This window comes from Leucoraja erinacea, chromosome 16, assembly GCF_028641065.1.
Source record: "Leucoraja erinacea ecotype New England chromosome 16, Leri_hhj_1, whole genome shotgun sequence".
Lineage (NCBI taxonomy): Eukaryota > Metazoa > Chordata > Chondrichthyes > Rajiformes > Rajidae > Leucoraja > Leucoraja erinaceus.
This window is the reverse complement of record NC_073392.1, coordinates 21,557,080-21,615,592: the sequence shown is the minus strand read 5'-3', so window position 1 is coordinate 21,615,592 and position 58,513 is coordinate 21,557,080. Positions and strand designations below refer to the sequence as shown.

At 45.6% G+C, this 58,513-nt stretch overlaps 1 protein-coding gene across 8 annotated transcripts; it reads right to left on the bottom strand.

Annotated features, from left to right (window-relative positions):
* Positions 1 to 9,510: 9,510 nt before the first annotated feature.
* pcbp4 (poly(rC) binding protein 4) lies at positions 9,511 to 57,740 on the bottom strand. 8 transcript variants are annotated; one of them, XM_055647815.1, is made up of 17 exons: positions 57,645 to 57,740; positions 44,234 to 44,340; positions 35,634 to 35,684; positions 33,001 to 33,068; positions 32,425 to 32,539; positions 31,654 to 31,677; positions 31,511 to 31,543; positions 30,913 to 31,029; positions 27,675 to 27,806; positions 26,265 to 26,393; positions 24,829 to 24,903; positions 19,418 to 19,459; positions 18,070 to 18,145; positions 17,405 to 17,457; positions 14,335 to 14,504; positions 11,703 to 12,057; positions 9,511 to 10,764 (listed from the first exon to the last, which is right to left on the bottom strand). In XM_055647815.1, exons 5-16 carry the CDS (start codon positions 32,527 to 32,529, stop codon positions 11,745 to 11,747), a joined length of 1,269 nt encoding a protein of 422 aa, XP_055503790.1. In that variant the 5' UTR covers positions 32,530 to 32,539; positions 33,001 to 33,068; positions 35,634 to 35,684; positions 44,234 to 44,340; positions 57,645 to 57,740; the 3' UTR covers positions 9,511 to 10,764; positions 11,703 to 11,744. The 8 variants fall into 8 exon arrangements, 7 of the variants coding, with proteins under 7 accessions (XP_055503790.1, XP_055503786.1, XP_055503785.1 ...); XR_008724749.1 differs by lacking the exons at positions 11,703 to 12,057; positions 33,001 to 33,068 and adding an exon at positions 13,523 to 13,677; XM_055647811.1 differs by lacking the exon at positions 33,001 to 33,068 and having other exon boundaries at positions 35,634 to 35,687.
* Positions 57,741 to 58,513: the final 773 nt, after the last annotated feature.

Sequence of the window (58,513 nt, the reverse complement as noted above, 5' to 3'; positions counted from 1 at the left end):
ATGGCTGATGAGGTGAAAGGTAAGGACTAGGGGACTGTGTCCCTGTTGTGACTGGGGGGAGGGGGTGCAAGAGCAGAGCTACTGGATACCGAGGAGACATATGTGAGGGCCTCATCTATGATAGAAGAGGGGAACCCCCATTCCCTAAAGAATACCAGGATGTCCTGGTATTGAACACCTCATCTTGCACGTAGATGCGACGAAGACAGAAGAATTGGGAGTAGAGGATAGAGTCTTTGCAGGAGGCAGGTTATATGACTTGGATATATGTTGCTGGTCCTTTATCATAAAAATCTGAGATCTCTGCTGCTGTAACTGTGTCTTTATTGCAAAGACTAGTGCAGTTCATCTCAAATTTATATGTCCCGAATTGCATATTCTCCACAATCAGGGATTCATGTAAATGTTAGTTGTGCCTGCGAATAGAGGAAAAGAGAAAAAAAAGGTGCCAAGGAGCATTTAGCTGTTTAGGATGGAGTTTGTACTTTGGAAAACTGTGGCTGGAGGATTGCATGAAGTTCCTCTCCATTGGGGGCTCCCCTCAAGAGAGCATAATTCGCATATGAATGCCCAGATTCAGCTAGGTGGTCTGGCTGAAGGTACTCCTGAGCTCTCCAATAGTCATCACCATTGCCCAGCAGCAACATTAATCAGTGCCAGAGTAGCACTCCATCCAAGAGGTTGGCTTGCCACTCGTCTCAGCCCCAAGGGAATGAATGATGTGAACATCAATCAGCTTCTCCTGCACGGACAAGGCAGTTGTCAGGGATTGCCATGTACTGTTCTGGGATTCCACGATTTGCCCCATATGGCCATCCCTGTAATAAACCTGCCAACGTTCTTGTTTGGCTGTTATATGGGAATGACTCCAACCTTGTGCTTTGGATTATGACGGCAGTTTTAATCACTGTGCTTTGAGACAATAGTCTTTTTTTCTGAAGAATGCAGGAAGTGGCCATTAAAAAAATCCATATCCCTTGAAGCTAATTAATTAGGTTAAATTTAATGTAAGTCTTAACGATCACACTTTTTAGAACTCAGCAGCAATTTAATAATTGGTAGGAATAAATTCTACTGTGAAGCTGCACTTTACAATACTAAGTCCTTGCACATAAATCTGCAGCTTCAACCTGAAAACCAATGACTTTGAGTTGCTGCCTTTTCTGCTCCTTAAAAACTTTCTCAGAACCCAGCATTTGGCAAGATGCTTACTGCACAGAAGTTTGTCTTGTGTTGCCCTGCAACTGTGATGTGCCATGAGAGGTTTCTCCATGCAAGGGACCAGAAGAGAACTGAGAACTGGAAGTGAGCTGCAGGTTTGCCCAAGGACAAAACCTGCCTCCAAAATCAGAAGCTTGACTTGTGGAGACTGCCCCATCTGTGTGCTACAATTTTTGCTGAACTGCACAGAACATGGCCATTTAAGATGTTTTATCTTTTGATTCTGAGCTGAATTTTCATCATTATACAGGTACACGTACTCCCTCAGCATCGCTAAAACATAATTATCTGTCATTTTATTCCTGGTTGTGGAGTCTGTTTTCATGTGTCCCCGCATTGACAAGCTGTGGCCAGCCTCATATAGCCCTTGCAGAGTGTACCTCAACAGTTCAGCAAGGTTCATCAATGATAATCCCAAACCTACAAGCTCCACCGCATTGTGGGGGGTGGGGTGGTGGGGGGGGAGGCACCTGGAGCATAGAAACACCACATTGCAACCTCCTACCCTACAAACCCAAGGGAGTATTTTCACCACACGGATTAAAACAGGCAGCTAACCATTGATCTGTGTAGGGAAGCACAGGTGAAAATTGTTAACCTTGCTGATGTACCCTGAATTTCAAAACTGCTATTCTTTTTATTTTTAGCAGCTTCTCTATGCTTTAATTTCTTTCCCTTCCACCTACATTAACCCATCCTTTCAACCTGGAACTTGTTCTCGTTATATTTACTCTCTTGCTGGTCCTAGTTATCATCGGTCAATTTGATTTCATTTTCAGTTGAGATAAAGTTGCAGCCCCTTATGCTAGTACTGCCTCCAGTGTCCTATGCAATGAGACATCCCCTACCATTCTAGTTTATCATTAACTTTCCTTGATGCCTGTCCATATCCCAAGAAGTAATCCTGTTTTGTTTTTATTTGATTCGTGATATTCTATGAGCAAGGACTTCTTCCTTTCTTTAACATAGGCTGTGACAACTGGAATTGTACTTTTCAGTTAAGGAACTTTTATTGTAAGTTAAGTGATTTATTTTTTAAATCGTTGAAAACATTAGCGACACAGTGGTGCTGGTTTCCGACAGGCACGGTGACGGATGCACAACACATCTCAGTCCTCCATGCAGCTGGCAAGCACCTCTTTTGTCTCTACACATGCGTCTTAGTGAGATGATCAATAACGCTAGGGTGATGGATGTTACCTAAATGGATTTGTGAAAGGCATTTGATAAAGTCCCACATGGTAGGCTGATCTAGAAGTTTAACAGGGAAGGGACTAACAGTGACTTAGTAGTTTGGATTCGGAACTGGCTTACTGATAGAAGACAGAGGATTGTGTGAGAAGGACACTATAGTCGCAGGAGCACTGTGACCAGTGCATTTCTTCAAGGATTTGTGCTGGGACCTCTGTTTGTGATATATATAAATGACTTGGACATAAACATTACAAAACAGGTTGCTTAGTAAGTTTGCAGATGACACCAAGATTACTGGGATCATGGACTGTGAAGCAGGCTTACCAACAGTGAAACTCAACAGGACAACAGTTGAACTAGTACAATGACTAGGGTTGGGGGTGGACATAGAAAGAAGGGATGCAAGGGTTACTTTAAGTTAGAGAAATCAATATTCATACTGCTGGGTTGTAACAGCAGGAGGGGGTTAGTTAGAGATTACCTAAAATTGGAAAATTAATGGTGATACCATGATATCATTAATGTAAGCTACCCAACCGGAATATCAGATGCTGTTCTTCCAGTTTGCATGTAGCCTCACTCTGAGTTTGGAGGAGGCCCAGGACAGAAAGATCACTGTTGGAATGAAAAGGGGTGTTAAAATGGTTACCACCCTGGAGTTCCACGAAGCCTTCGTGGACCTACTGGATTTTAATAAGGCATTTGATAAAGTCCCTCATGGTAAACTGAAGCAGATTAAATTTCATGGGATTATTAGTAATTGGATTCAAAACTGATTTACTGCTAAAAGACAGAGGGTTGTATCGTAAGGAAAATATTCAAGCTGGAGGTCAGTGACCAATCGAGTTCCACAGCTATCAAACACTAGAGGTGAGAGGGGCCACTTTTTTACACAGAGGGAGGCGAGCGAGTGCCTGGAATATGCTGCCAAAGGGTAGTGGATGAGGTAGATACTGTATGTTCATGGCATTTAATAGACTCTTGGGAAGGCATATGGACATGTAGGGAATGGAGGGGTATGGATTATATGCAGGTGGCGATAAGAGATGATCTTCGGTGATGCTTGGTGCAGACTTTGTGAGCTAAGGGCCTGTGCTTGTGCTGTACTGTTCCACATTCCCCTCCCACCAAAACCACATTTTTGGGTTTCCCCAAGGGTCCTGCAACATTGGAGGGGGGAGGGGGGGTGGGAGGGGGGAGGGGGGGGGGGGGGAGAGTGTACGCAAGGTTTATTCAGAGTATATACAATAGCAAAGACATGAAACACTGATGCAAAGTGCGTGTAGTGTGCAAGACAGCCGTTAATTGATATACGGCCAGCAGCCACGGTGCACCTGTCTCCCTCTGGAAGTGCTCCTGCCCTGCAATGCTGGTCTCTTGTTGCAGAGCAGAAGGAGGGGCTGGTCCTTGAGCCTGTGGGAGGAAAAAGGTCCTACTGGACAGCACTGCAACAAATGAGGGCCAAATGAACGAGGCGTTCCAAAACAGAGCAGTATGTTGGGAAAATGTGTGCAGGATTTACCTGAAATAGTTCAATCTTCATACTGTCGGGTTGCAAGCAACCCAAGCACAATTTGAAATGTCGGCCAAGCACAGAAAAGTCACTATGGAAATGGAAGCAGTGTTAACTGTTTCGAAACTATGAGCTCCATTTAGCCCTGGTGGACAGTGCAAGTATTCGACGAAGAGGTTGCCCAGTCTACACTTTCCCACAAGTATGATGTTGTGGGAATTACAGAGACATGGCTGCAGGAGGGCCAGGGCTGGGAACTGAATATTCAAGGATATACCTCCTATCGAAAAGACAGACAGGTGGGCAGAGGGGGTGGGGTAGCTCTGTTGGTGAGGAATGAAATTCAGTCCCTTGCAAAGGGTGATATTGAAACAGGAGATGTGGAGTCAGTATGGATAGAACTAAAGAATTATAAGGGTAAAAAGACCCTTATGGGACATTTACAGGCCCCCAAACAGTAGCCTGGACATAGGGTGCAAGTTAAATCAGGAGTTAAAATTGGCATGTAGCAAAGGTAATGCTGTGGTTGTTATGGGAGATTTCAACATGCAGGTAGACTTGGAAAATCAGGTTGGTGCTGGACCCCAAGAAAGGGACTTTGTAGAGTGCCTTCGTGATGGATTCTTAGAGCAGCTTGTATTGGAGCCTACCAGGGAGAAGGCAATTCTGGATTTAGTGTTATGTAATGAACCGGATTTGATAAAGGAACTTGAGGTTAATGAGGAGGTAGTGACCATAACAATGTCTAGTTTAATCTACAATTGGAGAGGGAGAAGGGTAGATCGGAGATGTCAGTGTTACAATTGAATAAAGGGGACTATGGGGCCATGAGGGAGGAGCTGGCCAAAGTTAACTGGAAAGATACACCAGCAGGGATAACAGTGGAACAACAATGGCAGGTATTTCTAGGAATAATACAGAAGGTGCAGGATCAGTTCATTCCTAGGAGGAAGAAAGATTCCAAGGGGAGTAAGGGACGACCTTGGCTGACAAGGGACAGTATAAAAATAGAGGGAGTACAACATAGCAAAGATGAGCGGGAAGCAAGAGAATTGGGTAATGTTTAAAGAGCAACAGAAGATAACTAAAAAGACAATACGGGGAGAAAAGATGAGATACGAAGGTAAGCTAGCCAAGAATATAAAGCAGGATAGTAAAAGCTTTAGGTATGTGAAGAGGAAAAAATTAGTTAAGACCAAAGTTGGACCCTTGAAGACCGAAAAAGGTGAATTTATTATGGGGAACAAGAAAATGGCAGATGAGTTGAACAGGTACTTTGGATCCGTCTTCACTAAGGAGGACACCAACAATCTTCCTGATATAGTAGTGGCCAGAGGATCTGGGGTGACGGAGGAACTGAAGGAAATCCACATTAGGCAGGAAATGGTGTTGGGTAGACTGATGGGACTGAAGGCTGATAAATCCCCAGGGCCTGATGGTCTGCATCTCAGGGTACTTAAGGAAGTGGCTCTAGAAATCGTGGATGCCCTGGTGATAATTTTCCAATGTTCTATACTCTCAGGATCAGTTCCTGTGGATTGGAGGGTAGCTAATGTTATCCCACTTTTTAAGAAAGGCGGAAGAGAGAAAACAGGGAATTATAGACCAGTTAGCCTGACATCGGTGGTGGGGAAGATGCTGAAGTCCATTATAAAAGACGAAATAGCCGCACATTTGGATAGCAGTAACAGGATCGCTCCAAGTCAGCATGGATTTACGAAGGGGAAATCATGATTGACTAATCTTATGGAATCTTTTGAGGATGTAACTTGGAAAATGGACAAGTGGATGTAGTGTACCTGGACTTTCAGAAAGCATTTGATTAGGTCCCACATAGGAGATTAGTGGGCAAAATTAGGGCACATGGTATTAAGGGTAGAGTGCTGACATGGATAGAAAATTGGTTGGCAGACAGGAAACAAAGAGTAGGGATTAACGGGTCCCTTTCAAATGGCAGGCAGTGACTAGTGGGGTACCGCAAGGCTCGCTGCTGGGACTGCAGCAATTTACAATATACATCAATGATTTGGATAAAGGGATTTAAAGTAACATTAGCAAATTTGCAGGTGACACAAAGCTGGGTGGCAGTGTGAACTGTGAGGAGGATACTATGAATGCAGGGTGACTTGGACAAGTTGGGGGAGTGGGCAGATTAAGTTTAATGTGGATAAATATGAGGTTATCCACTTTGGTATCAAAAACAGGAAGGCAAATTACTATCTAAATGGCGTCAAGTTGGGTAAAGGGGAAGTACAACGGGATCTGGGGTTCCTTGTTCATCAATCTATGAAAGTAAGCATGCAGATACAGCAGGCAGTGAAGAAAGCGAATGGCATGTTGGCCTTTATAACAAGAGGAGTCGAGCATAGGAGCAAAGAGGTCCTTCTGCAGTTGTACAGAGCCCTAGTGAGACCACACCTAGAGTATTATGTGTAGTTTTGGTCCCCTAATTTGAGGAAGGGCATTCTTGCTATTGAGGGAGTGCAGCGTAGATTTACAAGGTTAATTCCTGGGATGGAGGGACTGTCATATGCTGAGAAAATGTAGCACCTGGCTTGTGCACTCTGGAGTTTAGAAGGATGAGAGGGTATCTTATTGAAACATATAAGATTGTTAACGGTTTGGACACGCTAGAGGCAGGAAACATGTTCCCGATGTTGGGGGAGTCCAGAACCAGAGGCCAGTTTGAGAATAAGGGGTATGCCATTTAGAACAGTGACGAGGAAACACTTTCTCTCAGAGTTGGGAGTGTGGAACTCCCTGTTCAGAGGGTGGTGGGGGCCTGTTCTCTGGATACTTTTGAGAGAGCTACATAGGGCTCTTAAAGATATCAGAGTCAAGGGATATGGGGAGAAGGCAGGAACGGGGTACTGATTGGGGATGATCAGCCATGATCACATTGAATGGTGGTGCTGGCTCGAAGGGCCGAATGGCCTACTCCTGCGCCTATTGTCTCACCAATGTATGGGAGACTGAAGACAATGGACAATGTTGGAACAGATGCATGTAAATCCGTCTCACTTTAAAGGGCTGTTGGGGTTATATGTTGCACCTCCTGTAGTTACAGGAGAAAGTACCTGTGCAGTGGGCTGGAACTAGTGGACTAACGAGATCTGGGGGAGCCACTTTCACCAACTTCCAGCCTCACAGTGGATCTGCTGGAATACATTTAAAGAGGTGAATCGAAAGATTAGGGGTTTGAAGGGTGTGACATACTGGCACAGAAGAGATAAAAACAGAAAATGAATGCAGGAGTAGGCCATTCGAGCCAGCACCGCCATTCAATATGATCATGGCTGATCATCCAAATTCAGATAAGGCCAGAAGAGAGGGGCCGACGCCTGCTCGTAGTATCTTGTTTTTATTTTAAAGCGTGCACTCTCGGTTTTATTATGTTATATTGGTAAATGGGAATTATGATGTTGTTTACAATATACCCGTCATCTTAACACATGTGATGACTCATTGGTGCCCTGGAACCTGTGTGTTTCAACATGTCCCCCCCACTCAATCCATATCCCCCCGCCTCTCCTTCCTCGAACTGTGAGTTTATGCGAGGACCCCCGGTGCGACCGGATGTCCAGTTTGACCGCAGTGGCGTTGCAAGCCTGCCTTGTCCAAGGCCCCGATGCTTCCTTGGCAGTTGTCAGCGGCGGGTGAGTGAGCACAAGACTGGGTCCAGGTCTCAGCGATCGCGCCTCTTGACGGTGTGGATGAAATGCCGCACCTTCGCTGGGCGGGTGAGCTCCTCTTGGAAACGCCAGTGAACTGCCTTTTCCCTTCCTGTTCTATCACCACAGCCGGCCCCTTCATATCCACCGTCAGCGGCGGAGATTTGGACTCCGCCTCCTGCCTCATCTCCGCTCCACCCGCCTCCCCCACCACTGATCCTTCCCCCTAAACTAAAGTGACTGCGGTAATGTTCTTTGGAAAGCGCCCCAACCTTTACCGATACACTATTCTCACCGGGGCTCAACTAGGACAAGGGGCACGTTTTTCAAGTGCCCCATTGGTCTCCTCCCCTCCTTCAGACCGGCAAACTCCCATTCTGGCATTAGTCCCACCGTTTTCCTAATAGGAGTCTCGTGCTGTTGGAATTTTCTTCCTGAACCTCCTCGCCAAATTGATTTATTCCAGCATTCTACCCTAATCTTATCTCGAGCTCAGACTATCTAAACCTCTCCCTGGATCTTCCGGCAGTAGTCATCACAAACCACCCCCAACAAGATAAATTATTGTGTTTAAGAAGGAACTGCAGATGCTGGAAAATCGAAGGTACACAAAAATGCTGGAGATACTCAGCGGCTGCAGCAGCATCTATGGAGTGAAGGAAATAGGCAACGTTTCGGGCCGAAACCCTTCTTCAGACTGACCCTACATAAATTCTTGCATATGCAGCAATACTGCACTTATTAATCTTTGCTTCCGACGCCTTAACTGTAAAGGGCTTTGTCATCATGTGGATAAAGCATTGCATAAAACCCGCTGAGGATTTGTGGACGTTAATCAAGGCACAGATCTCGGGGGTTAGAAGCGTGCAGACGTCTCAGGATGAGGAACCGATTTCAGGCACGGTCGACGGATTGCACTCGTCTCCTCTCCCTCGTGTATCCCAGTCTACTGAAATTGGATCTCCTCACAATGGAGCACAGCATCCCACACCCGAGGGGATCCGCCGTCGTTTCACTGCGCCCGGAACGCATATCTCGGGCCTTGGGCGCATCAACAGCGCCCAGCACCGCACGTGAAGGGCGCCCTTACTGAGTTGGTGAACCGGTCGAGCCTCCGGAGGGTGGCGAATGCAGGTCAATTGTTATGCCCCTTTCTTTCCTTCCTCCCAGTAAACCTCCCGGACAGATTTTGCCAGGTTTAGTCTCCAGCGAGGCACAGAGAGAAGGCATCTAGAGGCCAACTTCCGCATTCCCAACTATCCCGCAGGTTTATACCAATGAAGGTTTACAACAAAAAGTGTCTCACTAACGTGGTATTGGCGAACTCAAGAGCTTGCTCTTTTGCCAAAGCCCACATTGGATAGAGCTAGAAGCATCAACGCAGTGATCTCTAAATCACAAAATGTACCGAATAGGACTAACCGTGCCCCTGCGGGAATGCCGCATTCTGATTTATTGCAGACTTCCCGTAACTGGAGATTGTTTTACTTTTCCTTTCCCTCCGTCGTTTCTCACCCAACCACGTTGACAAGACTTTTTGAAACCCAAACTGAGAAAGCCATGGGACTCTTTTACGCACCGATTTCTCCGCCCGTCTAATAGAGATCCATCCAACAACCTAAAATCTTAAATTTGTTTCGATTGAAATAAACTTTCACCGTCTAAAGCACTGTGTATAGGGCAGGTCCAACGCATCGACCAAAATGAGCCGTTTATAGCCGCCCTTTTACGGATTGGGTAGAAAAATCCCACCCCGTGATCTCGATGGGCGGGCAGAGGTCACCCCTCGAGAACGACGAACCCCGCCGTAAGGTTTAACGCGGATAGAGCAACATGCCTCCAATTGAGTGGATTTTTGCTTTCATAGGAATCTCAAAAAAATCGACCCAAAAAGGTCACAGAGAACTCCCATAATGTGCCAAAAAACTTTTATTAAGATTTTATAAAAGGAATTTGTGTTGCATAAAAAACTTTTATTTAACGAAACATAACAGGAAATATAAAAGAAACAACTGCAAAGGAAAATGGAGAGCGAATTTGAACACAACACAAGATGAGGACAGAGGCGGGATGAAGACAGAGGCAGGAAAAGGGTACAAAGAACGGGGTCTGTAATATTAGACATGGCCGCCTGCCCAGAACCCTGTGTGTGCACACACAGAGACTGCCTGTACCATTACACAAAGCTTTCTTCAACAAGGATTCAGCAACTTGCAGCCACAACTAAACAAGCACCATCTCAGTGAGGTGAAAGTCATCGCATCACAGTGCTTCAGCTTTATGGAACGGGGACACAGGCTTTGTCCAACCTTCTTGCAAGGACGAGCACCCCCAGGTCAAGGGCGCCAATGGAATTCAGGGAGCAGCCCAAAGACAGCCCAGGACCTGTCCCCAGGATAAGGAACATCTTCTTCTACACTGTCCTACCGAAAATTCCCAGGGTAGAGGAAAGCTGTCCCCACGTTACAGCTCGCCAGCATCAAGAGTGCACCTGGCAGCACCCACCTACAACAGATATGAAACAGGCAGCGCGTAACCCTACACCTGCATCCAGCGAATGGGCCTTGGCTTTCAGCACGCCTGCAATCCAGTTAGACACCATAACCAATATCTCTCCTCTGCCCGGTGAACGGCCCGCGTGGAAAAGCTTTGTGTAAGGGAGTGGAATGTCTAGAAGCTGTCAGTGATACTTTGAGATGGCATGTGCGCGTGCCTGTGTGTGCGCGCGCTCGTGCTCGATCATGAGATGTGCTGCATTCCTGTAGCTTGTACAAACACAACTTTTCTTCAGGCCTGTCCTCCTGTGCTCCATCCAGCATTGGGGATGTTGGAGCCCCAACTGAACTCCTGGAAAAACTTATTCACTTTCTAAACATATCAGAAAAATAGGTCCAGTCCCAACGAGAACGTTTTTTTAAAAAAAAATCAACTTTCAGGATCTGGCTGCAGGATTCAAATCAGATGATGTATTTTATTTTAAAAATCAAATCTATGTTTAACTTTTGCATAGTCTGTTGATGCTTAATTTTCAGCCTGTTCCTGAAGGGTCAGGTATTAGATATGTGGGGACTGGTAGGGGGCACACGAAAACTTGTTGACCTTGGACCAGAGATGTTTACTGCAGCCTGACCATGCTACAGTGTAGTCATTTGTCACTCGTGAATGCTTGGAGAGAAAACCAAAAAAAAAACAATTAAACATTTTTTCATTGTAATTATTCAATGTTGAAATATTGCCTGAAGTCATCAGGTATAACTAAAATGCTTAAACATCTGATTAATGTGAAGTACAGCACACAGGAAGTGGTTAGATTAACGGAATGCACCAAGCCCCCAAAAGCCCAGTGACTTCCAATATGGCTTCCCTGATTCCCAGAATGCACAGCGAGCTGGCATCAGCAAAACACCTCCCCTTTCCAAATTGCATTTTTTTTAAATCAATCTCCTTATTACACTTTACGCCCTCTGTTCTTAAAGGCAGTAAATTAGCTGGGACAATAGGAGCTAAGAGCCACATCAACCACACTTTCTTCTACAGGATACTAGGTTAATTTTAATAATCAAAGGACTAATGGGCCCTATTGTTGTGAGAGGGGGTCAAGGTGGGGTGAGGGGGGGGGGGGGGGGGGGGGGGGGAGTTAACCAAACTTAGCTATGAGACCCCCACTCCTCCCTCAGCCCACCCTATGGTCGCTCAGCCTTCCGATGCCTGTTCCACCAGAAGTCATTGATGCGAGTCTGGAATGGGAACCCAGGTTGGCACTCTCCCTCTCCTTATCTCAGGCATTAGTCATCCTGCCTTGAGATTGAACACAAGGATTTTGTGGCTCAGTTATTCAGTGGGCAATGTATTTATCCACTGAGCCAATGTCTCAATTGTGATTAACCAAGGGGAAATTTAAATTTATCAAATAGCGCCAGTTCTTAAAAATGTTGATTTTTTTTGTGTGAATGCTGAGGGAATCAGGTAAAAGGTTATTCAGCCACTCTAAGGGGTTGGGGGTCAATCTGCAGATACAGACTTGCATGAAAACAGACCTCCTAAACAACAATATTCACAAATCTGAATGATACTCCCAATGACTCCTTCCCGTCACTCGTTACCTCACTAGTTCTACACAGGGTCTGAGCAGCTGCACCATCCTTTCAATACGGTGAGAACTTCTGTCGCTCAGACTTCTTAACCCCATTGGATGAGGAGATTTTGGCTGTGTAAGCTGACAGGCTCCCAGAAGGCCCCGAGTTGGCTGCAGACAATGCCAGGAAGGGAACATTTTTCATGCCAAGGAGGCTGGAGATGGGAATGGCATAGGGGGCATTCAGCATAGAGGATGGGAGGGCGGAGCTCATCGATGCCAGTGGGGAAGAGGCAGGGTTGGCAGGCTGAGAGAAGGTCATGTTGAGGTCAACTGGGGTCGTGATGGAAGCATTCTGGGAGGTGGTTTTAGCCATCTCTAAACTGTAAAGAAAGAGAGGTGGAGAGAGGTCAGGGTTATATTAGGTGAGAGGAATAGAAGACTGAGTTAAGGAGGGGTGGTGGAGGATGATATTAAAACAAATGTAAGGATACATTATGCCACAGGTTCAATACTTTTGTATTGAATTAAAAAACACACACAAGGCACTAAACACATGCAAGGGAGGGGGGGGGGGGGGGAGGAGGGGGGGGGGGGGTTCCCAGCTCAATAACCTCCAGCTACCTAGCATCCAAAACTTATGAAGGGCACCCATTTCAGCTTTGGGTCCTGTCGCCAACCAGCCAATAAATGCAGGCATTAAGTTAAAGTTCTCCTGAGGAAACAGTTTGGTGGACAAACCAGTTTCCTTGAGTAAACCACACTGCTCACCCCAAGCTCTAATGGCATTTCAGTTTAGAAAGCTGATCAATTCATGAAAGATCTATCTTTTACAGAATCTTCTATCAACTGGCTGGAAAGCTATATCAAAACGATTCTTCTCTCCTACACTCTCTCTTATTCCCCACATTCCATTTATTCCTCTTCTAGATACTCCCGGTGCCCCTCAAATAAAGACCACTCAGCCTAGCCATCGGGTTTTTTTAAAGGGTCATATTTCTCGATTTAGGTTGTCTCTGATCCAACCATTCTCAGCCCTGCTGGTAACCCCTACTTTACCTAGGTTTCTCAAAGACAAACCAGGTGACAGAATTCATACTGAGGACTGGTCTGCCAATGCATGCTAGGAGTAAGATTTGCATCGACAATCTTGTCTGCACTGAGCTCAAGGACCTGTCTGTACCTTGATCTCCCAGAAGGTGACTCAAGAGTAGCAGGTTGCCAGTCTTGGCCAGAGAGCCCTGCAGTTTTCAGCAGAGGAGACAGGAGAAGGTAACAAGTCATAGTGACAATGACCATTATACTGTAACTGTGAAAAGTTTTCTAAGAAAAGTTGGTGAACATATTCAACACAAATGCCAGTGGAACTGAACATTCAGTGTCTGTAATCTTAAAGCCTCTCACAGCTTCAACTACACTTCAGGGAGTAGACAAACCCCAGCATCACCAACCAACAAAGTCTCAAGTTTGATCTTTGCTCTTAGCTAATTGAACCAACACCATCCAATACACCTGCCAATGTTGAGGGTGAGAAGACAAAGAGGTTTAGGTTTGGGAAAACTTTAAGAGTTTTAGCCTTTGACTGGGAACTTTAAGCTTGTGTCTCACACTTGAACTGCACCTCTATACATTGCATGACATCAATAATCCTTTTGACACTTGCCATGAATGCTATCACTTAGGTGGGTTACTAAAGGGTAAACAGTATTTGTGAAACCGTACAAGGAGGGGAGAAAACAAGGAACCACAGAGCCAAAGCATATCCCAAACACCCCAAAGTGGTGGCACAGTGTCGCAGGTGGTAGAGCCACTGCCTCACAGCTCCAGAGACACTGGTTCAATCCTGACCTCGGATGCTGTCTGTCTGGTGTATGAACGTCCACCCAGTGACTGCGTGGGTTTCCCCCAGGAGATCCGGATTCCTCCCAGTCCCAAAGACGCGCAGGTTGGTAGATTAATTGGCCACTGTAAATTGCCTCTAGTGTGTAGGTAAGTGGTAGAATCTAGGTGGGGTGGGTGGGGAGGGGGAGAAGGCGGGGGGAGGAAGGAGTTGATGGGAATGTGGGGAGAATAAAAAAAATAGGATTAATATAGGATTTATGTAAATGGGTGGTTGATGGTTGGCATGGACTTTGTGGGCCAAAGGGCCCATTTCCATGCTGCATCTATGACTGTTATCAATATGAGGAAGGACAATCGTGCCAGCATTCAGTCCAACAATGATCCTTGCAAGAAGGCAGTGATCAGAGGCCTCTGCCTCCAGCGGACAGAGGGAAAGGGAAGGAGCACAGAAGAGGAATTCAATTTCAGATCACCCTCCTGATGGTTGATGGTAGAATGCCCCCTGCAGACTCCAGGGAAAAGGACAGCACAAAGGGACCCTGGGCAAGCTCAACATGACAGAGCACATGTTGAAAGAAACTATATTCTCCAAAGAGCCCACATCCCCCTTCCCATTCCATACCCCGGTCAGTGTTAATTTATTGGGTGTTTATGTGAGTTGGCTCAATTTCATTTACTGTGCCCTTTACTCTGAAAAAGCTCACCGTCACCCAGCACCAAGCTTGTACCCAATGCCAGCAGGCCGCCTGTCCCTCTTAACTATATGCTATATTGCCTCCTCCATTACCGTACTGGGGTAGGCCACCAGGTTTCCTTACCATGCATTTATGAGGTACTGTGCCAAGTTGATGTTCAGGGCACCCCCTGTGATTGTAACGAGTCTCTCGGTCGAACCGTCAACCTGATTGTCGATCTTGATTTGAGCACCTGACATCTGCCGGATTTCATTTATTTTACTGCCCTGTCTCCCAATGATGCAGCCAATTAACTGATGACAGAAAAAAAAACCAGAATAGAAGTTAGTAAGAAGATCAGGCAACTACTGCCATCCTTACTGCCCTTATTAAAACGAGGAAACATCCACAGGTAGAAATTGTGCTATCAATGTGCTCATCGAAGAAAGCATCAATTTCTAACTGCATGTATCACCACACATTTATGCAAATCTTTTTATTACCCGATGAAACATGGCTCCCTCTATTCTGCCATAAATGTTTCTAGTTTGTAGATTAATTTACAAACCACCAGCGAACTACTGCATTAGCGATTACAGTGAAGCTCCTACAATACACGACCATCTGTTTCAGATTCAACCTCCAAAGCTTCTCATGAGACACGAGACCGCAAAGGTTTGAAAGGCTTGGTGTGAATACAAGTTCATAATACAAGTTCTACACGGCCATCGAAGAGTCTGCTTGCACCTTCTCCATCATGGTCTGGTTTGGCTCAGCCACCAAGCACGACACCTGGAGGCTGCAGCGAATCGTCCGATCAGCAGAGAAGGTTATTGGCTGCAACCTTCCCTCCATTGATGAACTGTACACTGCAAGGGCCAGGAAGCGAGCAGGCAAGATCATCTCTGACCCCTCTCACCCTGCCCACAAACTCTTTGAATCACTTCCCTCTGAAAGACGACTCCGGAATGTCAAAGCTTCCACAGCCAGACATAAAAAGTTTTTATCCAGAGTAGTTGCTCTACTCAGCCAAAAATCTTTAGACTCCTTTTGATCTGGTTCACATGCTTGATCAATGGTGTTTTATCATTAATGTTTTATTATTATTATTAATGTTTAGTGTTTTCTGAGTCATTTGTAACTGTCACTGTATGTCATGGTGTTACTTGTGGGCAGAGCACCAAGGCAAATTCCTTGTATGTCAATACTTGGCCAATAAACTTACATAATAGTGTGAATGTTCCTGATGTTATTTCAAAATTATTGATTCTGAAATACTCGGTATACCCTACAGAATGTACTCTGACCTCCAGCAGTAGTGTCCCTCCAGCTTTGGCCTGGCATCTGTTTAGTGAAACTAAATATCTCTTCATTCTTGTTCTGAATTTCAAAAGACACATGTCGTGTGTTGTCTGGACAGCATTCCTTTCTTCCTTTGTCACTTGACACTCCGGGGTTTTGAAGAGTATTGTGTGGTACTGCTGATTGACTATTTATAAGCATAGTCTCCGCAAGGGCTGTGACCCTGCTTCACATTAAGCACATGCCAGGAATTGCAGCTCAGTAACTGTCCACTATCCTTCAACAGGAACAGAGCAACAAATCGAAAATGGCAGCATCAGTCTCAGATTCATATGAATGTGGCTAGGCACATCACATACAACTTCTGTCCAAACAGGTCACAGATATTTAATATTGCTTTCTCCCGATATGCTGTGATGTTGTCATCATGGTAGGGAGTGCCTCTAATCAAATTTATTCTAAATTTGGTTACTCTGGTTATAATGTGAACTACTCATTTCACCTGTAAAGACATGCTATTAATATTGTGAGTTGCAACTTCCCATGCACCAATAATGTATATAATCACCCCCATTCATGATGGGGGGGGGGGGGGGGGGATAACTGCCCAGATTGAGGGCAGTTTACTTATTGGTGCATCTGTGCAACTGGTAGGGCTGCTGTCTCACTCAGATTTAATCCTGACCTCTGGTGCCGTCTCTTTGCATGTGTGATTTGTCCAGACGGGGTCCCACAGTAAGCTTTATCTTCCCCACTGCCACCCACACTTGAAGTGCCCAGAAGACACAGCGGGCAGCATGAGTAAGCAGCCACCAAACTCATTCCCTAACTAGTGCCAGCAGTCAGCAGCAGTGGTGAGAAAATGGGAGAGGTAATTATAGAAAAAGTTAAATTAATGTGAAAACATAAATCAACAAGTAGGTGCCACTCTGGTCCAAATAGTGTATTTCTTTCTTTCTCTAGCCCTGGTCGCTAAAATTGCACTTTTGGGAAACAAGGTAATTTATCAACTTGTTCACACTGCAGTGCCATCAACTCTCCTAGCTCCACCATTCTGCTCCGTTTTTTTGGCCTTGCGTACGTTTTACTTCGCTACTGGATGAGTGTTAGGGATGGCCAGAATAGCAACACGAGGAAGGCAGGTTGAGTTCTCAAGCCATTCTCTCCACCACATTTGTTCTAAAGCTGCAACCATATCCTCACATCCGAGTCAGGAGGTGTTCAAGCCCCAGGCAAATGGATACAAACTAGACTGACATGTTACTGCAACACTGGGGCAATTCCTTTTCTGGGTAAGACACTAAACTGATGATTCACCTGGACTTGGGTAGATTTGCAATACTTAAAGGGCAAAGCTCATCCCTTGTACCCAAGCAAATATTTATCCTTCAAATAATGTTAAAGGGCATCTAATTATCACATTGCCAGTTGTGAAACTGGCTAGATGCAACTTTGTTACCACAGTTCTAATATTACCCAGCAAAATGTACTAAACTGCCTGGGACATCCCAAAGTTGTGAAAAGCACCAGGGTGGTGAATGCAAAAACATTACCCTGCCCGTGTCCAAATCCCTCACCGCTGTTTTCATTTTACTTTACACTGATCCAGAGTCCCTTGGCATATTTCGATAAATATTTTTAGTTGACCCCGTTCACCTCAAATCCATCTCTCCATTAATGCAGTGCTATCACTGAGTTAACAGGTATGAATTTTAAGCTAGCAAATCGAACTTTAGATCCAGAGTGCAGCTAAGGGAATGTTAGTCCCAGAATAGCAGGTGTACAAGCTTAGGGTGAGCACTTACTCAAACTTAAATGTGAATGTACACATTAGATGTATGTTTTCCATGATGAACCTAAGCGGAATACGCACAAGCACAGGAAACACCCAACTCTAACAAACACTACTTACGTCATTTGGAATCAGGAGCTCCTGAGATGTAGTCTGACCACTGTTGTCCAATCCTGCAGATAAAGGAAAAATTAGCACAACAGAGAGGCTTTTTTTTTAATGATCAGCATCATGAAACTTATGCAATGCCACTTAATGGCCAGTGGAAAGATTTGCCAATTTTCTCTGTAGCATTAAAGGTAAATTAAGCAATCCATTGGAAACTTAAAGGTTACTGACTCCTAGCCAGATGCTGCTTTTCATCTCTTCACATGTGCTTTCATATTTCTTCACAGCTTCATCATCTGCTTGTACTTAATTCTATATGACCCCTGACCTCATCCAAACCAGACTTCATCCAAACCAGACAGCTATATATTCTTTAATAATGACACATTGGTGGTATTATGTATAAACTGAGCAGCTTCATTCTTAGTATTCTTCACTACCGAACAGGGCAGCTTCATTCTTTAAAGTGGATGAGGGCAGTGGAAGCTTAGTCGCTGATGGAACAACTCAGATCAACTGATTTATGGACATTAACGGAGAGTTCACAAACAAAAATCCAGAGTTCTGCTGAGCAATGATTGTTCAAGAATAAGGACTGTCAGATTAGATGTAGCTTCACTGTGTAATTAACTGACAGAACAGTTGCTACCTCTTTCTTCAATTGTGTTGGCACATACCAGAGTATGATGAGGAGGACTGGTTCACTGCATTGTAGGAAGCGTGTTGAGCAGCCAACTGGTGAAGCTTCGACAACTACAAAACAGAATGAAAAAATTTATCAACAAAAGTTCAGCAATCGCAATGGACAGTGCTTGTCGCTCCTGACCTCAGGACTCACTCTTAAAATTCTGATGCCTTTCCAATATCAACTTGGCATCTGCCCTCACAACAGAAAGCGGGCAGCACCAGAGGTGAGAGAACACCAGTGGCTTCTCAGGGCCCAGATGGCTTCTCAGGGCCCAGATGATACAGCATCTGGACTAATGTTCATAGATCTAGACTCCCTCACAGGGAACAATATACTTGTGAAAGAGTCAATCAAGTGTTTAATTATCTTATGTACCAACAACGGGACAATTAAATTCGTACTTGGAGCAGCTTAACCATAAAGGCAATACACGGATAAATATATAATAATCAAAAGAATTACAATAAATGAATAACCGATTTGTCAGATGAGCCCATCTCTCAATTTTCTAAACTCTCCCTTTCCTCATTAGAGAAACACTCTATTTACCCCCTCCCTCACCATTCCCAGGAATCATCTGACAATTCTTAGTCCACAGCCTACATTGTGTAATGTACATTTCATTGCACCACCCATCCCTTCTTGCATTGCAAACAGCTCCTGACAAAGTCTGTTAGCTGGCTGAGCCATGCTGGAGAAAAAGCTGGGATTTTTCACAAGATGCAAGTAGTAGTTTGAGCTCGAGCTATTTACTACTTAATTGGGGTGGCATGGTGCAAATTTCAGATAGCTCCCACCTCAAAGTTTGTCAAATCTTTCTGGCAGAAACTCATGCGATGGCTAATTGCAAGTTCAGGTTGATTGAAGATCACTGCCCTGTCCTGAAGCACACACTCCCAAACATAACAATTCAGGAGCAAGAAACACAACAGGATTTTCTGTGTAGAGACTCATGCTGAGTTGACAATAGTCAACAAGACAGTTCTTTTAAATTCTACCCTGGCCATTCCCTGAGTTTGGTTGAGATGGAAAGTATTAGCAGACACAGCACAAGTTTCCCACTTAAGCATGGCTTAAAAAGCATTGTAGGCAACCGCAGTCACCAACTAGATCAAGAACATTGTCCTCTTCCAGGGGAGGCTGGTTGTGGATCACCAATACAAAATCGAACATGTGGGGAGTAGGAGTTGATCAAAGGTTCCCACCCCCCCAATCTTCTATGCACTGATTCAACATGAAAGCAGCCATTTCCAAGCTGCCAGGGCTTAATTCCCAATACCAAATAACTTTTTAAAGTGTTTTTGTTTACAAGCTACAATTATTTGAATTTCACTTACATCTGGATGAGGGACTGCAAACTGTCCTTGGACGGTGTACGCCTGAAAGAAAATTTAAAGCATAAGACAATGTTTAAAGATACATCTTGCTAACAGCGCTGCCAACCAGAATAAAGTCTCTTGCCATACGATAGCACTACAGAAAGTTAAGGTACAGCATGATAGCAGTTTGGCTCCTCGTGTCTATCCCTGCCAGACAACCATATATACAGCTATCACTTTTTCTCTTGGCTCACAGCATTGCTTAATTTACCCTTCAAGAGCTCAATGTTGCAAATATTTCTGGCCCCGCTTTCTATTTAAGAAGCACTAGACTTCTAAACCAAAGCTCCAAAAGCTTTTAACTTTAACTCTGAGCCACAGCTGATTCTGGTTCTTCAAAGGAGGATTTTTCAGGGATGAAAGATATGGGACAGCAAATCAGCAATGACTCAGTGGCAGCACTGTTACCCCAGTCAAATATACTGGGTTCAAATCCCACTTTAGTGATAAAACAAAATACCAGGTTGACATTCCAGAGGAATTTTTTTGGATGAAATGTTTGCTCCCTCAGTTGGGTATAAGCTCTTGGCACAACTTCAAAGGCTGGGAATATTCTCCTACAATAAACCGTGACTACACTTTATTGCTTAATTCATTTAATGTGCTGCACAAGGCTTTGAGTTATCCTGAACCTTGGCAGTTCTTTATTCACAATACGAAAATCTCTGTGCAGCACCCAAGTGCCGCTGTGTAATTAATATAATAGTTGATTATAATGTGGTTTGATTGCATTGACAAGAAGAAAGGTTTTCCTTCAGTTCCCAACATTAGTGTAAGTCGTCAATGGTAAAATAGAAATCACTAGTAGCAAGTTTTCTTAGGATTCAGGTTAGGAGAATTAGCACCATGTTAAACCAAGGGAATTGAAGAATTGGAAAGAATAATAGAATATTGTGGGACACACTACAGATTTTTTGGTTTTTCAAGGAGAATTAGGTCAGAGCCTTAAAATGGCGATCCAGTGTCAAACACTACACGATAGGACAGCAAAAACACAAGACCTGGCAGATAGCTTTATATTTATAGAGGATCGAACATCCATTCAGAATAGAAACAGCAACCACAAATCCCATTAACTAAATTGATCATTCATTCTAATTTGTCCTACTTCTCCACCTCGTATTTGTGTTCATATAAACCATGCCAAAAGTCCAGAGAGGGTTGCATCAATAGAAAATTCATTAGCAGTGCCATACAATGTGACTGAACCATGTATTTCTAGTAAAATTTCCATTCTCCACATACCAACAAAAAATATAAAGGACTCAAAAGCTGGCCTAATCCAGAGAGAAGAGTGTTGGGCAGTGTTACTCTGAAACATGATAAATCCCAAGAACATTCATAACCATACGTATTTCCATTCAAATATACATACAAATTGTTGGGAATAAGGTGGTACCTTTGTCCTTAAGAGAATAAAATAACAGAGGGATGTTAGCATGATATTTCTTCCTTGGTGGAGGGCCTGCAATTGAGATGGTGGTATGTGGAGAAAATAAATATGTCAGGCTGCAACCAAGCCTGACTGCAAATCACTTGACTTTGGTTCCAAGTGAATTCCTAATAAGTTCCGAATTCCTAATAAATTCCAAATTTCTAATAAGAATTCTAATAAATTGAAAATTGAAGTTTGTGCTCTACCACAAGCAACAACCCAGGAAAAGTGTATCACTTACATCCCACTGGTACACTAGCACGGTGCTGCACTCATATCCCCAAAATGCCCCAATAGCCTGTAGTTGTGATGTATATACAGGGCTTTCACTTAACTTTTTTTCCCTGTTGCCAGTCAGGCAACCTAGGCAGCTTTCTAGGTTGCCAAATGACAGTTTAGGTGGTAATTTAAGATGGCTCGCATGACGCGTGCGATAATGTGCTCGTACGAAGTGCGTAGTTACCAGTTGGAATTATGCTCAATGAAGCATTCACATATTATTTCTGCTTCAAATAAAGTCACAAACTAAACATATTCACCAATCAAGACATGATATATACCACATTGACATGCAGCAAAATTATAATCCAGTATCTCAACTCTTTTTACACGATGCAATTAATGCAATTTCTATTATTTCTTTCCACTTCCAAACAAAAATGTGGTTGGATTATTCAGCGTATGATCAACCCGTGTCAATAAATCCTGGACCATGGTAACATATATGCTTAACCATGCACACTACAGATTGATACAAGCATGGTCTCTGTGAAGGACCAAAAATTATCATAACATGGCCTTAGCATGGGTCGTTATTGCTATTGGTACACAAACACTTGCTTCCCACATAATTTATCCACAACAAAATATACAGGTTGCAAGGAAATATCAAACTTGCATTTTATGATAATAGCTGTTAAAACCGACTATACCCATCTGACAGGTTAAATATCACGTTAACTGACAAGAGATGGTCAAAGGACATAACTGCAGCAAATGTTCTTTTGGTAATATGTTTAAAGTTGTCAAAACACCACATTACCGGACATTCAGTTTAGATGTATGTGTTATGAACAGCAATGAAGATACCCAGTTTGTACACACCAGATTTCAAAAAAGTTATTGATAAACGCTGTTTCCATTATTCCCACTTCAGAATTAAAGTTAAAATTTTAACTGAAATATCTCCTGACCAAATTTGTGATGTATATGACTGACTGTAAAAGTAAAATCTGGATAAATCCAACGTATAGTTGTGAATGTTTTCATTAACTACTGTACCGATACTCCATATTAAAAGCATTGATTTGCCAGTAAAATTCTGTAATAACGTGTCAATGGTAGCAGTGACAATCGAACACTGCGGTTTTAATGTTTCACGTGTTCACAATTTTATTGATCCATCTTTATGGATTAAAAACAAATAATAACATTTGGAATTAAAACACATGGGGGGGGGGGGGGGGGGGTTTGAGAAGGCATTCGGTGCAGAATGGATGGATTGAGGCTGGGGAATTAGTGCGTGTTGAAGTCGATAGAATTGTGAGGGGAGAGCGCGGGGGGGATGTCAATGGGGTTGAATGGGGGGTTCAGTACGGGATGGACGGGGGGGGGGGATCTGTGCAGGATGGATGGGGGGGGAATGAGTGCAGGGTGGATCAGCATAGGATGAATGGTGTAGACAAAAATGCTGGAGAAACTCAGCGGGTGAGGCAGCATGTATGGAGCGAAGGCAATAGGCAACGTTTCGGGCCGAGACCCTTCTTCAGACTGATCCCCCCCATTCTTCTTGAATGGGGGGGGGGGGGGGGGGGGGGGGGGACTGGGGATCAGTACAGGATGACTGGGGGAGGTCAGTACAATGTGGATTGGAGGGTCTGTGCAGGATGAATGGGTGGCTCACTACAGGATGGATGGGGGATCAGTGCAGGATAAATGGAGGGGGGGGGGGGGTCAGTACGGGATGAATGGGGGGTTTCAGTACAGGATGGATGGGTCGGAGCAGTGCAGGATGAATGGGAGAGCAGCAGTGCAGGATGGATGGGGGTGGCAGGAGAATCAATGTGAGGCGGATAGGGAGATCGGTGCAGGATGAATAGATGCGAGGGGGGGGGGGGGGATAAGAGGACTGAATAGAGGCAGGAATGGGGATCAGTGTGGGATTGAGAGGAGGGGTCCCTGGATAAAGGGGGGGGGGGGAGGATGAATGGGGAGCAGTGCAGGATGGATGGGGGTGGCAGGAGAATCAATGTGAGGTGGATAGGGAGATTGGTGCAGGATGAATAGATTGGAGGGGGGGGGGGGGGTTAGGACTGAATAGAGGCAGGAATGGGGATCAGTGTGGGATTGAGGAGGGGGTCCCTGGATAAGGGACGGAGGGGGAAAGAGAGAGAGAGACAGAGGGGAGGGGGAGGGACGGAGGGGGAGAGGGATGGAGAGAGGGAAAGAGAGACAGGGGCAGAGGGGGGGTGGGAGAGACAGGGGGGGGGGGGGGGGGAGGAGACAGAGCGGGGGAGAGAGACAGGGAGGGAGGGAGGGAGGGAGGGAGGGAGAGAGAGAGGGGGGGGAAAGAGACAGGGGGGGGAGAGAGACAGAGGGGGGGGGGAGGGGGAAGAGACAGGGGGGGAAAAAGAGAGAGACAGGGGGGGGGAGGGAGGGGGAGACAGGGGGGGGGGGGGGGGGGGGAAGGAGGACAGAAAGAGAGGGGGGGGGGGAGGGAAGAGACAGGGGGGGGGGAAGAGAGACAGGGGGGGGGGGGGGGGGGAAGAGACAGGGGGGGGGAAGAGACAGGGGGGGGGGGAAGAGACAGGGGGGGGGGGAAGAGACAGGGGGGGGGGGAAGAGAAAGAGGGGGGGGGGGGAAGAGACAGGGGGGGGGGGGGGGAGAGACAGGGGGGGGGGGAGAGACAGGGGGGGGGGAAGAGACAGGGGGGGGGGAAGAGACAGGGGGGGGGGAAGAGACAGGGGGGGGGGGGGGAAGAGACAGGGGGGGGGGGGAAGGGGAAGAGAGACAGGGGGGGGGGGAAGAGACAGAGGGGGGAGGGGGGGGGGGGAAGAGACAGGGGGGGGGGAAGAGACAGGGGGGGGGGGGGGGGGGAAGAGACAGGGGGGGGGGGAGAGAGACAGGGGGGGGGGGAAGAGACAGGGGGGGGGGACAGGGGGGGGGGAAGAGACAGGGGGGGGGGAGAGACAGGGGGGGGGAAGAGACAGGGGGGGGGGGGGAAGAGACAAAGGAGGAGGCAGTTGAGATCTCCTCGCCACCCAACAGCAAGAGGGTCTCCTGCTCTCCCTCCCTCCTCCCAGCTTCGGCGTGCGGGTTTGTTTTGAAAGCGCCGTTGGCGTAGTGGCAGGCAGCGTCCGTTATCAGGCCGGGCGGGGTGGGGGAGGAGAAGATGGCGCCGCCGCCGCTGTGTCCGGGGCCCGTCATTCGCTCTCCGACCTTCCGTCACACCACACTTAGTATCTTTCCCGCGCATTACAGCCGTCACCGACACAAAACGTCATGTTCCTTTTCTCCAGAGATACTGCCCGACCCGCTGAATTACTCCATTTTTTTGTGTCTATCTTCGGTATAAACCAGTATCTGCGTGTCAAGCCGGGCAAAATGGCTCGCCGTTTAGGTTGCCCAGCGGCACTTTGGGTGGTCATTGGCACCCGGGCAACCGCTAATTTCGAGCCCTGATATACCTCATGTCATTTCAGACCCACTATCATCCCCTACCACACTGGGGCATTCTCCAAGAGATCCACCAAGGCTGCAAAGCCCCCCTGGAGCAATGACTGGACATTCAAACGAAGGGCTAAATTCCCAAAGGGTTACTGTGTTGAACAGCTCACATGCTCTTTAACAAGAAACACGCGACATTTCCTGACGTTAACTTAAGAATGTACAAATCTTAAGAATGTACAAATGGCTCACATTCAATCATGCTTACCTGTCCACCAGAGAACACCACTGGTCCAGGTCCAAGGGTGGGACGGTAAGGAATGGTGGCACCTTTTGGTGGAGACTACACAGGAAAAGAAACATAATGGAGTATTACCATTAGAACATTAGAAATAGAAGCACGCCATAATGCCTTTATGATTTAACGTCACTTTTCTGTTTAATCCCCATATTATCAACTATCTTAGTATCGAAAAAGCTATCCGTTTTCTTGAATGTCTTAGCATCCACAATATTCTGGAACACACATGACCAGTTTCAGAAAGGGAGGGGAATTGGTGAACTGCATCGCCGCACCAGTTGTTACATTGTATGATTTGAGCATGACTCCCTCCACAATTACTTTGTAGCCAGGCATCTGATGGAGGGAAATGGGGGGGAACTCTAAAGTCAGCAAGGCTTGTCTCCCTCTATCTCCACTGAATGTAGAACAGCGCACTTTAATGCCTCCTTTTATTCTCATTGCATCCTAACCTACTTGTGCCTCAGTCAATTCTCGCCAAAATTATTTCAAAATCTGTTCCAAAATTATTTGTGTTTGATGCTCTTTCATCAGCTTTGGAGTTAAATACAGTGGCCTGCCATTTAAATTCCAACCAGCTTCAGTTATTATCCTCTCATATTCAAACTTGGTTTTCCAGAAAATTCCTCAATTCCACTAAACACCAGATACTGTGCTTCTATAATCTCCAATAACAGAAATTTCACTCCCTACTCAGGGGCTGAAATCTGTACTATACTCTAATCCCTTTCTGCTGCCCAAGAACACAGAGCACCCCAGACAATTTCAAATCCTGATCTCATCAATGTCAAGGATGTTACTGCTGGGAAATAGGCATCTGGACCGGAAAGTGTTCTGTGTCGGCATCAAATTCGTAGCACAGGTTAGAAAGAGGAATGTATTCTTTCCACACTGTCGCATCAAACATTCCTAAGATTGAGCAGTAACATAGAAACATAGAAATTAGGTGCAGGAGTAGGCCATTTGGCCCTTCGAGCCTGCACCGCCATTCAATATGATCATGGCTGATCATCCAACTCAGTATCCCGTACCTGCCTTCTCTCCATACCCCCTGATTCCCTTAGCCACAAGGGCCACATCTAACTCTTAAATATAGCCAATGAACTGGCCTCAACTACCCTCTGTGGCAGAGAGTTCCAGAGATTCACCACTGTGTGAAAAAAAAAAAAAAAAAAAAAACGGAACTATATATCATTTCCTTCAGTGCTTCTTTACCACAAACATGGTATCATCCACAAATGCTAGACATACTGCTCCAGAATTTCAAAGTTTCCTAAATAATCCTAGGGAGTCCTGAGTTGCCATTACTGATGACTGTTCTGTTTTCCTGTTTTCTGTTAATCATTTACCAGATAGTTCAAAACTGAGTCCATCACTGGACCCTCACAATTCACATTTCTCACCTCCAGAATTACTGCACAAATTTGCCTGATGCAGTGGATGATGGCATCCTGAGTTCCAGAGATGGTGACTGCACGCTCGGTCGAGTTTGGCAGCAGGTCCCCGGCTACCTGAACCTGAGCTCCTGTAGTCTGCAAAGGCAAAGACAGTATTTCTGCTTCTGTTGCTTTAAACTGCGTTAGTCAAGCCCTGTCATGTACAACATCCTGCTGGGAGAAAAACTTGGACCAGAGCTTGCTGGCTTCAGGAAAACTTGCTTTAATACATTTCTCCATTGGATTGTGAGGTTAAACCCTCATTTCCACTGATGGTCTTAAATTATAAAGCAAAGACTGGAAATTTGAAATAAAATCTGAATGCTTTATACGTTCAATACATCAGGTAGTATCTATGAATAGGTTAATATTTTATGACAAAAGCTCTTGAAACATTAACTAGTTTCTCCACAGAAGCTGCTTGACTAACTGAATATCTCCTGTATTCTGTTTTTTATTTTATGATCCATATCAATCCCAGAATCACAATGATTGAATCTTACAGGATAAGACCATTCAACTCATTGTCCTTGCAGTGACTCCATGTAAAAGCTGAATCTAATAATTCACCCTCCTATCAAAGTTACTGCTGATCAACCATTGTTCGCCAGATTATGTTACATTAAAAAAAGTGTTCCATGTGGTCTCTGGCAACTGAAAAAAACAAACTCCTCCATTTACATCTCTTATTATATTGGTCAGATGTATTCCATTACACCGGACGGCACAGTAGAGCTGCTGCCTCACAGTGCATCAGACTTGGTTTGATCCTGACCTCGGGTACTATCTGTGTGGAGTTTGCAGATTCTCACTGTGATCACGTAGGTTTCCGCCAGGTGTTCCAGTTTCCTCCCATATTGTAAATTGCCCCCAGTGTGTAGGGAGTGGAAGAAAAAGTAGGACAACATAGAACTACTGTGAACGGGCGATCAATGGACTCAGTGAGCCGAAGGGCATGTTTCCATGCTGCATCTCTAAACTAAACTTGGCCTTTTCTTTCATTAAAGACAAGCAGCAGTAATAAAACATCTCAAATACTCGATGTCTTGCTTTGAACCATAATTTTATAATGTGGCGAGCTCCCAATTTTTACCCTGATGCGCAAGGAACAGGCATCATCCGGTACAAAACACCACCCGCCCATTCCTCACCGACTCACAGGTAGCTTGTATATGTGATGACCAATTTTACCAAAGTGGGTCAATTTGATTCCCATTGTGTGTGGTCTTGCATTAGTAACATGTAATTAAACACAAGATGCATTAGTACTGCTATAGTTGTATTGAATTCACAATGTTGCACGTGCCCACAATTAGATCCAGAATTACTCACAATATGATCCAGACTGCTATGTTTCTTACAGCCAAAACAATTTACCTCTCTAATCTCCTTGATTTTTGACCCTCCTTTGCCTATCAGCGAACCACACTGACTGGCAGGGATTACCAGGCGCAGTGTAACAGGGGGCTTGCTCCTTGTGGTGTCACTCAGGCTTGATGTACTGAGGTCCTGGAACAAAGAAAAGACAGGACCATTAGTCTAATGTCAATAACAATAGATCTAAGCCGCTGAAAAGGGGAAAAGGAGTAGGGAGGTGGATGGCAGGGAGAACAGCTTCTACTATACATATATTAATATACATTCATAATAAAATTTCACAGAAACAAACGTAACCAAATCCAAATTATTTCAAATCGTTATCAAAAGATCAATCAATCATTTAAGAATGCTTGGGAGAAGAATAGGAAATTTAAAGTTTAGAGAGACAATTCCAGAGAATACAAGCAAAGGAATTGAAAGGCAGGAGTCTGAAGAGGGACACAAAACACAAAAGATGAGACCTTTAAATCTGAGACACTTGATGTTACGGTTGAATTGAGGGATAATGGGGATAGGATACGATCAGCATATGCTGTTTCCCTAGGGTAGATGTACTAGGATTTCATAAACATATCTTTAATAGCTCACCACTTCACTGAACTCTGTAGTTAAATGTCACTTAGGGGTACCTCTGCCATTACTGATGGATCTGCCATGGAAGCAGCAAATCCTACTGCTAGATCAATTTGAGACTTGCTATGTGAGGGTTTGGCAACTTGATTTTCCAACTTGGTTTCAGTTTAATGAAAAACAAACGGCACTACTTGAAATTTGGCACAGATTTAGATAAAATATAATTGTGAAGGAATTCATAACTCAGTGTCAAAAGTTGCACACTAATTAATGAAGTTAATTAGAAAATTAGATCGAAAAAGTAAGCGCCATCTAGTGCTCAATACTCATATTACTCCATGGGGAGTCCAATTCCATGCTGCAGTCTATTTAAACCATATATTATTATACCATATACACTTCTTCCCACCCTTCCTCCTGTAAGGACTCCATCCCCTACTCCCAATTCCTCTGCCTACGCCGCATCTGCTCCCAGGATGATGCTTTCCACACCAGGGCATCTGAAATGTCCTCATTCTTCAGGGAACGGGGATTCCCCTCCTCCACCATGGATGAGGCTCGCACCAGGGTCTCTTCCATACCCCGCAACACTGCTCTCTCTCCCCATCCCCGCACTCGCAACAAGGGCAGAGTCCCCCTAGTCCTCACCTTTCACCCCACCAGCCGTCACATACAACAAATAATACTACGTCATTTTCGCCACCTCCAACGTGACCCCACCACTCGCCACATCTTCCCATCTCCCCCAATGTCTGCCTTCCGCAAAGACCGCTCCCTCCGCAACTCCCTTGTCAATTCTTCCCTTCCCTCCCGTACCACCCCCTCCCCGGGCACTTTCTGTTGCAACCGCAAGAAATGCAACACCTGTCCCTTTACCTCCCCCCTCAACTCCATTCAAGGACCCAAGCAGTCGTTCCAGGTGCGACAGAGGTTGACCTGTATCTCCTCCAATCTCATCTACTGCATCCGCTGCTCTAGATGTCAGCTGATCTACATCGGGGAGACTAAGCGGAGGTTGGGCGATCGTTTCGCCGAACACCTCCGCTCGGTCCGCAAGAACCTACCTGACCTCCCGGTGGCTCAGCACTTCAACTCTCCCTCCCATTCCCAATCCGACCTCTCTGTCCTGGGTCTCCTCCATTGCCAGAGTGAGCAACACCGGAAATTGGAGGAACAGCACCTCATATGCTTGGGGAGCCTGCATCCGGGGGGCATGAACATTGAATTCTCCCAATTTTGTTAGCCCTTGTCGTCTCCTCCCCTTCCTTAGCCCTCGAGCTGTCTCCTCCCATCCCCCAGCCCTCGGCTCCTCCTCCTCCTTTTTCCTTCCTTCACCCCGCCACCCACTATCAGTCTGAAGAAGGGTTTTGGCCCGAAACGTTACCTATTTCCTTCGCTCCATAGATGCTGCTGCACCCGCTGAGTTTCTCCAGCATTTTTGTGTACCATACCATGTGTGTGTGTGTGTGTGTGTGCGTGTGTGTGTGTGTGTGTGTGTTTGTGCGTGTGACTTGTGAATATGACTGGAGTTATATATAATTATATATTTAAAAAAAATAGATATTGAATATAATTGTCAGTGTGTATGTTGAGTGAGACTGCCGCAGAGGTCCCGGGTTTCACCGGCTCCTGAACCCGCCTAATTAATATGTGAGAGCAGATCCTGTGCGTTCACCCGTTTACTGAACCCCACTGCCTGCCAGTGGGCAGAGGGGGATCACGGTCATAGTGGGACTGGCGCAGTGCCAGGCATGGGGGAAGGCTAATTAAGGCAACTTCCACTGAGTGGAAAATGCATAACCCTAACCCTAACTCGCCCCCCCCCCCCTTGCAGAGCTGCTCACGGCTGGAGCTGGAGCCACTTTGGGACCGGCTGCGGGCTGCGTACGTGTGGCCACTCAGCGTGTCCACCTCGGCCAGCATGCCCTTCTGGACCATCATGGTTATGATGGTGGGGAAAAGCACTGGCCTGAACGCCGCGCCGCCCGGGCCACCTTCAGCAACCCCATTGTGCCAGCTCCATCAGTACACCCGCTCGCTCGCTGCAACATCCACGGGCCGACAGCCCTACCGATCCCTCGCAACACCCACGGGCCAGGTGACAGCCCGACCAACGCCTCGCAGCACCCATCGGCGGGCTGACAACCCCCTCGCAGCACCCACGGGCCAACCGACAGCCCGACCGATTGACTGACCCTAATCCTAACCCTAGCTCTACATTTTTATTTAACAGTTCACATCATAATTTTACAACGCTAAATCAATTGTAAAACAAAATTATCAGCAAGGTTACATTACCTTTATTCCTTTGAAACCTTGCTATTTTTTTTTTTTGATGTAATTAGGAAGCAGCCATAATCCCAGTGTGCTCGCTGCCTAGCTACCATGAAACAAAGTGCGTGATTGGTCAATTGGTGTCCGACGCAATGTCAAACGTGCTTTGATTGGACAATTTGACTCGGAAAATTGGAGATTTTTCTCATATTTTTAAAATATGTGCAGGTTTTGGTCTTGACAAGTTTCAGGTATGGTTTCTATAATATTTTTACACAATATGTTATAAATACAGGTAGATACGTAATTTGGGTCATGAAATTAAACGAAAAAGCACCTCAGCCCACGGTCTAAAAAGCTCTTGTACTAAACCATTCCAAACACGTACCTCTTCAAGTTTGCCTGTGATCATTGTGAATGCTTTGAAGACTGCCTCCATCGAACCAGTAATTGTGATGATCCGTTCAGGGCATGAGCCCTCAGACACGTTGATACGTGCGCTGCTCTACAGAAAAGAAACACAAAACACCCACCTAGCTAAATGCAGCAAGTCACGCAAAATTTATGTAGGTATCATTGAACCCCAGTTAACCTTAGTTTGTATCCCAAATATCATTTATTCTAAAAGAATCACCCCAAATATATCAATTAGATAGCAGTCTGTAACCTGAAGTTTCAAGAGTTTAATTTAGGTAGTGAGGAACTAATGTGTGAGCTACTGGGCCATGTCCACATATTACTGAATCAGATAACCATGACCATGCTCAGAACATCACCTTCAAAAGAACAAGTTGGTTGAAGTCGCTCATCCACTGTGAGGATGTACTCCATCATGATATGGTGTGCTAATGCAGGTATGCTAATGCAGGACCCATTTAGCAGCCAGATTGAATATTTATCAAGTAATATAAACAGACTTGTATTCTACTGAGTTAGCATCAGTGATCAGCGTGAATATTGAATGACAAAAGATCCCCATAACTCACCTCCTCGCGCATTCGCTTTATCGTGTCACCTTTCTGAAAAGTGAAACAGAGTGTGAAATTGCTGAAACAGCCCAACCAGTGGTGGTGCATGGGAACAAGAAACAAACCCGCGTGGGAAAAATGCAAGTGTGCTGGGTACTCACCTTCCCAATGATGCTGCCAACTTCCTGTGAGGAAAAAGGAAGAATGCAATTATCAACATGGAGAAAGCATCCAGATCCCAACTCTAGTTGTGCTAGCTCACGCCTGTGATGCTACATGGTTATCAACATTGAATATCAATGAATATTAAGGGATAGGTATATTGTCCATCCATAGTTGCCCTTTTTGATCACTGATAATGGTTTGTTATAATTGAACAGGTAGTAAGTTAGCTGCTTTAGAGATCAGTTAACAGTCAACCAAGTTAGTATGGTGCTATGGCCAGACAGGGAATGCATGGTGAGTTTGTTTTCTTAAACCAGGTACATTTTCAATGATGCGAAAGAAATAGGCAACGTTTCGGGTCGAAACCCGAAGGGTCTCGAACCGAAACGTTGCCTATTTCCTTAGCTCCATAGATGCTGCCTCACCCACTGAGTTTCTCCAGCATTTTTGTCTACCTTCGATTTTCCAGCATCTGCAGTTCCTTCTTAAACATTTTCAATGATGATCGCATAGCTTGAATAGTTATAATTACATAAGAATTTTATTGATCAAGTTTAACACAATGTGACTTGAATGAATGCATTATTGACCCAGTAAGTTAATACGTTATCTACACACTATGCTTGGATAAACAATGGATGTAAAATTCAGTGTCTATCCGGTGATGAGGTGGAGTGGTCCAGCAATGCCACTCAAAGACTAGGTATAAATGGGTTGTAGGTTGCTTTTGGATTCTGAATACATTTTGCAGCTCCTCAGTAACATACCTTGCCATGCATGAGCAGTCGGAGGGTCAGTGTAACATGCAGTCCTCCATCAGAACAGTAATCAGTCTGGTCCATTGTCGGCTGCAGCTCCAGGTCAGAGCACATCAAACTGTCACTAAGCACGAAGAAAAAAGTTACAATCGAAAATAAAAAATGCAAATAAAATGATAGCACGCGCCACAAAAGAGACAGGAATGGAAATGAATTAAAACAAAGGGCTCAGTTAACCAACCCACAAATAAGCACTCTCAATGATTAAACCCTGACAAGAGATTACTTGGATCACAACGTCAAAGGTCAGCCCAGGACCACATCCATCAGCCTTCAAAAGAATTTGCATAAAATGAGAAGAGGAATGAAATGTAAAGCCAGAGAGGGAGGGATATAGGTGGAAGGGAAAGGGGGGGGGGGGGTAAAAAGGGAAATGAGGGACGGGAGACGACTGCACAAAGGAGGGGAACGGAGCAGGGTAACTGGGGGTTCGAGGATGTGGGAGCGCATTGGGGTGGGGAGCATGGGAAAGAGGGGGATGTTAATTGGGGTATTAGTTGAAATTGGAGAATTCAATGTGCATACCGTTGGGTTGTAAGCTACCCAAGGTGGAATACGAGGTGCTGTTCCTCCGGTCTGCGTGTTGCCTCAGTCTGGCAATGAAGGACGCCAAGGACAGAAAGATCGGTATGAAAATGGGAGTTAAAATGGTTGCAACCAGGAGATCCCTCTGCCTTTACATTTCACTCCTCTTCTGACACCCTTTATCTCCTTTTCACCTCTAGCCTTTGTCACTTCACCATACCAATCAAGAGATCCCTCACATATATCAACCTATCACCTGCCAGGCTTTGTCCCACCTCCACCTCCCTTTTCAACCCCATTCTCAATCAGCCTGAAGAAGTGTCTTGACCTGAAACAGTGTCTGACTATTTCCTCTACAGATGTTGCCTGGCCCGCTGAGTTCCTCCACCACCTTATGTTTTGCTCAAAATTCCAGCATCCACAGGTGTCAACCTTTATGCCCAGGCAATTTAAGTTCTTGTCTAGATACTTCTTAAATGCTGTTGGGGACTCTGCTTCTATTTCTCTCCCTCTCTCTCTGGCAGTGCATTCCAGATATTCACCACTCTCTCCTAAATCTAAGTCCTCTAATTTTCTTCACCTGTTAAAGGGAGAGGTTTTCTGCTATTTTTCCAATCTATGCACCTCATTTTATATATCTTATTCATGATGCCTCTTAATCTCTTCCGGGAAAAAATAACTAGCCTCTACACTCTTTAGAAGAAATTTACTTGGTAGAAAATATGAATAGTGGGATATCCAAAATATATCTGGGGATTATTGCAGTGAGCAATAAACTTTGAAGGGGATGAATGGCCTTTTCTCAACCATCTTCCTCATGTTCTCCTGAGCCCGGCATAAGCACAATGACTGCAGAAGTGTCCAAGGCAACATCAATTGCAACAATTGTCAATGTAGACCATTAGCAAATTTCCCAAAGCACCTTTCTTGCTTGAAATAACCAATCATAGAAAAGAGCAAAAATGCACCGCCACATTAAGGCAACATTCAGGATTCTGTCAACTTTGTGATGAGATTTCTTAACTTCCCCATGGTTCTTTAGCCAATTATTATTACATTTTACACATTGATTAGTCTACAATCCAAACTCAGCCCTCAGGTTTCAACATAGCCTGAGCGGTTGGTTTAGAGGAGTTGCACGTTGAGAGAGCAGATGCAAAGGCATTCTGCCGTTTGATCTCGCTCAGCTGTCTGGCACATGGCCCAGATCTTTATCTTATTTTAACAAGGCAAATGACAGGCTGGCTGCCGAGGGTGGGCAAAATTTGGACCCTTCGCATTGGAATAAAAGTTCTGTATTTTCAACACATCAAATGATGAACAAATAGAATATGTTGGACAGGAATTTCCGAATTTTCTCCAGCCCTCCATCGAGGTTCACAATTCACCATAGTATTAAAGGTTTCAGCTTTCAGGTAGGACATTAAGTCACAGCTCTTCGCCCCTGAGTGAATGTAAAAGAGGGATGAGCGGTGGGGGGGGACCAGGTCGGAGAGTGGGGGAAACGGGTCGGAGAGGAAGGAAACGGGTCCGGTGGGGAGGAAGGAAACGGGTGGGGGTGGGAGCAAACTGGTGGGGGGGGGAAACGGGTGGGGTGGGGCGGGGGGGGGGGGGAAACGGGTGGGGTGGGGGGGGGAGGAAAAACGGGTTGGGTGGGGGGGAGGAAGGAAACGGGTGGGGGGGGGGGGGGGGGGGGGGGGGAAAGGAGGCGGGTAGTAAACGGGTCCGGGGGGAAGAAAACGGATCGGGGGGGGGGGGGGGGGGGGGGGGGGGAGGGAGGAAACGGGGGGGGGGGGAGGGGAAGGAAAACGGGTGTGGGGGTTGGGGGAAACGGAAACGGGTTGGGGGGAAGGAAACGGGTGGGGGTGGGGAGGAAGGAAACGGGGTGGGGGGTGGGGGGAAGGGAAACGGGCGGGGTACGGGTTGGGGGGGAAAGGAAACGGGGGGGGGGACGGGTGGGGAGGAAACGGGTGGGGGGGGGGGGGGAGGATGGAAACGGGGGCGGGGGAGGCGAAGAAAAAGAAACGGGTCGGGAGGGGGAAGAGACGGATGGGAGGGGGGGCGGGTAGTAAACGGGTCCGGGGGGGGGGAAGGAAACGGATTGGGGTGGGAGGAGGAGGGGGGGGGGGGGGGGGGGGGGGGGGGGGGGAAACGGATCGGGGCGGGTGAAGAAAACGGATTGGGAGGCTGGAAACGGATTGGGGGGGGGGGGGGGGAGAGGAAACGGATCGGGGCGGGGGGTAGTAACGGGCCAGGCGGGATGGGTGAAGAAACGAGGGAGAATATGTAAAGGCGTGAAAATGGGGAAATCTGTGAGACGTGAAATTTGAGAAGTGGGGAAGGGGCGGGAGTGGAGCGGGGAAGGGACGAGGAATGATCAGTTGGCGGGTTTTGGGGCCGAGCGCGGGCAGGATTAGTAACTGCGAGCGCGAGGCCTAGTCAGGGAGCGGCGCCGAGGCGCCTGGAGGCCGCGTGCGGCCCAGCTCCCCCCCCCCCCCCCTCTCTCTCTCTCTCAGGCCCGGCCGCCCGCCCGCGCCCCGACTACACCCCGCCGGCCCGCCTGCCGCGGGGCTCAGTACCCGTTCACGTTCACTCGCCGCCATCCCCTCCCCACCCCGCCGCCATCGCCTTACCCCGCCAACATCTCCGCCGCCGTTGTCCGAATGTGGTTCCTCTCCGACTTCCTGCTGACGAGAAGCAGCGACAATCGTCCGCCTGTACGACACGCAGCGCACCGCGACCTCCCTCACCACCGCCCTCGCCCGGCCCGCCCGCCAACTGCACACACTCTGCGCCTCTTCCTCCCCATCGTCAACAAAATATCCTCCCCCACTGTCTGGTCGCGCAAACACCCCTTTCATTCACCCGTCTGATTCTGCAAACAACTCCCCACCCTCCCTCCACTCACCCCACAGTCTGATCATGCAAACAATTTCCCCACCCTCCACAGTCTGATCGCGCACCCCCCCCCCCCCCCCCCCCCTCCCTCCCACCCAAAATTGAACCGGGCCCGAACGCGTGCATTTTCTAAATCCTTGTGTTTTTGGGAAGGCGGGCTTCAGATTTCACTCCCTTTTGTACAATGAAAGGGTATTCTCATTCTTACTAAATGTACTTTCGGTGAATTTTAAGATTGTCCACTGCAGTCGTCAATACCCCTTTAAACAAACACATGCTGGAGTAACTCAGCGGGTCAGGTAGCATCTCTGGAGGACATGGATAGGTCGGGACATTTCTTCTGTCACCTACCTATGCCCTTCAGCGATGCTGCCTAAACCACTGAATCACTCTTAACACTTTATTTTGTAGACCAGCATCTGCAGAGTTCCACGTTTCTCAATTTCCCTTTATCCATCAAATCAAATGCATTTATTATGTTAATCTCCCAAATCTCACGTACTCAGATCAAAGTTAAAAGCAGTGTGATGGAGATACAAGAACCTGTAGATGCTGTTATCCGGACCAAAAACAAACTGGATGAGCTCAGCAGGTCAAGCTGCAGCAGGGGAGGTCGACATTTTGGGTGATAGCTGCCAAGGATAAATTCATCATTATATTTAGTGACCAATCTTGTACACGTGTTAATGGAGCCAAAGGGGATTGTGGTAAACCCATGACAGCCATAAGACTGATTGTACAGTCTAAGGGTAAAGTATTCAGGGGTGCACAGTGGCGCAGCGGTAGAGTTGCTCCCCACAGTGCCCGAGATGTTCGATCCTGGCTATGGATGCTGTTTGTACAGAGTTTGTATATTCTCCCTGTGACTGTGTGGGCTTTCTCCGAGTGCTCCGGTTTCTTCCCACACTCCAAAGACTTGCAGGTTTGTAGGTTATTTGGCCGGTAAAATTGTGAATGGTCCCTAGAATGTAGCATAGTTTAGTGCAAAGGGCGTTCGCTGGTCAGCGTGCACTCATTTGGCCGAAGGGCCTGTTTCCACACTTTCTCTAAAGTATATTGTACACACACCACCCCCCCTCCTTTCTTAAGCTGCCGTTGCATTAATTGCCAACTCTGCTGGAAGTATTTACTAGCATTTCCACATCACCTATATTCACCCAGTTTCAAGACATGTGCCATCCCAGGGTTACTTTGTTGAGTTATCTCAATACATTCCTGGCCCCCTACCAACTTTAATCTACTGTTCGCTTTCCCCTCCCCCTCCCGCACCACACACATTCATCATTCCTGCCTGCCCTTCCTGATCCAGTGACTTTGTTTGGAAGCGTCTCACTTTTAAATTATTCATCCTGGTTCTGACCCAAAACGTCAACTATTCCTTTTCTCTGGAGCTGCTGCCTGACTCGCTGAGTTATTCCAGCATTTTGTGTCTACCTTCGGTGTAAACCAGAATCTGCAGTTCCTTCCAACACAAGTGTTTTTGAGACGCGCCCTCTAAAATGGATTAAAAGACTACACAGTATTGTTTTGACGTGGAGGGACAAGAGTTCCCTATGTCTTGGTGTCAATATTTAGCTCAACACCTAAAAATAAAGGCTTAAGTTTAAGTTTATTGGAATGGCACGAAAGTAGGACGCAAACAATTTTAATGTTTAATGTTTTATGTGTCATTCCTAACTATCACTGTATGTCACGTTGTCACTTGCGGGCAGAGCACCAAGACAAATTCCTTGTATGTGAATACTTGGCCAATAAACGTTTTCATTCATTTCTTTCCCATCTAGACTCGGTTTGCACAATTGCACCCCAAGTTAAGATTTAGCTCTTAGGGTTAAAGGAATCAAGGAATCCGGGGAAAAACCAGGAACTGATTTTAGTTCCAATTCATGTACATTCTATGTATGGTTGCTGGCGGAGTGTTTGGGCAGGTGAGAGCAGTTGCTGGGTTAAACAATACTCGGGCAGGTTTAAGTAGTGAGAATAGATGTACGCAGAGCCACACCAACTTCAAAAAGATGCTGAGCGAGCCCAGTGCTTGGCGTCAGGCGGTCTGTACATCAATCTCTTCCTCAGGAGGTCACAGATTTTTAAAATTAATTTTCTCTTTGTTTATTGTCCAGTCAGATTACAAAGGTGATTTCAACATCCAGGAAGGTAGTTGGTGGGGGCAGGTGGGATAATGCAGCAATCAACACAGGCACTGGGATATATTCAGCCAAGCCAGTGTCACATTACACTGTTGTTCCAGCCCAGAAGCCTCAGGGCAAAAGACCTTTAATGACGTGGGACCCACCTAGCCAACTCTACTGCTGCCGTCACTCTCTCCCAGCCTGTCTCATTCAGTTATTCTTTCTCTCACCATTCTCTTTGAAGATTAATGTGCAAGCCTCACTGCTGATAAATGTTGAGATGGAGAGTTTGGCTTCTACATTGAATGGATACCCTCCAATTCTAGTGAGCCACAAAACCTGCATTTTGTGGCTTCTAAAGAAAGTTTCAGCCCTGGCCTACGATCATTACACTTTTCCCCTTTTCTATTCTACAAATTACCAGCTATGCATTCAGCCACTGAGGTCTCAGAAAGCATGATCTGTGAACACAAGGATAGAGAGGGATCACTGAATAACTAAAGGCCAACTTTTTGATTATTGACCTTAATCCTCAAGGCACCCAAACTTCACTGAAATTAAAAATTATCATAATCTCGATGCATGCTCGATCTCCTCAATGAAAATATTCACTTTAGTCACATCCTAATACCCTAAACTACATAAAATTATCCCGAGCAGGGCAGCACAATGGCGCAGCAGTAGCGTTGCGGCCTCACAGCGCTGGAGATCCGGGTTCGATCCCAACTATGAAGTTGTAGGTTCTCCCTGTGACCGCGTGGGTTTTCTCTGAGATCTTCAGGTTTCTCCCACACTCCGAAGACATACAGGTATGTAGGTTAATTGGCTTAGGACAATTTACATTTATACCTAGTGTGTGTAGGATAATGTTAGTGTGTTGGGATCGCTGGTAGTTGCGGACTTGGTGGGCCGAAGGGCCTGTTTCCGTGCTGTATCTCTAAACTAGTCAGCAAATCTACAACCTGGACACAATGTGACAGGCAACATGATTTCACAGGAGTAAATGATTACATCAGGCATAAGTACTGGTAGTTCTGCTCTAACGTACTTTTCTATAATACAAATTGGATGCAACAAGAATAATTAATATCTATTACACTGGATACATTGATTACAACATTTCCATCTGGAACTAGAATCACTTAAAAGTTACCTTGGGGGGGAAAAAAAAAAAGCAGAAAAAAAAATCTTGGATTTAAACAGTATAGGCAATGAAATTTGTTTCTTTGCAACTTGCCCATAGTAATCAGGCGCCATTGTCTCAACAGCATCGCTGCTACTTTAACTGTGGATGGCCATTGAAATTGCCAAACAATCACTTCTATTGACACTTGTACAGCAATACAATTAAACAATTTAATACAGCCTTTAATACTTTTAGCTTGAAGTACCAAAAATAAACGTAACTATCAAAAAAACATAATTTTTGAAAATCCTGTGGGGAAAATTAACCCATGTCATTGCAAATCTGAAACCCTCCAACCCCTAATCCACTTTTCCCCTTAGACACGATCTTGAAACATGATTTTGTAGCAACACAAATATCACTTTGCAGCAGAACTACCCGAAAGATAAAATATTTGTTAATTACAGATTTGTAGGTAGAAAACAGATCAATAGTGGTTCGACTACCCGACTGTACATTCTACCCCCACATTTGCACAAACAGTGGACAGTCTGAAGAAGGGTCTTGACCCAAAACGTCACCCATTCCTTCTCTCCAGAGGTGCTGCCTGTCCCGTTGAGTTACTCCAACATTCTGTGTCTACGAGTTAAACCAGCATCAGTAGTTCTTCAGACAGATGTCAATAGTTACACTAAATCTCAAAATTAAACACCAAAGCCTGGAGATTAGATAGGATAAACAAAAATAATATTTGACAGAGCTTTTAAAGTTGCTCTCCAAAGGGAAAATAAATTGTCAGTTGCACAAGTCTAGAACCAAATGAAAAGAATGAGTACAATAGTAATATGCTGGAAGTGGTTACAATGATATGGAAGGATGAGAGGTCACAGGGAGTAAGAATTTCATGGATGTGCCGGGAATTTCAAGATTAAGCAGAGGTTGAAAGGGCTGACAAAGAGATTGAACTGGATGCTTCCATACAGTAACGGATCACGTGCTCCGTGGATGTTGGCAAGGTGTGATACTGAAATGTCACCAACAAAAACGGATGCCAAATAACATGAGGTGATGTCATGGTAGGTGAAGAGTTATGAAGGACTGCAAAACCAGTGCCAAATAATCAAACCATTCTTAACTGGGTGCCAATGCAGGTTAGCAAGGCGTGAGTGACGGCCTGATTAGCAAAGGTTTGGATGACCCCATGTATGTTTGAGTGGAGTGAGGGAAGCTGACCATGAGTCAGCTGCAGCTATGCAATCTCAAGTTTCCATGTCCTTCAGCCGGGTTTCTACAGCAGACAAGTTGGAGGCAGGAGCAGAATCAAGCAGCTTGTAGGATTGGAAATAGGTCAGCTGGTGTTGAACTGTAATAATCAATTCAGTCAAAACAAGCCCACCAAGTTTGCACAGATAAAATATTTTTTTCTATGTCTTCCCTTTTATCTTCACCTTGCCCTCTCCCTATGAAAAAGCTTCAGAATTTTAAACCTCAAGTATTCCTTTTACCATGTTGCTGTGTCTCCCCTCCTTGATTCACCTTTCTAGCCAGCTTTTCCTCTCACTCTGCCCAAGTTTTTGAAGTGTAGTGCCCAGGTTTGGAACTGGTACTCTTCAGATAATTTGCCAATGATTTATACAAGCTCCATGTTGGGAGTGGTTAACAAGGTACATTTCAAGAACAAGTGTTGAAGTTAGGCAGACTAAAGAGAATTTAATGGCTATCCTGTATGACAGTGGAAGAAATATTAGCGGGTTTGTTTTTAGCTTTGGTTGTTAATGGAAGATTGGAGGCAACAATTACACAGCAAGAGTTGTTGACACCATGGTGGTTGTGAGACAGATGGATATTAGCCTTGTCTGGCTAATATGGGATAATTCGACCAGATTGTCCCCATCACCCCTCACTACCTGGCACTCTAATTGTAGCTCATTCTGAAATAATCCCCTAGTTGTGTCAGAAGTAAAGCAGCTTTCGCCTGATCTGTCTAACTCCTTTCCAGCCTGTTTAATTAAACACCCACAGAAACAGATATCTATTGCCTGACGCATCAGTCTTTATTCAGTGAATGTCTGCACAAGAGAAGGAAATGAGAGTGTAATAAAGATAAACAAGTTCTGGTTTGTGCCAGATTCACAGTTCTCATCCATTTCAGCTGCGAGGTAGTTACATGGCCTCTAAGGCACAGATAAGGCCCCGATGCCAACGACATTTTTGTCCACTACACTTATTCCATATTCTCACATCATAGAAACATAGTGACTGCATCCATCTATGCCTTCCTATTTAAATGATCTGATTCCACATCCTCTGACAGCATGTTCTAAATATCAACGAGTAAACCCTGGCACTCTTGCAATGCAGCATTCTCCCAACAAGATAACTGATACTGAATGTAGCATTAGCTGCCTCAACTATGAGAACAATATATTATTCCTGTTATCATTCCTTCCCCCACCACAGCATGATGGATTGCCATCAGGTTAAAAAATATATAAACTAGAGTTCAGATTGAACAGATTGCGGACACTTCAGGTCAAAATTTTAGCCTGAACAGTTATGGGCCTGTCCCACTATACGAGGTAATTCAAGAGCTCTCCCGAGTTTAAAAAAAATCAAACTCGTGGTAAGTACGTAGAATGTACGTAGCTGCTACGTCGGAGCTCGGGGACGTCTCGTAGCAGCTCGTAATGCTAATGGCAGGAACTCGGGAAACTCGTGAAGTTTTTTCAGCGCTGTGAAAAATGTCCACAAGAGCCCCCGAGTACCTACGAACGGTTATTACCGTAATTCTCCGAGTTCGAATCGGGAAACTCGGGAGAACTCTTGAATTACCTCGTACAGTGGGACAGGCCCATTAGGAGGCAGGAACTTGTACTTCCCAGCAATGTTCATAACTCCATCTGTTGCCAAATGCTTTAAGTATTATTGAAGCCAATTTGGAGAGGGCAAATTCCACAGTGATACTGCCCAGACAACATACTTTCATGATGATAGATGAGGAATACATATTAACCAGAACATTGCAAGAACTCCTTTGTTCTTCTCTGAAATGCTTTGGATGGAATGGTGGCACTCAGCTCAGATATGCTGCCTCACAGCTCCAATGACGTGTTCAGTCCTGACCTACAGTGCTGTCTGTGCAGTTTGCATAATCTGCCTGTGACCATGTGGGTTCTCCCCAGGTGCTCCTGTTTCATACCACATCACAAATGGTCACAGGGAAAATTATTGGCAGAGTGAGGTTGCTGTGAGCTGACAAAGTGGAAAACATATAGCCCATCAAGTACGTTGTAAGAGAATATTGGATTGTTTATATTCATTGATGAGGAAACAAGGCTTCCTCTTAACAAGCCACCCAAAAAATGGCACCACCCTCAGTTAGACAGATATAGAAACAGGCCTTTCAGCCCATCATGTCCATTCTGACTAATCATGTACATCAACAACATCCTGTTTTCCAGTCCTGGAATACCAGGGTGGGACCCAACCCTCCTAGCAAACCAAGGCTGGCCTGGTGACCTCAGGCATACAGGTAAATAGACAAAACTATACAAAGGCCCAGATGTGACTTGCACTAACACGCTACTAATAAAATATTCCTTCTTGTGAAGCTGTTATTCAGTGTTGCTGTCAGGGGCAACCACGGAGACAGGATGCCTCTCACCCAGCAGCTGACTAAGTGTAGTGCAAAGCCAGTGAACGGGAACTGTGATCAGCTCCCTCTCTCTATTTCTCTCTCTCTCTCTCTTTCCTCCCCCTATAATTCTCTTGAATAGGCCACTGATTTATGGCATCGCAGCAGTTGTTAATCATCAGAATCTAGAGGAAAGCAGATAAATGAATAAAGCAGAAGCAGGTGGGCGATGGAAGGTGACCGCAGTGACCTTTGGGCTTATCCTTCAATCGGGCGGCTTATCCGCATTCTGACAGTACAGCTGTCACTCGGTTGCATTGTTGCATTAAGGGGCCTCTCTGCCCAACTCGCAGTTTTAAAGAGCCTCTGTCACATTTCTCCCAAATGATAGCTGTAAGTAAACCTGGGGATGAGTGAAAGAAGTTTCACATTACGGCAACGACTGATATCTCCTTTCTCCCTCCCTTCCCCCCCCACCCCCCCCCTCCTCCTCCTCCGTCTCTCTGTCGCACACAAAGAATTGGTCTCCCCAAACCATCCACAATCTAACAGTCTTCATGCAATCCAGCGTGAGGAACACATAGAAACACCCAGCGGGGTCATTATATAACCTCCACAGCGCAGCAAATGCATCTTCGGACAAAGCTGAACAATGAAGATAATGGGATTGGGTGTCAGAAAGAGACAGCGGGAGGGTTTTCTTTGGGAGGAGGGGGGTGTGGGGGAAAGGGAGATTCCTGAGTCAGGAAATTGGGAAGTGTTGAAGGCCCCATTTGCGGGAGAGAGCGCAGTTTTAGGGGCGAGGTTTTGGAACCCACTGGGAACTCCTGTCCAAGAGCTATCCTACCTTTCGATCTGGAGCTGTTGCTTTAAAGCGCGCTACCTTTGCCGTGGGTGCCAGTGACTTCACTCACTTCCTGGAATCGGGAGGTTTCACACAAGCCGGCAGCTCTGAGCGCACGGATTCACTCAGCCGCACAGTCCTCCTGATATTACAATCACGTCTTTCTCACAGCTACGGTTCCGCTAACATTAACAAAGAGACACAGAGCTCCTCCCCCCAGCTCAACAAAAAAAAAGTGGGCGGTGACAAAAGTTCTTGTCTTTTTCTCGCTTTAACCCTTTGGAAGTCAAAACTAAAAACACAAGAGATACTTGAATCTAGGCAGCATATCTGGAGGGAACGTATTGACGACTTTTCGACCGGACCCGCTTATTTCCTCCAGCAGTTTGTTTTTGCTCAGTAGTAAAAACTGACTGGTCAAAGATAGTTAGCAGATTAAATGAATTAATGTACACAACTGTTATAAACAACCGACCACACAAGACATTAGATACATAACATTAGATCAAGTTAATGATCAAATCCCTGGTATTTATTTCTCAAATTAATAAAAGGAATCTCTAAATCGAAACAAGTACTGACAAATTGACAATGAAAGGCACCTTGTGAGGGTTATTGCCAAGCACCCTTTGGCTCCACTCAAACTCCCCGACCTTCAAATACTGGTAAATATCAAAAAGCAGGAAACACTCAACAGGCCAGGCAGCTTCTGTGGAGAGAGAAAGAGAGTCAATTCTTTAGGTGGTGGCATCTGGACAGTTCTGACATTTTCTGTACGTTTCCCCATATTCAGCATCTGCCAGTGTTTGTTTGGATTACCCCTTCCCCCCACCCTCCCCCATGGCAGTCCGTAGCTTGATCTTCCTCCTTTCTGGTATCTTTCTTACTCTTGTTGGTCCCTCGGCTTCAGTTACTTTTGCAAGATGTCCGAAGAGACAAATTTCCTTCTGGTCTCCATGGAATCTTGCTTTGCTTGTCTAATATTCACACAAGGGGCCACAGTGTAAGGCAAGGCCTGACCTCCTTCCATGAACCCAGGCCTGCTTACAGGATGGGACAGGTAGAAATGACATTGACCCTTAAATTAAGAACCAAGGGTCACCACCTTACGTGGCCATTTTGAACAGAGACAAAAATAAACGTATTCAATTCAGGCACAGATTTGCATGGACTCTTCTCCAACTTCATAGGGGCTTCATAGTGGTGCAGCTAATAGAACTACTGCCTCACAATTCTAATGTCTCTTGTTCAACCCTGACCTCAGGTGCTCTTTGCGTGGAGTTTGCATGTCCTCCTTGTCGAACAAGTGAGTTTCCTCCGGTTTCCTCCCACTTCCCAAAGATGTGCTGATTAATAGATTAATTAACCTGGGTAAATCGTTCCATGTGTTTATGTGGGTGGTAGAATCTGGGGGCAGTTGACCAGAATGTAGGGGTGAATGACAAAGGATTCATGTATTATTACTGTGAATGAATGGCTGATGGACAGTACGAACTTGGTGGGCTGCATCTCCCTCTGACTCTAAAGTCCAGTTAGACCATGCGCTACAGGTCTGCCCACCCCCACTCCAGTCTTCCCCAGGCTGCACGTAACACATTCATCACTCCAACACCACCCTCACCATCCTATTTATTTGCAAGCAATATCTAAGCATTAATGAAGATGCACCAACACACAAGCATACGTGTAAGTGTGTAAGCTGGCAGAGGTCATGCCAGCAGGCAAACTGATCTGCACAGCCAGCTAAGCAACCTCTATTCACAGCAGGTGGGCTGCAGTTTGGCAGAAGAGAAAGTGTTCAAATGTTTAAGGGGACTCAGGAGGCATCCATATATGTCCTAAAGTCAACTACCATTCCATGCCCGTTTGGTGCCATTGGCTATTGATTGATCTGATGGATGATCAAATGGTGTGGGCTGTAAATTAAACTGTGGCTTTTGTATTTAAACATGTCCGTGTGTGTGAGTGCCTGTTATTACCACTAAACAACACAGACTACAGCTACCTTACAGGATCCCAAGGACCCAGTGTGGGAAGTGCTTGCATTTGTGATGCAGGAACAGGTTATTCAGCCCCTCAATCATATACTGGCATTCAATTAAATTACTTTGTATGAAGGCATTTGCTCCTTATCTCCGCTAAATATGTACGAATGTTAGGTAAAAGATGCTGTTATCCCCAATGTCCACAGATTTGCAGAGGAGAGAATGCCAGTTTGTCACGACTTATATATGGAATAATCCCTTTCTCTTCACATTGACGCAACCTGTCCTTTCTGAATGCAAACCATCATTTTGAGTACATCAAGACCTTAGCATCTGCACCGTTTTAAGAACTTGTATTGGCAAATATCCTACATGATGTAGGCACCTGGGAGGTCAAGAGGCTATGTTCCTGGAGCATATCATCAGGCACACCTGATCCAACTGCAAGGTCATATACAGTGGCCACAAGCGTTAACCTGGAGCCGTCAACCCTCCAAATCAACATGGCTTCTCGTGACTACGGAAACAATTTCAACAGAACACTGATGCATGCAAGGGAAGAAGGAATCATTGATAGGGATGAGAGGAAGATAGAAAATGGCTAAAGTGGATTAGGTTGCAAATAGTGGGAGGGGTGAATAGGCTGCTTCTATGCTTGTGAATTCTGTGTAACCCAATCTTCTAGTCAGTGAAAGGTTGGCAGTGCTCCAGGAGCACTCAGGAGTCTGTAGCAATTAAAGATTAATGTTCTGGACACTGCTGTAACAGCCCAGGAGGAAAATAATTGGTGCATTAAATGATTGCCTCCATTTTTCTTTACCCACATTATTTTGAATGGCTTAATATTAGTTATAAAACCAAAGGAGACAGGGGCAGAACAAACCTGTCTGACAGGATAGCGGGAAACTGAAGGTCAAATAAAGGAACCAGGAAAATCCTCAAATTATATCAACTGTTCGCAGAAACCTTTTGCCATCCTAACCAAGTCTTCGATGTTATACTGATGCATTAATTTGCCTTCCTGTTGGGCATAGATTATTCAGTTGGAGGTTTCCTTTCCATTCCCACCTCTGGGGAAGGGCTGGGCAGGCTCTCCCCGGAGAGGGTGCAATTTTACTGAATTCCTTCAAACAAAGACCTGTTTTGCGGGTGGAGAGAATCCCAACGCAGGAAGCAGCAGCTACCTTTAATGCAGCAATCACTCACAGGAACACGTTCAAATCAAAGATAAAACAGAGTCACACATACAGGAGACATTGAATCAAAGTTTACTGGGTTTTCTAAATTGGGTTCAAAGTAAGAGTAAATACGGAGGAGGGTAAGCATTTAGGGAATTAAATACAGATTTAGGAGCCTTGGCAGATGAAGGCATTATCAGAAATAGTGGAGCAATTCATTCAGGGATGTGCAAGAGATCAAAACGAGAGGCAGAGACAAATGAAGGTTAAAGAGCTAGAGAAGATTACAAAATAGTCAGGCATTGGAGGCCAAAAGGTATGGTGAAGATTGCAATAGCCAATGAACAGCCAAATTCTCTGCCAGGTTTGGCATTCTTGTGGTGATATTTAGATTGTCTAAAGCTCATTTTATGATTAAATAAGACACCAATATTGCGAGTACTCTCCTTCAGCCTCAGATGAAGTTGGTGCTAAGGAATGGATTATGCAGCAGGAACCTCCAGTGTTCCTAATGTTCTGCTCATGTAACTGTGGAAGTTAAACAAGCAGACCGATAACTTGTGAGAGGAATAAAAAAGGTCAACGGTTAGCAAGGTCGAAACTGAATGCCAGGGTAGAAACATAGAAAATAGGTGCAGGAGGAGGCCATTCGGCCCTTCGAGCCAGCACCACCATTCATTGTGATCATGGCTGATCGTCCCCTATCAATAACTCGTGCCTGCCTTCTCCCCATATCCCTTGGCCTCCACTGCCCTCTGTGGCAGGGAATTCCACAAATTCCCAACTCTCTGGGTGAAAAAGTTTTTTCTCACCTCAGTCTCAAATGACCTCCCCTTTATTCTACGACTGTGGCTTCTGGTTCTGGACTCGCCCAACATTGGGAACATTTTTCCGGCATCTAGCTTGTCCAGTCCTTTTATAATTTTATATGTTTCTATAAGATCCCTCTCATCCTTCTAAACTCCAGTGAAATCAAGCCTAGCCTTTTCAATCTTTCCTCATATGACAGTCCCGCCATCCCAGGGATCAATCTCGTTGGTACATTATAAAACATCACTAATAATGTTTGTGAAGAGCCAAGAGCATTTGATGATGAATGGAGTGAACAAAGGAGCAATTCTTGGAAGACAGCAGGAGCTACCAATACAACTAGGATAGAAGCATTATGGGTGATGCACCTGGATGAAATAGATAGGCAAGAAAGGAGTCAAAAGTGTTCATTGGATGAAGGAGATTGTAGAAGTGAGAGAAAGAGTCAAAGTCAACAGATAACCCAATCCAAGGTGAGAGGTCAAAACTTCTGAAAAGGGAACTCTGAAAAGGGAACTTCCAATGTACCAACTCTGATGACAATTGTCCCTTGCTCTGTGCTTGTTGAGTGTCGACAGGGGAGAAATTTAAGATGCATCAAGGAATTTTTAGCCGAGAGTAACTTATGTTTGGAAGGGTTAGTCATGTTGTCAAAGAATCATCTACAAAATTGGTTCCTCCTCAGTTAGCCTGGCATTTTCTTTACAATCTGTTACCAGAAGATTGCAGAGTGCAGGCAGAGTCTGTAGCAACCATTAAAGCAGCCAAATTAAGTGTGGGTCTTAGAACAAAAACATTAACTTTTGCACAAACTGCAGATGCTGGTTTACACCGGAGATGGATACAAAATGCTGGATCAACTCAGTGGGACACACAGCATTTCTGGATAGAAGGAATGGGTGACATTTCGGGTCGAGGCCAGAAACATCACCCATTCCATCTATCCAGAGATGCTGCCAGAGTTACTCCAGCATTGTGTCTATCCAAAGATTCAAACCCTGTGAAAAAATTTCAAAATTTGTTTCAATTCTGGTCCCTTATTTATAAACTATGACCAGATTCCAGACCCCCCCCCCCCCCAGAGGAAACATTTGCCCACATCCACCCTGTCAAGCCCCATGAACATTTTGCTGACAGCGACTGTCCAAGTCACCTAGCTGCAACCAACAACCTCTGCCAAGCTCAGCAAAACCCACCTGGGTGACAGACCACGTCCAATGCCATGAAGTGAGAAAAGTAAATGTTGATTTAGAAGAATGTTACATAGCAAAAGGTTGGATTCCATAAGTAAAGATGCTTAGGGGACGATAAAGATAAATAGAGGAAGTTGATAAGGTGGGGAGAGGAAAGAAATTTGCTCTGGTGGGAGCTCAAGCACAGATAGTGTCACTAGTTGAGCTGCTACCTCACAGCTCCAATTCAATCCTCACTTCCATAACCCTGTGCATGGAGTTTGCAGGTTTTCTCTGCACAGGTTTCCTCCAACATCTTAATGCACTGTGACCGTCCCAAGTGTGCAGATGAGCGGCTGAGGTGTACCCTGGGGGGAGGGGGGGGGTGGAGAATGGTGGAATTGTGGGAAGAATGTAAAACAAAATGCAGTCATGTGAATGGGTAGTTAAGGGCCAGGGTGGATTTGATGGGGCGAACTCGAGAATAGGCCATACAAGGACTATCTTTAAAAACAACAATAAATTGTGGGACTGTTGGAGACGTTGTTATCAGTCAGCACCTTCACTTAAACCATCAACTGCCCACAACCAACACTAGAAAATGGTTCTGGAATGTTAGCTGGCTGACACTTTTACCACACCTTGCCAGAGATGTTCAGTACATCAAGAAACTCATTACATTCCTCAACTCGTGACTGTTCTATGATTCAAGATGATCAAAGCAGATCCTTTACCGTCCATATTTCCAGTTCAACCCGAGTCCACACTTATTAACCAATCGACCTACGATTTGAATAGACCACATCGCAGAGCATCGTGGCTCACTGAGGCAGAACTCCAAAAGTTCAAATCTTGTCTCATCTCAGTCCTTAATGGCAGACGCCTTCCCCAGAGGCACAATACAACTCCAAGCCTCCCTTCCTTCAAGTCTACCTGCTCCAATGCGAGGAAACACACCCGTTACACAGTCTAATACTTGCAGACCTCTCGTGAACCAACTGCAGTGGCGCCAGTGGGATCTGCAGGCCAAGACCCCGGAACCAGGAAATGTGTCCTAAACCCCCACGTTTCACCATATCATCACCGTAATTCCCAGTTCGAAGGACAATCAAATGAATGCCCCGATGCACAAAGCTACGGCCTGTATTTCGGAACCTTTTCCTCAGGTTGCTGGTAACCACAAGATTTATTGCTGCTCCTCCTTCATGCTGCTTTCCCAGAATAATGCCGGACTTTAAATAGGACAATGTACCACCCGGTTTCTGTGTTCCTACCACCTCGCCGCTTAATGGTCAGAGATAACTCCACCCTCGCCACCCTTGACCTCGTCACTGCAGAGATAACTATCGCTTGAGCATTTTAGAGACTTTTATGCTCAAGCAGGTCAAGCAACACCTGTGGAGGGAATGAACAGGTGGCGTTTTTGATCCGGGGGAGGGGAGGGGGAAGAAAACTGGATGAGAGGGGTTGAGCAAAATCTATGACAAGTGATACAGGTGAGGAGGGGCGATTGAAAAATGGGTGGAGGTGACAAAGGCTAGAAGTGAAAAAGAGACAAAGGGGTGTCAGATGAGGAATGATACGTAAAGCTGGAGGGAGGGGTATGGTTAGAGGACAGGGGGATGGTTAGAGGGGGAAATTGAGGACTCGGTGATGAGAGCGGTGGGAAATTAATATTTGTGTTCAAAAATGAACTTTATTCAGAATAGAAAATATATACTTGAGTATACAGAGGAGCAGTGTGACAGGGGTAGTGGAGGAAATGAGTGTGCACTTGTTTGGATTGGAGTCAGCTGCTTCACAGCATGGGGTTATTGTCTTCCATGGCCAGGGCGCTAGGCTGCCTGCCGCTCTCCAGCAGTCTCTGTACTGCCTGCCGCCGGGCCCCACTGCACCAAACCAGCACAGACCCAGCAGCGCACCGTGGGCCAACGGCATCTGTCAGCCGGAGCTCGATCCTCCCACCCGGCCACTGCAAACAATAGCAGACATCTGGCCATTCCCGCCCCAGGAACAGGCTCCCCATGGGGTGGGGGGGGGGGGAACGACAAAAGGTCACTGGGAATACTGCAGATAGTTTGAACACAGACTCTGACAGAGAGTCAAAAGCAATTATACGAGACGCATGGAACTGCTGATGCTGGAATCATGAGCAAAGCACAAAGTGCTGGAGTAACTCAGTAAGTCAGGCCTCGTCTGTGGAGGGAATGTATATGAATGTTTCACGTCGGGACCCTTCATTCCCTCCACAAATGCTGCCGGACAAGCAGAGTTATTCCAGCATGATACTGGACACACTTCACCCCAGGCTCTGACAATGGAACCCCAGCACAAACACCTCGCTCGACTACTGATCGTCTCGTGCTACATCGGGTGGGAACAAGTGAAATAAACCTTTTCAATGTTTCACTGTTGTAAAAGGTCACTAGGCACTTACAGCCATAACATCAGAAACATGGCCACAGCAAACAACCAGAGAGAAAGGCAGTAAAGTAAAAAAAGACATTGATCACGGCACTGGAAAGTATTCCCAAGTTGATCTTTAAGATCTGCTTTGGATTTTGTTATATCCACCCATCAGGATCTATGCAAAAAGATGGACCAGAGATCTGCAGTGTTAGATTGGTTTATGTTTAGGATTATTGTCACGTGCACCTATGTACATTGAAAAGCTTTACTTGCCAACCAATCAAATCAGATAATGCTATACGTGTATACAATCAAGAAAAAAAGAGTATAATGTGTAGAGTAAAGTGGAAGATAGAGTGCAGAATACAATATAGAAACATAGAAATTAGGTGCAGGAGTAGGCCATTCGGCCCTTCGAGCCTGCACCGCCATTCAATATGATCATGGCTGATCATCCAACTCAGTATCCCGTACCTGCCTTCTCTCCACACCCTCTGATCCCCTTAGCCACAAGGGCCACATCTAACTCCCTCTTAAATATAGCCAGTGAACTGGCCTCAACTACCCTCTGTGGCAGAGAGTTCCAGAGATTCCAGAGATTCACCACTCTCCGTGTGAAAAAAGTTCTTCTCAGCATTGTAGCGCAACAGCTCCAGAGATATAGTTCAATATCCACAATATCGGACAGCACCCGACCTTATGGAAGGACTGTGTAGGAAGGGACTGCAGATGCTGGTTTACACTGAAGATGGATACAAAATGCTGGAGTAACTCAGAGGGACAGGCAGCATCTCTGGATAGAAGAAATGAGTGACATTTCGGGACAAGACCCTTCTTCAGACTGAGAGGCACAGATGTGGAAGGGTAAGGTGAGAAAAGGGGACGAAGATAAAGGAAAATGTAGAATAGATCATTGTTAGCTGGGGAAAGCTGACAACGAAGCATACAAAGATAAAATTTAATCAGGAAGACAGTCAGACTGGTCAGAGAACTAGGATAGGGGAGGGATAGAGGGCGAGAGAGAGCAAGAAAGTGTTACTTGAAATTAGAGAAGTCGATTTGCATACCGCTGGATTGTAAGCTGCCCAAGCAAAATATGAGGTGCTGTCCCTCCGATTTGCTTTGGGCCTCACTGACAGTCTGGTCTGTATGATGGACTGGGTTACATCTACAACTCTCTGCAATTTCTTGCAGTCTTGGGCAGATTAGTTCCCAAACCAAGCTGAAGCAACGTGACAGTATGGTTTCTATGGCGCATCTACACAACAGATTACATCGTCGATGTGCACTGTATTGGCATAAGATTCCTCAGCCTTCTGACTCATAGCATTCACGTGACTCCACTGCAGCTGAACCAGACTGATAGGGAGAGGACAGAGGGCGTGCAACATAAATAACTTGTTTACAATTTCCTCAGAGGTGTAAGAAAAAGAAAAAATCCCAGATTCTCCTGTTAACTTCAGAAAATCACTTCCATTACACAGCTGCAGTGGAGTCACGTGAATGCTATGAGTCAGAAGGCTGAGGATTCTTATGCCACTACAGTGCACATTGAGTATGTAAGCCTTCACCATAACGCATTACATCATATGCAAGGAGATGGCTCATCTCCACTCCAGGCTTGTCTCGTGCATAATTGACGACGTTACATTTCCTGCATAGCACTTGGTTTCAGGTTCCCAATCAATCCTCTCATGAAACACTTTCAGAGAAATTAATCTCCTGCCACGTTGACCCTTCCCCTTCAATCTCCAGCACACATCTGTGCAGGAACACTTTAAGTGCTGCTTGAAGAAAAAAAATTATTATAGCCAACAGCTTGAAGACTTCAGGGTGGCTGGTGGTCTGCGTAGCGTACAACATTTGTTATTCAGAGCTTCTTCCATATCTTTACTCCATACCTCCATATCTACGAGTAGGCCGCAATTGTGTGGCCACAGTGATGCGTTCCAAACATTGTTTTACAACAGGTTACAGGTGATTTCAGATCTTATTCACTTTGTACATTCTTGGCAGTGATGCGATATAACAGTTGAATTGATAATTTATTTTTTGTAAACAGTCTGCGACAAACAGAAATGGCATCAATAAAAATTATAGATCTTCTGGGATGGCTTGATTAGAAGAGGTTTGCATCTTGCATTCTCAACAAAATCTAACATTGCCCCAATTTCAAATACCAGGTAAACATTTATATTAATACCAGCGATTTCAGAGTCAGAGTTTCCTATTAACCATTGCAAGTTAATAACAGTCAGAGTATGAACATTATCTTTTTGATCCATAGTGGTCATTATGGCTACCACCTCCCTGCATCTTTGGCTGTCCTCCTCCTCCCTTTATTAGTTCTGGATTATTGTTCCAGAGCTTACATGACCACCCACCGTGAATTTTGCATCATCCACAACTCTTCTGCTGTTGTCCAACTCGCACTATTCCATTCACCATTGCTTGCCAAGGTGCATTGATAGATGGTCCCAACACACCTCAGTTTTAAATCTTCCATGGCTTTGCCTTTCCCCATTTCCAACCCTTGACCCCTGAAATACTCCAGTGTCTGGCCTTCTTTATCCCTTTAGTTTTGAGATACAGCATGGAATTGCTCTTCAGCCCACAGAGACCACACTGCCCAGCAAGCACCCGTACGTACGAGTTCTATGTTATCCCACTTTCTACAAACCCACATGTCTTTTTATTGTTGGATAAAAACCAGATCACCCGGAGGAAACCCACACAGTCACTGGGAGAACGTCCACACAGACAGCACAGAGGTCAGGATCAAGCCTTGGTCTCTGGCTCTGCTGCTTAATCCCTGATATTCATCGCTTCAGGTCACCATGTCTCCATGCTCTAGGATATTCTGCTTAATCCTTTCCAGCTCTTAGAATCTCTTTAACATCTGTATCTAAAGCTTGATCCGAGGCAGATTAGTTTATTGTAACAATTCCTTGTTTGCATGAAGCTCAGAGTAAATAGTATATATGGTAATGAATGATAGATAGAACGATAAATACAACAGCAAACACAAAACAGCAGAATGCCACAAAGACTGTGGGTAATGTGAAGTTGTGCAACAATGGAATAACTGAAAGTGGCAGAGTTAAGAGCAAGAGTATGTGGCAGCAGTTAGGACAAGGGAAGCGAAAAAATTGCTTGGTTCAGGAGGCTGATTCAGTGGAGAAGAACCCGTCACGTATGGACATCTAGGTTTTCAAGCTCATGTATTTTCTCCCTAAAGGTAGAAGAGAGAAAAGGAATGGCCATCCCTGACAATATATCCAGCTTTCCTGACGCAATGTGTAAGGACCAGGTTAGGTTGCTGACGATATGGATGCCTGGGAACTTAAATTGTCAGCCATCCCTACAGCAGCTCCAGAGTAAATAGAAAGGATCAATTTCTGTCCTTCAGTTGTAGGCAGCTTAATTAAGTCTTTCTCAGCCTCGCAGCATCTGTATAGGGAATGGACAGGTGACATTTCGGCTTAAGGCCCTTCATCTGGAATGGATATGGGGGAAATAGCCTGTAAAAAGAGATAGGGAGACTTCTTGCATATGGTGTGCACAGTCTAAAGTTGTAGGTCAACTTGTTCTATTTGATTTATTTGTTTGTGCACGTCGGGTTGATGGCATTAGTCGAAACAGGGTGGGCCACGTGAAGGTTGCAATCTCCCACTTGCAAGAGCTAACAAGTGATAGGTGAAAATGGCCAAGGGAGAATTGATTGGCAGATAAGAGTCAGGCAGGAAGTGTGGAGATAGTGATAAACAAAGATGCTATAGCAAGCAAGATAGACCACTCAACGAAAAAGACATAGCACGGTCATGGGCAGATTCATGGGTAATTTTCGGCCCCATTTCCATAACCATTTCCACCCAGGACGACTCCAGCAGCAGCGGTGGGTCCGAGTCGCTCGTCTTCGAGCAGGGCCGGTGGCTGCCCACTTTCAACAGGATCTCGGTGTCAGATTGAGGGGAGGGGGATGGTGGTGGATGGCTGCCAGCCAACCTGACGGGACAGGCAGAGCCGAGCTGGAGCTAGCGGCTGCAAGTCCAGGACCGCCCCGCAGCCCAGGGCCACCCCGTCAGGCAACTCAACAGCACCCACAGCGACGGAGCGTCGGGCCCGACCCTGACCACATGAAGAGGAAATTGGTTGGCAGACAGGAAACAAAGAATAGGGATTAACGGGTCCCTTTCAGAATGGCAGGCAGTGACTAGTGGGGTGCCGCAAGGCTCGGTGCTTGGACCGCAGCTATTTACAATATACATCAATGATTTAGATGAAGGGATTCAAAGTAACATCAGCAAATTTGCAGATGACACAAAGCTGGGTGGCAGTGTGAACTGTGAGGAGGATGCTATAAGAATGCAGGGTGACTTGGACAGGTTAGGTGAGTGGGCAGATGCAGTTTAATGTGGATAAATATGAGGTTATCCACTTTGGTAGCAACAACAGGAAGGCAAATTATGATCTAAATGGTGTCAAGTTGGGAAAAGGGGAAGTACAACGGGATCTGGGGGTCCTTGAAAGACTTAAGTCAATGAAAGTAAGCATGCAGGTACAGCAGGCAGTGAAGAAAGCGAATGGCATGTTGGCCTTTATAACAAGAGGAGTTGAGTATAGGAGCAAAGAGGTCCTTCTGCAGTTGTATAGGGCCTTAGTGAGACCACACCTGGAGTATTGTGTGCAGTTTAGGAAGGACATTATTGCTATTTAGGGAGTGCAGCGCAAGTTTACAAGGTTAATTCCCGGGATGGCGAGACTGTCATATGCTGAGAGAATGGAGCGGCTGGGCTTGCATATTCTGGAGTTCAGAAGGATGAGAGGGATTCTTATTGAAACATGTAAGATTAAGGGTTTGGACACGCTACAGGCAGGAAGCGTGTTCTCGATGTTGGTGGAGTCCGGAACCAGGGGCAACTGTTTAAGAATTAAGGCAAGCCATTTAGAACGGAGATGAGGAAACACTTTATCACACAGAGAAACATAGAAATATAGAAAATAGGTGCAGGAGGAGGCCATTCGACCCATCAAGCCAGCACTGCCATTCATTGTGTTCATGGCTGATCGTCCCAAATCAATAATCCGTGCCTGCCTTCTCCCCATATCCCTTGATTCCACTAACCCCTAGAGCTCTATCTATGTCAACACACTACCCCCAATACCATGTGCAGAGAATTGTGAATCTGTGGAATTCTCTGCCTCAGGGGGCAGTGGAGGACGGTTCTCTAGATACTTTCAAGAGAGCTAGATAGGGCTCTTAAAGATAGTGGAGTCAGGGGATATGGGGAGTAGGCAGGAACACGGTACTGATTGGGGATGATCAGCCATGATCACATTGAATTGCGGTGCTGGCTCGAAGGGCCGAATGGCCTACTCCTGCACCTATTGTCTATTGACCACGGACGAAACGCAAGCCTGCACACAATGCAGCACCACCGTTGCCGAGACTATTTATAGCTAGTGACCTATAACCTGGGCATGCGCAGTCAGAATACCAAACTCGCTTATTGGCAGATACTGAAAGACAAGGTCAGAATTTTTGTTTTAATCAAATGTGTTTGATCAAGATCAGACTTTATTCTGCCTTCACATGCTCCTGACACCCTGATTTAAAAAAATATATACAATTGGTTGATGGGATTTTGACAATGCTGACAGATATTGCCCCAAATGTCCTCAGGAAGGTGGTTGCAAGGTGCCTGCTTGACCTGCTGCAGTGAAACTACCCAGCACGGGGCACATCACGTGGCCAGGAGATGAGATCAGTGCTGGATACACTGATCTGTTTTAATCCGTACACTGATTTGTACTCTGTATCACTCATCCCAGCTCCGCTAATCCGATGTACGTGTCAGAGGCGCCCTGACGAGGAGCTTTACTGGAGATTGTGCTCCAGTGGGGTTGTGCAGCTGGAACTGCACCAAACATTATTTTTCATCAGTTCCCAACAAGATTCCGTTGCTGCATCTTTTGTGATTTCTATCTTTTGGTATTGCTACCTAGTGCACATCCAATAAGGGGAGCAAAATGGATTTTGTGCTGTAAGGAGTAAACAATCGGCAGGACTTCAGTAGAAAACTGGGTTGCGTACACAGAGATCTTGTTGTGCTGAACCAGGATTAGCTCTGTGCCAGATGCAGTTGCAGAGCTAAAAGGCTGTAAATGAGATTAGTTTTCATCTCAATATAATGGTGGGGCGGAGACTTCAGCCAAAATACGCACTTTCATATTCCCCGTGGAATCAGGCCAGGCTAATGGGATTTCCACATTATGTGCACACACACACACATACACATACACACACACATTCATTGGCCCAATATCTAATACAAAATATTTGAATTGATCCGTAATAAACTGGAGAATCATCATTACAATAACCCGGTTAACAGGAGCTAGAATAGATTCAGAAAGTTCTACCTGACCAATCTCGTTAAAATCTGTTACATGACCAACCTGTGGCGATCCGGGCACAGTGTAGCTAGTTGTCCAATAGGTTCTGACAAAGTTCCACGTGGAAGTTGTTGGAATTCAGACGAAAGGATAATGGAGCTGCAAAGTAGGAACAAATGGTTACTAGTCGCAACAGTAGAGTCAAGTTATAAACATATGGGGGGGGAGGACTTCAGGTCTTTGTGCTATTTCTAATTTGGTTCAATACCCCATTTAACAGAGTAAACAAGTCATGCAATGACCATCTCCAGCAAGGGAGCTTCTCACCAGAGGTCCTTATTGACCTGAAAATAAACTGGATCAGTTACGTAGATGGACACAATAGCAGGGCAGAGGTGGGGATTCTGCAGAGGGGAGCTCATCTCCTGACATCCCAAAGATACTTTGTCATTTACAGAAAAGTCAGGAGCACGATCCTGACTTTTTTTTTAATCTATAGAAAACTAATCTATAGTTGCCTGAAGTAAGAAGAGCAACACTAACAATTCGAAGGTAGGCACAAAATGCTGGAGTAACTCAGTGGGACAGCCAGCATCTCCGGAGAGAAGGAATGGGTGACTTTTCGGGTCGAGACCCTTCTTCAGACTGATGTCAGGGAAGTGGGCGGGACAGATAGAATATAGTCGGAGACAGTAAGACTGGTGGAAGAACTGGGAAGGGGGAGGGAATGGAGAGAGAGGGAAAGTAAGGGCTATTTGAAGTTAGAAAAGTCAATGTTCATACCGCTGGGGTGTAAGCTACCCAAGCGAAATTTGAGGTGCTGTTCCTCCAATTTGCGCTGGGCCTTACTCTGACAATGGAGGCGGCCCAGGACCGAAAAGTCAGGTTGGGAATTAGAGGGGGAGTTAAAGTGCTGAGTAACCGGGTGATCA

Coding starts and splice junctions, on each gene's coding strand:
- pcbp4 (XM_055647811.1), bottom strand. Junction 31,678..32,424: donor GACTGCTCATGCATGGCAAG/GTATGTTACTGA, acceptor TTTTCCTCACAG/GAAGTTGGCAGCATCATTGG. Junction 31,030..31,510: donor TAAAGCGAATGCGCGAGGAG/GTGAGTTATGGG, acceptor TCTTTTCTGTAG/AGCAGCGCACGTATCAACGT.